This window comes from Salmo trutta, unplaced genomic scaffold (assembly GCF_901001165.1).
Source record: "Salmo trutta unplaced genomic scaffold, fSalTru1.1, whole genome shotgun sequence".
Taxonomy (NCBI): domain Eukaryota; kingdom Metazoa; phylum Chordata; class Actinopteri; order Salmoniformes; family Salmonidae; genus Salmo; species Salmo trutta.
Genome location: NW_021822780.1, coordinates 1 through 57,500, shown reverse-complemented (window position 1 = coordinate 57,500; position 57,500 = coordinate 1). Strand labels below are relative to the sequence as shown.

At 44.7% G+C, this 57,500-nt stretch overlaps 1 long non-coding RNA gene across 1 annotated transcript; it reads left to right on the top strand.

Moving 5' to 3' along the window:
* Positions 1 to 5,399: 5,399 nt before the first annotated feature.
* Positions 5,400 to 51,168, top strand: LOC115184390 (uncharacterized). Its single transcript, XR_003874331.1, has 4 exons — positions 5,400 to 5,542; positions 20,466 to 20,543; positions 28,536 to 28,627; positions 50,643 to 51,168. It is a non-coding gene; the product is annotated as an uncharacterized LOC115184390 (long non-coding RNA).
* The last annotated feature ends 6,332 nt before the right edge of the window (positions 51,169 to 57,500 follow it).

Sequence of the window (57,500 nt, the reverse complement as noted above, 5' to 3'; positions counted from 1 at the left end):
AGATGTTCAGTTGAGCTCTCCACCTCCTAACACTAGCTCCCCTCTAGTGTTTGATGTCTAGCAAGCGCTCTGGCACTCTGCCAGAGTTGGAACAGTCACTCACTTACCTCTGCCCTCCGATGGATGGTTGAAGACCTCCCTGAGCAGAGCCATGAACTTCTCATAGGAACCCAGCACTTCTCCTCAGGGCTTGGATCAGAAAAGGAGAGGAGAGCAGGTACGAGGTGATGTTCAGCACCAGACACTGGTCCCCCTCCGGGCCGCAATAGGGACACAATAGGAACCCAGATCTTCCTCTCCTCTCTCCCAGACAGTTGTAGCCCACTCCAATGCCCGCCCGGTCAGTAGGGAATTGACCGTGGCAACCTTGGACCTCTCAGTGGACGGAGCTCCCATCCGATGGGTGAAATAGAGGGAGCCCTGGAGAAGGAAGCAACGGCATTCGGATGGAGTCCCATCATGATTGTCGGGAAAGATAGCCGGGCATCGCCTCCCTAGGTGGACTGCTGGGTTGGCTGAGCAGCAGGGTTGCTGGGTAGGCTGAGGGGCAGGGTCGCTGGGTAAGCTGAGGGGCAGGGTCGCTGGGACGACTCATGGTAGGAGGCCCGCCTCTAGTTAGGATGGTGTCGAGGCACACCTGTTAATTTAAATGCATTCCAGGTAACTACCTCATGAAGCTGGTTGAGAGAATGCCAAGAGTGTGCAAAGCTGTCATCAAGGCAAAGGTCGGCTGCTTTGAAGAATCTAAAATATAATTTGATTTGTTTAACACTTTTTTGGTTACTACATGATTCCATATGTGTTATTTCATAGTTTTGATGTCTTCACTATTATTCTACAATGTAGAAAATAGTAAAAAATAAAGAAAAACCCTGGAATGAGTAGATGTGTCCAACATTTTGACTGGAAGTGTATGTGTGAATGCTATTCATTGACTACAGCTCAGCGATCAACACCATAGTACCCTCAAAGCTCATCACCAAGCTAAAGGACCCTGGGACTAAACACCTCCCTCTGCAACTGGATCCTGGACTTCCTGACGGGCCGCCCCCAGGTGGTGAGAGTAGGTAACAACACATCTGCCACCCTGATCCTCAACACTGGGGCCCCTCAGGGGTGCATGCTCAATCCCCTCCTGTACTCATTGTTTACCCACGACTGCATGGCCAAGCACGACTCCACCATCATTAAGTTTGCTGACGACACCAGTTACTGCCCTGGTACTATATGGATGACAGGGTGAGGCCTGACTGGAGCACATTTACTACCCTGGTACTGTATGGATGACAGGGTGAGGCCTGACTGGAGCACAGTTACTACCCTGGTACTATATGAATGACAGGGTGAGGTCTGACTGGAGCACAGTTACTGCCCTGGTACTGTATGGGTGACAAGGTGAGGCCTGACTGGAGCACAGTTACTACCCTGGTACTGTATGGGTGACAGGGTGAGGTCTGACTGTAAGACATTTACTACCCTGGTACTATATGGGTGACAGGGTGAGGTCTGACTGGAGCACAGTTACTGCCCTGGTACTATATGGGTGACAGGGTGAGGTCTGACTGGAGCACAGTTACTGCCCTGGTACTATATGGGTGACAGGGTGAGGCCTGACTGTTAGTTACTTTCTCTCTCTCCAACTCTTTCTCCCCCTCTCCCATCTCTCTCTCTGTCTGGGTCTCTTTCTTTATCTGTCTCCCACTCTCTTCTGTCCCTCTCTGAAGGGTCAGCCTACTGTCTTTTAGGACAGGAGCTCAGCCCCAAATCAAATTTATTTATAAAGCCCTTCTTACATCAGCTGATATCTCAAAGTGCTGTACATCCCCAGCCTGTGGCTGCCACTCCACACCACCATCCTTCCCAGAAAATCAGGGAAGTGGCCTAACTCTAACCCTGTGCATGGATAACTGTCATATGACTCACCACAATAGGGTCAGAAAGAGGGCGCTCGCTCACTCCTGAACTCAGGCTAACTGTTCAGTCTGACCCCAAACCACCTCCTTGTTTTAGGAATTAGCTAATCACTTTAGAGGATCATTGTGTTTTTCTTTCCAGTCTTTTCGTTCCAGTGTTTTCGTTCTAGTCTTTTCGTTTGACTGTTGGATAGACGGGATGGTGTTTTCTCTCTCTTCTGTTCTGACACCTTATTCCCTATGTAGTTCCCACGGCCCATAGGGCTCTGGTCAAATTTAGTGCTCTAAATAGGGAATTAGGGTGCCAATTGGGACACTTCCGTGGTCTCCTCTCTTCTCTCCTGAGATGGTTGTTTTTCCTCAGAACAGGTGTCATGGCTGCAGCACTGGGCCAAATCTCACTGGTGTTCTGGGGAAAGATTGTGGCTAGGACATGGTCCTAATGAAAGCACAGTACAACTCAATCTGCAATGTAACTCTATACACTCACTCACTCACTCACTCACTCACTCACTCACTCACTCACACACACAAATCCCTTCCAGGCTTGTAAGTGAAGGTATGAGGTCAGTATGTTATTTTGAACTGCTTGTTTTACAGTTTCTGTGGGTGTGTTAACAGAGGTCTGAACAGGCTAAACACGTGTTTTACTGGCTGCCTCTCGTCTATTATCATTAAACCCTGTTAGCTAGACAAAGGTTGAATCTCCATGGGTTCATCCCAAATGGCACCCTATTCCCTATATAGCGGACTAATTTTGACCAGGACCCATAGAAAGTAGTGCACTACGTTTGATCAGGGGCCAATAGAAAGTAGTGCACTACTTTTGACCAGGGGCCAGTAGAAAGTAGTGCAGCATATATAGAATGTGGTGCCATTTGGGACGCGACCTGTTTAATCTATGGAGATTTAAATCTCCCTCACTAACTTTAAACATCAGCTATCTGAGCAGCTAACCGATCGCTGCAGCTGTACATAGTCCATCGTAAATAGCCCACCCAATCTACCTACTTCATCCCCATATTGTTTTTATTCACTTTTCTGCTCTTTTGCACACCAGTATCTCTACTTACACATCATCATCTGCTCATTTATCACGCAGTTGTAAATGAGAACTTGTTCTCAACTAGCCTACCTGGTTAAATAAAGGTGAAATAAAAATAAATAAACAAAACAAGGATTGCTTCCCAAATGGCACCCTCTTCCCTACAGAGTGCACTACTTTTTACCAGAGCTGTATGGGATTCCCTATGTGCCTGGGTTAAAAGTAGTGCGCTACATAGGGAATAGGGTGCAGTTTGGGAAGCATTATGATTTACAGGTAGAGACATGGAGCTAACAGTATAGTTTGGATCCAACGAAGCCCTGATGGCACGCACACACAGTCACCTTGATGTTTCTATTTAAAGGGACAGCGTAGAGCATCTTAGCATAGCAGGGTATAACTCCGATACCCAGGGAATAGGGTGCCATAGTGCTCTGGTCTAAAGTAGTGCACTATATAGGGTGCCATAGGGCTCTGGTCTAAAGTAGTGCACTATATAGGGTGCCATAGGGCTCTGGTCTAAAGTAGTGCACTATATAGGCAATAGGGCTCTGGTCTATAGTAGTACACTATATATAGGGAATAGGGTGCCATAGTGCTCTGGTCTAAAGTAGTGCACTATATATAGGGAATAGGGTGCCATAGGGCTCTGGTCTAAAGTAGTGCACTATATAGGGAATAGGGCTCTGGTCTATAGTAGTGCACTACATAGGGAATAGGGTGCCATAGGGCTCTGGTCTAAAGTAGTGCACTATATAGGGAATAGGGTGCCATAGGGGCCTGGTCTAAAGTAGTGCACAACATAGGGAATAGGGTGCCATAGGGCTCGGATCTAAAGTAGTGCACTATATAGGGAATAGGGTGCCATAGGGCTCGGATCTAAAGTAGTGCACTATATAGGGAATAGGGTGCCATAGGGCTGTGGTCATCTCTAGACTACTATTACAGTAAGTTAAGTCAATCTAATGTATTTATAAAGTCATTCTTACATCGGCCGATGTCACAAAGTGCCGTACAGAAACCCAGCCTCCGTTGTCTTTACAGGGTTGTAAGATATACAGACATCTCTTAACGCTTCATGAAGACGTGTCTGTACTAGGGCCTATAAGACATCCAGTAAGATTATCGACTGTCATTTTCAGGTACTTCAGGTTCTACTGATATAGTCAGACTAACATAACTATTCTCTTGCCTACTGTTATCAGGAATACTGGGTTCAAGGTTTTTTCCCCACCCCCCCAAAAACACTGACAAAAGCGTTGGTCAGACTATACATTTAATGTGGTTGTGTTTCTGAAAACGTTTTTGTGTGACAAGGGTCAACCTTTTCTCGATCCGTCCAACACCCACTAGCACAACACGGTTCAACGCCCACTAGCACAGCACGGTTCAACGCCCACTAGCACAACACGGTTCAACGCCCACTAGCACAACACGGTTCAACGCCCACTAGCACAGCACGGTCCGATACCCACTAGCACACCACGGTCCGACGCCCACTAGCACACCACGGTCCGACGCCCACTAGCACACCACGGTCCGACGCCCACTAGCACACCACGGTCCGACGCCCACTAGCGCGACCATACAGTAGACATAGAATAACTAGAATGGATATGACTAGAATCATATTAACTAAGATCTAGGATCGTTGTATTTCTATAATTACAACCCAGTCACTCCAGTCTTTCACATGTTCCAGTGTGGGTCGGCCGGTACTACCATGCTGCATACACATAGAATAACTAGAATAGATATGGTACGTATCCATCTGTCTATTTCTATGTTTACACCCCACCACCCCAGCCAGTCAGTCACATGTCCCAGACAAGTGTTATCACACTGCGGCTGGCTGTGTTTCGTAACCATGACGAAGGGGTCACCACAATATTAAATTGAACACTCATGTGCAAATATTGTTTCAGGTGGACTGACTGATGTTGAGTAGCGGGGTGATAAGGCACAGTTCCCTGAGTCCTAAATGGCACCCTGTTCCCTACGTAGTGTACTACCTTCAATCAGAGCCCTATGGACCTTATTCCCTGTGGTCCCTGGTCAAAAGCACTGCGCTATATAGGTAGGTACTAGGGAGCCATTTGGGACTCAGACAAGAGTGTTGTGATGTGGTTCCAGGAAAAACCCCAGGAAAAACCCCGCTCACTCCTTTATATGAGGATAACTCGATGTCAGAGGTCCAGGGTTCTCAGTCAGTGGTGTCTGTCTGTCTCCCACTTGTTCAGCTCACGTTCAGAAACATTCTGGTGTCTCAATGTTCTCTACAGTATGTTTTTACCATAAGGCCTGTTTAGTGTCTCCATGATCTCTTCAGGATATGGACTGGAGTTCATGAAGTCAGTTCCATGGGCTTTAAAGGGATACTTCGGGATTTTTGCAATGAAACCCTTTATCGACTTCCCCAGAGTTAGATAAACTGGTATTAACTGAGTGATGAAACTAGAAAGATTATGGCAATCGTCCGTTCACTACCAGTAGGTGACTGGCTACCCGGTAAGAGACTGGCTACCCGGTAAGAGACTGGCTACCCGGTAAGAGACTGGCTACCCGGTAAGAGACTGGCTACCCGGTAAGAGACTGGCTACCAGTTGGGAACTACTAATTTGCTAGCAAGAGCTTTGAGTACTTTTTTTGCCTGTGAGGCAGTGCTGGTGCCAAAAGCACCCTAGAAATTGGCACAATGCCCCTTGTGGCAAAGTAGGAACTGCCAGTGAATCCATTCAAAATATATGGTTACTCGCCTTATAACTAGGTTTTCATCCAATTGACGACATATTTTCATGTAAATATTCAAACATCTGCATAAAGAAAATATGCTAATTTTCCCCGCCAGTGGTGTGTTTCCACCAAATGGACTTGTTGCCGATAAAAACCGCTGCGTGATTACCTAGTACAACAAAATGTACTTCTTCGCTTAAGTTTTCATGTACTGAATAAAAATCTAAAGTTCCATGTGTTTCCATCTCATTTTCAATTCTACCGATAGTTTAGTCACAAAAACTGTTGAGTTAAATAACAAATGTGCCTCCTCTGGTCTTGGCACGTGCGTTCTTGCCAACAGATACAGTGTGTTTAGGCTGTGCGTTTAGGCTGTGCGTTTAGGCTAGTCTACAAGTATTGATCATCATGTCATCAGAATAACACCCTTAATATTCATTGGAAAGCAGCATCAAGCTCGTCACCGTGCACATTCACCACCCTGTGAAGTTCATCGTAACTTATTTCATCTGTAGTTTAATAAACTGCATGGTTTTCCTGAGTCGTAGCGGGACGACGACACAACATATCATTACATGACTCCAAGTTTATTTTCAATATGGTGGTTATTATATGAATATTTGCTTATAAAGGCGTTTCTACCACCATTTTCCGTGAGAGTGGCCAATTGTTCACAGAGACAAAATGTTGCTGGTTTTTAAAGCTTGTTTTCTGCGACCATAAAACCACACATTTTGTGGTGTTGTCCTGGCCCCCCGGAGGTTGGTTCCCTGGTGCTCACTATAGGAACTGGTTGCCTGTAAAATCAATATAAAATCATTTTCATTTAAAATAATGTCCTTTTAAATAAAGTAGATTTGATTGAATGTCACTTATTCTATTGCACTCTATTCCAACCAAACCTGCATTACCAGTTCATATCAGTAGGTGTCACTATGCACTAACTAGTCGAAAAAGCCTGACGCCATGATGCCTGTCTCTGTATTTGTTATGGTGGTGCTAGAATCCATCAATTCTCTCTTTTTGCTTTGGCCTTCCATCTCTTACGGTTGGATAAACGTGTTCGTATTGTCTGTGTAGACTTCTCTGTGGAGGAATTTGTAGTTTTTTAACAAAATAATTTTCCAATCGTTTCTTTCTGAACAGAACCATTATTTTTTTGGTGTTCTGTTCCACTGTTCTGACCAGCAAAATAAAGTTCTGAACCGGTTTGAACCAAATAAAAGTAACAGTTTATATCGTTCCTTTTTTAACCTGTTAAATCAACAGTTCTTCACATTTAGCTCATTACATTTCTTCACCAATCAGTGAGGATAGAGCAGGCAAGCTGGTTTACATTCGTGATGGACAGACAAGTGTAGCCTATTGTGAAAGTTGCGACTGAAATTTTGCAGGTGGGGAGAGAGTGAAAGAGGGTTGAGGGGAGGCTTGAAGCACTGGGCATCTTGTTATGACATTCATTATATGAATTAGGTCCACAAAATTATACCTAGGAGGGGCTTCTATGGATGAACTTTGAATGTCCTTAGTTTGAGCTAGCTAGCTAACAAGCTTGTGTGTGCAGAGCAGCACCAGAAGTAAAAACGCCTACCTTTTTGTAGTTAATAAATCCAACGTGAAACTTGGTATATAGGCATATATTATCCATTACTAGCATTAAGTAAGTTAATACATTCTTATCTAATTAAAAATGTCTCCCTATCTACTGAATCAAGGTTGTAACATCCGCACCGTAACCTTCGGAGGGGCAGGGAGCCTGAACGCACAGGCAAAGATTTTCAGCTTGCAGGCCGACACTGGAATAAGTTACTGAGTGAAGGAGTGAGGCCTTTGCATAGACACTTTGTTGCATTTTGTTGTGGGACTGGAAGAAATTCCTGGAACCTAAAAGAACATTATTAACCGGTTCCCATGCTTTTAATATAACGGTTCTCTTCCGGAACAGTATGGATCACTTTCGTTCCAGGTTCCATTTCTGTTCCTTGAAAATGTTGGTTATTTTCCGATTTTCTGTTCTGTTCCCTGAACCGGTTCTGACCCCTGCTTTTAAGACAGTGATGTTTGTGCCACAAACATTTAAATAATCACCAGCAGTGGAAATAAAATAGAATGCCAACATTACTGGACTAACAAACTGTCTGACTAACTTTTTCAGGAAATGCAGTATCCCTTGGGTAGCAGCAGCAGATATTTTCTTAATCTTTATCCTGTGCCAAACTCATTTATTAAATGAGTCAAAATTATTGAAGTTAGATAGATAGCTGGCTGCATGATTGCATCAATCTAGCTAGGCTACTCTAAAGCTATCGTTCGTAGCTTTGTTAGCTAGCTATCTATCTAGCTAGGCTACTCTAAAGCTATCGTTAGTAGTTTTGTTAGCTTTAGACTAGCTAGATAGCTAGCTATCGTTAGTAGTTTTGTTAGCTAGCTCTAAATTGGATCATTACCGATTTAGTTTTATAGGACGACTAAACTGCTTTTATTAACTGCTTCTAGAGGGTTTCTAGATAGCACAGCCACAGAGTCAGATTCCACAGACCGGAGAGGTGCGTGAGCAAAGAAAAGAAAGCAAATGCAGAGTCCAGCAAAGAGGTGCTGGTGCAACCAAACATAGTTGTTGAGAGGCGTGGATGATGAGGCTCTGTAGGCTTTAGCTAGGAGACCACTGTGACTGACAAGTGAATCCACCTATCGCAGCAAGCGTGGGGGTAACCGTGTGAAATCCCAGGGACAGGGCTGTATTCACTAGACAAAACAGAAGCAAACAGACCAGTACGGAGAAAAAATATATGAAATGTATGCATTCACTACTGTAAGTCGCTCTGGATAAGAGCGTCTGCTAAATGACTAAAATGTAAATGTAAGATGTCCAAAAAAGAAACACCTGCATTATTTTCCGTTGCAAAACGTTTTTCCACGTTTTTCTGCGACGTGAACCAATTCATTTCTGGTAAGCGTGTTCTGTGCTGCTGCTTTGAGTGGTGTGCCACTCCAGATTGAAAAGTACTGGGGGGAAATGCTCTCTCACTATATGTTAAAGTACTGGAGGGGAAATGCTGTCTCACTACATGTTAAAGTATTGGGGGGAAATGCTGTCTCACTACATGTTAAAGTATTGGGGGGAAATGCTGTCTCACTACATGTTAAAGTACTGGGGGGAAATGCTGTCTCACTACATGTTTTCTGGCGGTCTCTGATACTATCAGTGTAACTGTCATCCCGTCTGTCCCTCATCTGTCATCCCGTCCATTGTGTGTTTATCAAGTTTTGATTTCCAGCGAGGGAGGTGGAAAAATAGTTTTTCTTTCTCTTATTAATCCACACAACATAAATTGTTGGGCGCTGCATCATTCGTGGGGGATGACATGTTTACTGTTGCCTTGCTGTCGGTGACGTCGTGTTCACTGTTGCCTTGCTGTCGGTGACGTCGTGTTCACTGTTGCCTTGCTGTCGGTCAACCACTTTTTGAGGGGATGCGCAGATGGAATGTGGCTGTTCTGTTCGTCTTCAGATCAGTGAATGAACCCCCTAGAGTCGATGAACACGCCTCCGAGGAAATCGAATTAGCATAATAATATAAAAATCCCCATCAAAATCCATCAGTTTTAAGGTAGATGTTTTTTTCATTGGATGCGTCTCAATCCAGCTCATCCGCCGATGTCGCACTTCCTCATCCGCGGTGAAAGGTGACAGAGCTAGAGAGGTGTTTGTCAGACCATGAGACCATTTTCACAAAGTCATCTGTAACTACGAACACGATGGTGTTTTTCGTTTTGCTCTACAACCGAGACGCATCTCGGGACTCGTCTGAAGTCGGTACAGTCAATTTACCAACTTCTTCTGTCTGTAGCGTCCCCAACGGTTTGGGCTGCACACTTGTTTTGCTCTAGGACGCCCACAAGCCTCAAGACTCGTCTGAAGGTCCCCCGGTACCAGTTTAAATAAAGTTTGTTCTGAAGTGTCTGTCCTATATCTTAAAGATATGAGAAACATTAGGATATATATTTTTTTAACCCCTAATTCTTTAGTCTCCATATATACTTCCATGTAGTGAATCTGTTGTTCCATGTAGTGAATCTGTTGTTCAATGTATGGGCTAATAGCAGTAACGCCAAACAAAAATCTACCTCAAATTATTTTGTGTAATTTTTTTTTCATACCAAGAGGTCTAAAAATACTAAATCAAGTAGCAAAATGATCCTTGGTATCACCTTCTTAAAACAATTCCATATAGCTTAGTAGAACCTCCCTACCACTGGCTTACACTCTGCTTGTTTAAAACACTACAGACTACCCTCCTGCCGCAGAAAGGGTTTAATTTACAGTTAATATAATCATTATAAAACCTTTAAACCCTTACTGTAAAGCTTATTGTAAAATGTATCTTTAAATATATTCAGTGAGCAGTGTAAAACACTACAGACTACCCTCCTGCCACAGAAAGAGTTTAGTTTTCTACTAATGAACTCTTCATAAAGGAAACATTTGATTGTAAAACATTGTGGACTACAGCTGTGTACATAACATCCTGTTCCCTATATAAATAAGGTACAGGGTACCATTATGGACTACATTCCTACCCTAGAAACCAAGGGGCCACTCTTCCCCCAAGGAGTCACACTGTTTGGAGGGAGACCAAAACATGACTGTAGGCTTAGCACGAGATCAAGTCCTCGTCCAAAATGACACCCTATTCCCTATATAATGCACTACTTTTACTACCAGAGCCCTGGTCTAAAGTAGTGCTCTTTATAGGGTGCCATAGGGCTCTGGTCAAACGTAGTGCTCTATATAGGGAATAGGGTGCCATTTGGGAAGCAACCCACTCTCTGGGACGCAAGCCAAAACCAACTCTGCTCGACGCAGGACACTGTGAAGATGGAGCAACAGCTGATGTCTCCAGTCATGCCATTCACACACACACACACACAAACACACACACATTTGTTCTTCTATCCTTGTGGGGGCCTAAAATTCATTTCCATTCACAATCTTATTTTCCCTAACCCTTACCATAACCCTGACCTTAAACCTAATTCTTAACCCTAAACTTAACCCATAACCCTGACCTTAACCCTAAACTTAACCCCTAACCCTTATTCTAACTGTAACCACTAACCCTTACCTTAACCCTAAACCTAATTCCTAACCCTAAACTTAACCCCTAACCCTTATTCTAACTGTAACCCTAAACCTAACCCTTACCATAACCCTGACCTTAACCCTAAACCTAATTCTTAACCTTAAACTTATCCCCTAACCCTTACCATAACCTTAACCCTGACCTTAACCCTAACCCTAAACTTAACCCTTAACCCTTATTCTAACTGTAACCCTGAATCTAACCCTAAGCTTAAAATAGCCTTTGTCCTCATGGGGATAAAATGTACAGTATTCCGGTGCCATTTTCATGGGGACGATATGTGAAGTAAAACAAATAATTTTCTTTGTTTTGCTATACTTTTGGGGACTTTAAAAAAAAAAAAATTGTATTATACTTATGGGGACTTTTGGAGATTTGTGGTCCACATGTAACCGATGTGAAATGGCTAGCTAGTTAGTGGTGGTGCGCGCTAATAGCGTCTCAATCGGTGACATCACTCGCTCTGAGACCTTGAAGTAGTTGTTCCCCTTGCTCTGCAAGGGCCGCAGCTTTTGTGGCACGATGGGTAACGATGCTTCGAGGGTGGCTGTTGTCGATGTGTGCAGAGGGTCCCTGGTTCGAGTTGGGGTGAGGAGAGGGACGGAAGCTATACGGTTACACCCACAAGGAAAGAAGAACCAATCCCGGGAGGGATGGGGGGGGGGACTTGTTGTCCATTAGGTGCTCAAGTTCAGAACGTCTGTCAGTCAAAACCCATACAGAGCTGTGAAGCACAGAGCCTGAACTCTGACCTCATGTATAGCATGTAGTGCTGAGAGATTAACCCAAATGTCTGTTCTTTTTCGGTTTTTAAACAACTGTTTGACCTACATTGGTAATTGTTTTTTGAATTTTTATTATTCTTCTGTGAGCTCAATGTGGACATGGCAGTTTCCCCTCTAAAACAAATCAGATCAATCCCAAACTGTATGATGTAGTAGGGAGTTATACTTTTCCAACAAGCCAGTGTTCTACATAGTTTTAGCGCCGAAAACGTGATAATTAACTACAGTGACCATAATCCATTGCACGGCTGCTCGTCCGGTCGGTGTTTCTTTTATGCTACATAAGGGACAAAAGAATGCACGATGTCGAGAGCAGTTTCCTCAAGTTATCTTTACCTGAAAATACATGATCTAAGTGATTTCATAGTTGGTATTCAGCAGTCATAAAAGTATGCCATATTTTCTTTGAAGAACAACTAAAATAGTGATTTTTTTTGTCAGACAGCAGCTCTATAGAGATGAGATGATGACTTGGAATGAAATAATAAAGACATCAAAAAGGCCTGAAACAAATGTAATAAACACAACAACTAGAATATTTTATTAAAGTAATGTGAATAAATGATGGTTAATAAGTGATAAGCAGTAATGGAGAGTCACTACCATCATGGGACTTTTATTCATTGTTTTAGTCTGTGTTGTTACAGAATTCAACCCACGTAATCCATAGTGCGTTATGCGTGATCATTTTTATTTTTAGAATCGAACCGAAACTGAACCAACCTCAAACTCTAATCGCTCAGCACTAATAGCATGTTACTTTTACAGCCCCTGTGTTCCAATTTAGGTGTTTATAATTTGCCGTTTTCAAGCTGTATATGTGTATGAGTGTAAAGAATGAATAATGTTGATGGAAAACGGGTTTTAATTTATATGCTGATGACAGTTATGTATTGTTGTGCAGCAACACTGAATAAGGCTGTTGAAGATCTGCAGTCTTCCTTTACTGTTGTCCAGACTCTCCAGCTGAAGTTGCAATACAGTTGTTGGTTTTCACTAAATGTAAAATTAAAACCTCAGACTTTTGCACATACAGTACATTTGGAAAGTTTACAGACCCCTTCCCTTTTCCATATTTTGTTACGTTACTGCCTTATTCTGAAATTGATTAAATAAATGTTTTCCTCATCAATCTACACACAATACCCTAGGGACGCACAATATATCGGTGAACATATCGAAATCGGTCGATACTAGCTAAAAATGCCAACATCGGTATCGGCCAATGTCTGTCTAGTTTAACGCCGATGTTAAAAACAGATGTCAAGGCTACCGTGCATACCTATATAACGTAGGTACATGACGTAATGATGCCAGGTACATTTTTGCGCTACACGTGCAACACAGCATTCCTAACCTAGCCCACAATGTCTGCTGTGTGGATCGAGCAGTAAAGAAGTCGAGCAGTCATTTCAAAGAGTAAGAACATTTCAAAGGCGAAATCCATTAAAACCAAGATAATTGAATTCATTCCCCTTGACACTCAACCGTCCTCTGTCGTGGGTGATGTTGGCTTTCGTCGACTGGTCGAGCACCGGTACACACTACCAAGTGCTCTATTTTTCAGATGTTGCCCTACCGGAGTTACACAGTAATAGCGTCACTGCTATTAGCTTCACGACATACATACTATGGAACGCCTTTTGGGTCTTTACGTGTCAAAAAAGATACAGTAGCACTGTCAAAGCTGTACAAAAAAGTCTGCAAACACAGGCCACGAACGATGTGTTTACAATACCGCGTTGGTAATAAAGCATCATCGACCGCAACTTCTGGGGTAGCTAGCTTTAGCTTGGTACCTAGCTAGCACCAATAAACCCGCCTGAAAACAATGACCAGTAGAACCTGCAGTCATTATTCTTAATAATGATTTAGGAATCCTTGTGAGTAAGTATTAGCTAGGTTGACACTTGTTGTTTGCCTATTGAAATTGAACTGCAGTTCATGAAAATAAATCGCTAGCCAGCTACTTATCCCTGTTGCCCAAAGCTAACGTTATAAGCAGCCAGCTAGCTTAATCTGGCTAGTGAGGCTCGACCGCACCGGGTTATGTGTTGTGAAGCTAGCCACAATAAGGATTAGGCACAATAGTGGAATTTGCGGTTTGCCTTCAAAATAAAAATATGTAATTGACAGTGATGCAAATTAATACAAATAGTAGAACTATGCCATACTTTTATTTTGAAGGCTAACCTGCAAAGTCCACTATTGTGGCTAATCCTTATTGTGGCTAGCTTCACATAGATGGGTCCAACCGCCATTAATCAAATAAGAACTGTCTTTTAAATTAGGGTTATTTTAGATGATGACACCTAGCTGTATAGATAGCTAGCTAACTAAAGCTACTGAAACAGATGTCAGGTTGTTTGACACATCAAATAGTGTTTATTTGACGTGTATCTTTTTGACACACAAAGACCCAAACGGCGTTCCATAGAAATCCTGGTTGAGAATGAAACGACTGAACAATGAAACAGCACAGCAAGTAAGTGAAGGAAATAGGTTTTGATTATGTTTTACCGGTAATGGGGACATACGTAAATGCCAACAAAATAACCTTTTGGTGTGTGTGTGTGTGTGTGACCTTTATTTAACTAGGCAAGTCAATTAAGAACACATTAAATTATTATTTACAATGACGGCACGGACGACGCTGGCCAATTGTGTGCCACCCTATGGGACTCCCAATCACGGCCAGATGTGATACAGCCTGGATTCGAACCAGGGACTGTAATGACGCCTCTTGCACTGAGATGCCGTGTGTGTGTGTGTGTGTGTGTGAACTAGAATGGGGAAGGGTACCAAAACATTTCTGCAACTTTGAAGGTCCCCAAGAATACAGTGGCCTCCATCATTCTTAAATAGATTATTATTACATGGAAGAAGTTTGGAACCACCAAGACTCTTCCTAGAGCTGGCCGCCCGGCCAAACTGAGCAATCGGGGGAGAAGGGCCACGTTCAGGGTCACTCTGACAGCGCTCCAGAGTTCCTCTGTGGAGATGGGAGAACCTTCCAGAAGTTCAACCATCGAAGCAGCACTCCACAAATCAGGCCTTTTATTGTGGAGTGGCCAGACGGAAGCCACTTCTCAGTAAAAGGCACATGACAGCCCGCTTGGAGTTCACCAAAAGGCTCCTCGCTTCAAAAGAAAAATATTACGAAAAGAATAACCAACTTGAGCCTAAGCTTTTTTTTCTTTTTTTAAACTTTTTGTTTAACTTCCATGTAGGTTTAAAGGTCTGACACTCATCTATCGGGAAACCCAGGTTCTTGTAAGTTGCTTGTCTTTCTATTTGCTTGTCCTGCATAGTGACCATACAGTGCATTCAGAAAGTATTCAGACTCCTTGACTTTTTACAGCCTTATTCTAAAATGGATTGAATCGTTTTTCCCCCTCATCAATCTACACACAATACCCCATAATGACAAAGCAAAAACACAGGTTTTTAGAAATGTTTGCTTAATTACATAAGTATTCAGACCCTTTACTCATTACTTTGTTGAAGCACCTTTTGCAGCGATTACAGCCTCGAGTCTTTATGGGTATGACACTACAAGCTTGGCACACCTGTATTTTGGGAGTTTCTCCCATTCTTCTCTGCAGATCCTCTCAAGCTCTGTCAGGAAGTGTTGCTGCAAAGCTATTTTCTGTTCTCTCCAGAGATGTTCAAGTCAGGGCTCTGGCTGGGCCACACAAGGATATTCAGAGACTCCTCTCGAAGCCAGTCCTGTGTTGTCTTGGCTGTGTGCTTAGGGTTGTTGTCCTGTTGGAAGGTGAACCTTTGCCCCAGTCTGAGGTCCTGAGCGCTCTGTTCATATTTCCCTCGATCCTGACTAGTCTCCTAGTCCCTGCCGCTGAAAAACATCCCCCACAGCATGATGCTGCCACCACCATGCTTCACCATAGGGATGGAATTGGCCAGGTGATGAGCAGTGCTGGTTACCTCCAGATGTGACGCTTGGCATTCAGGCCAAAGGGTTCAATCTTGGTTTCATTAGACCAGATAATATTTTACTCTCATGGTCTGATTTGTCTTTTAGGTGCCTTTTGGCAAACTCCAAGCAGGCTATCATGTACCTTTTTGTGAGGAGTGGCTTCCGTCTGGCCACTCTACCATAAAGGCCTGATTATGGTGCTGCAGAGATGGTTACCCTTCTGGAAGGATCTTCCATCTCTACAGAGGAACTCTGGAGCTCTGTCAGAATGACCATTGGGTTCTTGGTCACCTCCCTGACCAAGGCTTTTCTTCCCGATGGCTCAGTTTGGCCCGGGAGGCCAGCTCAACGAAGAGTCTTGGTGTTTCAAACTTCTTCCATTTAAGAATTATGGAGGCCACTGTGTCGTTGGGGACCTTCAATTCTGCAGACATTTTTTGTTACACTTCCCCAGATCTGTGCCTTGATTTACAATCCTGTCTCTGAGCTTTACAGACAACACATGAAATTCCTAAATGTATCCTCAACGTTATATATCCATTCCGGTCGTGTCGCGCTGTTTCCCCCACGGCGCCGAGCATGTCCCTCTAGTACCACAACACACGCTGGTAGAAGAAACATCTTGAGTTGCACAAAATTGATTTATAATACTGCGAATGAAGTACATTTGTATGTACTACATCTAAAGACCTACATCACTATACTGAGATCATGTATTTGGGTGTTTTTTGAGCTTTGTTCATGTATTTTGCTGTATAACGAACAATGAGGAAGTGAATCGCGACTGGGGGACCTTAGCAACCCAAAGGTCGAGAGTTCGAATTTCATCATGGACAACTTTAGCATTTTTAGATAATTACCAACTTTGCTACTTACTTAGTACTTGCTACTTTTCAACTACTTAGCATGTTAGCTAATCCTTCCCCTAACCTTAAGCATAACTCTTAACCTTAACCCTTTAACCGAATGCCCCTAGCCTAGCTAATGTTAGCCACCTAGCTAATGTTAGCCACAAGAAATTGAAATTCATAACATATCATACATATTGCAAATTCATAGCATATTGTACGAATTGTAATTCGTACCATATCATGCGAATTGGATGATAGACATACACAAATTAATACATACCATACGAAATGTAACATTTCAAGGTCCGGCTGGATATCGTGCTTTATCTGCCCTGTGGTACAGCGTAGTAACTAGCATAGTCATCTACGACTTAGGAAATGTGCTACGTGTACATTAAATACATTAAATGAGACTAAGATTTTGAATTAATTACAACTTCTTTCGAATGTAATCATGTGCAACATAGCTGAAGAACAAAAGTGGTTGCATAAGTCTCTATGCAAAAAGTGCGCTGTGAACCACTGTACATGAGCCTTGAATTAAAAACATGTTTTTTTTAATGAAATACAGTTTCTGGAGAACGAAGGAGAGTTGAACCAAAATAATAATCTGAAGGCACAGAACGTCACTCTGGGCCATGAAATATTCACAGAACGTCACTGTGGGCCGTGAAATATTCACAGAACGTCACTGTGGGCCGTGAAATATTCACAGATCGTCACTGTGGGCCGTGAAATATTCACAGAACGTCACTCTGGGCCGTGCAATATTGACAGAACGTCACTCTGGGCCGTGCAATATTGACAGAACGTCACTCTGGGCCGTGCAATATTGACACAACGTCACTCTGGGCCGTGCAATATTGACAGAACGTCACTCTGGGCCGTGCAATATTGACAGAACGTCACTCTGGGCCGTGCAATATTGACAGAACGTCACTCTGGGCCGTGCAATATTCATGAGTAAGTCACCCTGGGCCGTGCAATATTCATGAGTAAGTCACTCTGGGCATTGCCCTGCCGTAATGAGAGAAATGACATTTTCTGTCTCCTACAAATGCTTTGAACTTTGGCCCCTTATGGTTTGAGAGCCACTCTGAGAGACTGATGCAGGGTTCATTGGTGAGCCTGGTATGCTGTTTGTCTTTAATAAAGTTCATTGTGGAGAAGGCTGATTCACAGCTGTATGTGGAGCCAAAACATGGTCAGGATGTATAGTGCCCAGTTTCTTGAGAACAGGGACGTCAGCTGCAGGCACCATCTTTCCCCAGAACGGTGACATGGTCACAGTCACCATCCTGCTCCTTCAAAGACACATTTTATTGCAGCTCAATCGACTCCATCTGCTGTGATGTAGCATCTACCCATCTGAAGATCTGTTTTGCTTCTTCTGACAACATGAAGGGGTTGTAGCTGGGCAGCAGCAGTTGTCTTCCAACAGTGAAGTCATCAATGCCTTGACGTTATCCATCAGATTCTGGATGAAATCAACATGGTTGGGAACATCTTTGTCTCCCTGTGTTTGCTCCAAAAGTTTGGGGAAGTGGAGAAGTTCTCCCTGGAGATCATTCTTGAAAAGGCCCATTTTCTTCTGGAAAGCCCGGACTGCTGTTATATCACACACTGTGTTGTCTCGTCCCTGCAGCTTAACATTCAGTTGATTAAGGTGTGATGTAATGTCTGCCAAAAATGCAAATGTTTCCAACTTCTCATATTCCAACAACTCTGAAAACTGAGTTGCCTTGTCACTCTTTTGCTCTGATGAGAAAGCTTTGATTTCTTCCTGAATGGCCCAAAAGCATTCCAAAACCCTGCCTTTGCTGAGCCATCTGACACTGTTGTGCATTAGTAGGTCATCAACTGGCATCGGCATCTGTCAGAACTTCTCGTAGCGGGCGGTGTTGAAGGGATGATAGCAGGCGGTGTTGTAGGGATGATAGCTGGCGGTGTTCTCGTAGCAGGCGGTGTTGTAGGGATGATGTTGCTCTCAATAAGTTGATCCGTTTCATCATCGTTGTCATGACCTCGGGAAAACTCGTTTCACAGACTGGCACACAGGACAGATTGGTGGATGATGCAGTGGTAAGATGTCAGGTCCGGGTGGTCCTCTGATGGTCTCATGGATATCCTCTCCCTGTGTGTGCTTCTAGATTTGTTAAGGCCAACAGCTCCTCACAGAATTCCTTCTTTGTTTTTCATTATTAAAACCTGACAAACACCAGAAGCTGGGCATTACCATTGGTAGCTTTTGATTCATCCACAGCGAATGAAATGCGTGGTGCATTCGGAATGGCCTCGTCAAGTTGTGAAGTTAAATCTTCAGCTAGTATTTCAGTTCTCATTGCTGTGAATCTGACTGGAATCTGTTTGATATTTTCCTTCAGCTCATATTTTTTGTTTACCTTCAAGCAAGGTGTCAGCCACTTCACACATGCAGTAGTTTACCATCTCAGCTTCTAAAAATATATTTTTTTGTGTATACCCAAAACCCAAGCTTTCTTCAGTGAACACTTCATTGCACATTGTTGGGCTGTCAGGGAATTGACGAGGACTTTGGTGGACCACTCATATTGTTTGGACCTCGTTTGTTCTCACCTCCGTGTTCAGGGGATACATCTGGTCCAATTTACTATGCCTGGTGTCATAATGGCGCTTAACATTGGCACTTTTCCCGAGAGCTACGGGACTCACTGCATCAGGCACATTGGTTTTGTGCTTGTTGCGGGGAGAATGAATAAATACTGTTCCGTCCACTCGTCTTTGAATATACAGTTTTCAGAGTCAACTTTTTAAAAAACATTTTTTTAACAAGCCATATTAACAAAGATGCTGATAACTACACTCCTTCTATCTGTGATATTAACAGTTGAACAGCGGTCAAATCTTTCTGTTTCTTTCTGCCTGCTTGTCCCAAGGTTCAGCGGAAGATATTTGGATTAATGTGATTGGGTAAGACGCGGCCTTTTGTATTTGCATATAACCACACGATTGGATTAGACAGGGCAATAGTAGAGGTGGGCGTTGCTTTGAGAGAGAGCGAGAAAGATTGGTGAGTTAGAGGCCACTGCACCCGGTTGATCTTTTTTTTTTTTTTTTTTTTTTTTAAGCTGTGTAAAAAATAATGTAATGACTTTTATATATAAAAAAAAAAAAAAAAAATGCTATGTTGTCCTGTCCTGATTGACCCTTCTCTGGGTCCAGGCCTGGACCGCGGTCCACCAGTTGAGTTTGGCTGGTGTAATGGTTAAAGTTACCACTTGTGGATCAGAAATTTGCGGGTTCGCCTCCCGGAGGAGATATTTTTTCACCATTCTTTAGTTTATAGTTTTGACAAGTACAAACATAACTTTAAGCTAAAAATGATTGTGACATAGGTAATGTATTGTCCATTGATCAGCACAGCAATTGATTAAACAGGACCATGTTTGAAACACGTGTGGTTCTGACCATATGTCAATGTTAGACAGATAAGCTAACAATCAGAGAAATCAGGAATGCAGACAGGCTCTATCTGAGCTACTGTGTTCAACACGCCACCTGTTATGTTGGGAACCTACTGATCAATAAAGGATGTTATTATGTTGTTTTTTTTCCAATTACATGTTTTGCTAAAATAAAGGTTTAAGGAAATACAGGCATGCACAACATTACTACAAGACAAAACAGCTCAATCAAGCATACAAGCAAAGCTTGCTTTCATTTAAAAAAAAATGTAAAGCATGAAAAGGTAACGTAACGGGATATGTCTTACTGTGTTGTTTGAAGAATCCAGTACTTTACCTTGCAAGCGGTACAAACCACATTATTGTGGAAGCACCTCCTGTAAAAGTATGAATTAGGCTGTTTGAAAAGGTTTGAATCCTAAGCAACCTGCCTACACATAGCTTCTGTAGCAGGTCAAAGCTGTGTGCTGGAAAACCTTGCTATAGCATGGGTCGAATAGGCATTGTGGTGCTCATGTGAGTTTCCTTTCTTTTTCAGCTCTAGACCAATGACTGTTCTCACTTAAAACATGTTTTTTTGTTTATAATCTTATACCTGCTTGTTTTCTTTCACAGGGAGAAGAGTTAGCCTGGTGGCCAACTTTGTGAAGAGACATTTCAACCTGCGGTGTATTGTCAAGCAGCAGAATGGAGGTTGGTAATCACCTAGTTTATACCTGCAGTGTATTGTCAAGCAGCAGTATGGTAGGTATTCACGTATGTTATACCCAGGATGGTCCTCTTAGTAAGCAGTACGGGGACACTGGTAGGTATCAGGGTTGGGTGTCAAATTTCAATTCAGGAAGCACACTGAAATTCCTGTTCTCTTCAATGGTTTTTCAATGAGGACAATTTGGAATTGAAATGGGATTTGGTTTAATTTTTGAATTGACTGGAATTGAAAATGGTTTTGACCCTAACTCTGGAAGGTATATTAAGTCATGTTCGAGAGGGTCGCCTCTTCTGTTGTGTCCATCTCACTTCTGTTACCATCTCAACACTGCAGTTCATGTAAGTAAGCCTTGTCTGAACCAGAGCGGCCCATAGTACACCTCACTGGACAGGACTCTAGTTCAGTTCAAGCAGACCCGTCATTTGCATTGCTTCAGTGCTGACTTGAAAGTATACCGTGTGTATATTGAAAGACTTCAGGAGGGGATGCTTGTACGTGCCCTTAAAGACCCTTGAACTCATAAATCATCTTTATGTACAGTACCAGTAAAAAGTTTGAACACACCTACTCAGGGTTTTATTTTTGACTGTTTTCTACATTGTAGAATAATAGTGAAGACATCAAAACTATGAAATAACACATATGGAATCATGTAGTAACCAAAAAAGTGATAAACAAATCAAAATATATTTTAGACCCTTTGCCTTGATGACAGCTTTGCACACTCTTGGCATTCTCTCAACCAGCTTCATAAAAAATAATTTTCCAACGGTCTTGAAGGAGTTCCCACATATGTTGAACACTTGTTGGCTGCTTTTCCTTCACTCTGCAGTCCAATTCATCCCAAACCATCTCAATTGGGTTGAGGTCGGGTGATTGTGGAGGCCAGGTCATCTGACGCAGCACTCCATCACTCTCCTTCTTGGTCAAATAGCCCGTAAATAGCCTGGAGGTGTGTTTTGGGTCATTGTCCTGTTGAAAAACAAATGATAGTCCCACTAAGCGCAATCCAGATGGGATGGTGTATCACTACAGAATGCTGTGGTAACCATGCTGGTTAAGTGTGCCTTGGATTCTAAATAAATCACAGTGTCACCAGCAAAGCACCATAACACCTCCTCCTCCATGCTTCACGGTGGGAACCATACATGCGGAGATCATCTGTTCACCTACTCTGCGTCTCACAAAGACACAGCGGTTGGAACCAAGAATCTAAAATTTGGACTCCAGACCAAAGGACATATTTCCACCGGTCTAATGTCCATTGCTCGTGTTTCTTGGCCCAAGCAAGTCTCTTCTTCTTATTGGTGTGCTTTAGTAGTGGTTTCTTTGCACCTTTTCGACCATGAAGGCCTGATTCACGCAGTCTCTTCTGAACAGTTGATGTTGAGATGTGTCTGCTACTTGAACTCTGAAGTATTTATTTGGGCTGCAATTTCTGAGGCTGGAAATTCTAATGCTATGCAGCAGAGGTAACTCTGGGTCTTCCATTCCTGTGGCGATCCTCATTGAGAGCCAGTTTCATCATAGCTCTTGATGGTTTTTGCGAATGCACTTGAAGAAACTTTCAAAGTTCATAACATTTTCTGGATTGACTGACCTTCATGTCTTAAAGTAATGATGGACTGTCGTTTCTCTTTGCTTATTTGAGCTGTTCTTGCCATAATATGGACTTAGCCCTATTTGGTAAAAGACCATCTTCTGTATACCAACCCTATGTTGTTATTGGCTCAAACACATTAAGAAGGAAAGAAATTCCACATATGTACTTTTATCAAGACACACCGATTTAATTGGGGGGCTCCCGAGTGGCGCAGCAGTCTAAGCACTGCATCTCAGTGCTAGAACCGTCACTACATACCTGGTTTGATTCCAGGCTGTATCACAACTGGCTGTGATTGGGAGTCCCATAGGGCGGCGCACAATTGGCCCAGCGTCGTCCGGGTTATGGCTTGGCCGGAGTTGGCCTTCATTGTAAATAAGAATGTGTTCCTAACTGACTTGCCTAGTTAAATAAACATTTAAATTAATAAAATAGTATACAAATTGAAATGCATTCCAGGTGACTACCTCATGAAGCTGGTTGAGAGAATGCCAAGAGTGTGCAAAGCTGTCAAGGTAAAGGGTGGCTACTTTGAAGAATCTCAAATATAAAATATATTTTGTTTTGTTTATTACTTTCTTGGTTACTACATGTTTTGATATGTGTTATTTCATAGTTTTGATGTCTTCACTACAAAATCCCTTGAATGAGTAGGTGTGTCCAAACTTTTGACTGGTGCTGTATGTGTATATGCAAAGCAGTGAGTGCACACAATCTCCCTTTTGAAAGGTCTCTCCTTCACTTCTTTTAACTTGTTGGGGCTAGGGGGCAGTATTTACACGGCCGGATAAAAAACTTACCCGATTTAATCTGGTTACTAATCCTACCCAGTAACTAGAATATGCATATACTTATTATATATGGATAGAAAACACCCTAAAGTTTCTAAAACTGTTTGAATGGTGTCTGTGAGTATAACAGAACTCCTATGGCAGGCAAAAACATGAGAAGGTTTCATGCAGAAAGTACCCTGTCTGACAAGGTGTTGTTGTTCTTGCTTCTGTTTATTGAAGAGTCAGGATCTTAGCTGTAACGTGACAATTCCTACGGCTCCAATAGGCTCTCAGAGCCCGGGAAAAACATGAACGATGACGAGGCAGCCTCAGGCTGAAACACATTATCGCCTTTTCCAAGTGGCCCATCAGAGGACAATGGAATTAGGCACGTGCCCGATTCGACCCTGTGCAGTATTTTCCTTCGGCTGTTTAGGCTAATTGCAGATTCCCGGTCGGAATATTATCGCTTTTTTACGAAAATAATGGCATAAAAATTGATTTTAAACAGCGGTTGACATGCTTCGAAGTACGGTAATGGAATATTTAGAATTTTTTTGTCACGTTCTGCGCCATGCGCACGACCGTGATTTACCATTCTGATAGTGTCTAGAACGCACAAACAAAACGTCGCTGATGGAACATAACGATGGATTATTTGGGACCAAACCTACATTTGTTATTGAAGTAGAAGTCCTGGGAGTGCATTTCTGACGAAGAACAGGAAAGGTAAGACCATTTTTCTTATAGGAAATGTGATTTTGGTGAAGGCTAAACTGAGTGGGTGTCTAAATAGCTAGCCCGTGATGGCTGGGTTATGTACTTAGAATATTGCAAAATGTGCTTCATCCGAAAAGCTATTTTAAAATCGGACATATCGAGTGCATAGAGGAGTAATGTATCTATAATTCTTAAAATAATTGTTATGCTTTTTGTGAACGTTTATCGTGAGTAATTTAGTAAATTGTTAGTAAATTCCCCGGAAGTTTGCGGGGGGTATGCTTTTTCTGAACGTCACATGCTAATGTAAAAAGCTGTTTTTTGATATAAATATGAACTTGATTGAACAGACATGCATGTATTGTATAACATAATGTCCTAGGTGTGTCATCTGATGAAGATCATCAAAGGTTAGTGCTGCATTTAGCTGTGATTTGGGTTTTTGTGACATTATATGCTAGCTTGAAAAATGGGTGTCTGATTATTTCTGGCTGGGTACTCTGCTGACATAATCTAATGTTTTGCTTTCGTTGTAAAGCCTTTTTGAAATCGGACAGTGTGGTTAGATTAACGAGAGTCTTGTCTTTAAATAGCTGTAAAATAGTCATATGTTTGAGAAATTGAAGTAATAGCATTTCAAACGTTTTGAAAATCGCGCCACAGGATTCAACTGGCTGTTACGTAGGTGGGACGATTTGGTGCCACCTAGCCCATAGAGGTTAACATCCTGACCCTACCTGCTATTGCCATGGGCGTGCTTGAGAACATCCTGCTGTTAAGTGTGTCCCTGGAGGGCCGCCTCAACCTCTTTGGGCCAGTGGGACGTTTGCGTCCCACCCTAGTCAACAGCCAGTGGAATCGCGTGGCGTGAAATACAAATACCTAAAAAATGCTATAACTTCAATTTCTCAAACATATGACTATTTTACACCATTTGAAAGATAATACTCTCGTTAATCCAACCACGTTGTCCGATTTCAAAAAGGCTTTACAGCGAAAGCAAAACATTAGATTATGTCAGGAGAGTACCCTGCCAAAAATAATCACACAGCCATTTTCAAAGCAAGCATATATGTCACAAAAACCAAAACCACAGCTAAATGCAGCACTAACCTTTGATGATCTTCATCAGATGACACTCCTAAGACATTATGTTATACAATACATGCATGTTTTGTTCAATCAAGTTCATATTTATATCAAAAAACAGCTTTTTACATTAACATGTGATGTTCAGAACTAGCATACCCACCGAAAACGTCCGGTGAATTTACTAAATGACTCATGATAAACGTTGACAAAATACATAACAATTATTTTAAGAATTATAGATACAGAACTCCTTTCTGCAAACGCTATGTCAGATTTTAAAATAGCTTTTCGGCGAAAGCACATTTTGCAATATTCTGAGTACATAGCTCGGCCATCACAGGCTAGCTAATTTGACACCCACCAAGTTTGGGGCAACCTAAACTCAGAATTACTATTAGAAAAATTGGATTACCTTTGCTGTTCTTCGTCAGAATGCACTCCCAGGACTTCTACTTAAACAACAAATGTTGTTTTGGTTCGAAATAATCCATAGTTATATCCAAATACCTCCGTTTTGTTTGTGCGTTCAGGTCACTATCCGAAGGGTAACGCGTGAGCGCATTTCGTGAAAATTCAAAATATTCCATTACCGTACTTAGAAGCATGTCAAACGTTGTTTAAAATCAATTTTTATGCTATTTGTCTCATAAAATAGCGATAATATTCCAACCAGACAACGTTGTATTCATTCAAAGACTGAAAGAAAAAAATGGAGAAGTCTCGTGAACGCGCATCTCAGTCTCACTGTCCCCAGGCAGGCCACTTACAAACTCTGCTGCTGTACTTTGCCCAGAGACAGGAGACACGTCATTCCACTTTCTGAACGCTTTAGAGAGCCAATGGAAGCCTTAGAAAGTGTCACGTAACAGCACAGATGCTGTAATGTCGATAGAGATGCAACAGAAGGACAACATTGTCAGACAGGGCACTTCCTGCATGGAATCTTCAGGTTTTGGCCTGCCATATGAGTTCTGTTATACTCACAGACACCATGCAAACAGTTTTAGAAACTTTAGAGTGTGTTCTATCCAAATCTACTAATTATATGCATATTCTCGTTTCTGGGCAAGAGTAGTAACCAGTTTAAATCGGGTACGTTTTTTATCCTGCCGTGAAAATACTGCCCCCTAGCCCCAACAGGTTAATCTGCCGTTAAGTTTGTCCCTGGAGGGTCCCCTTCATCTGCCGGTAAGTTTGTCCCTGGAGGGTCTCCTTAGTCTGGCGTCGTTTGTCTCTGGAGGGCCTCCTTAGTCTGACATTAAATTTGTCCCTGGTGGGCTGTCTTAGTCTGGTGTTAAGGTTGTCCCTGAAGGGCCTCCTTACTGAGCCCGTAAAGAGCTGGGAGACCCTTTCCTTCTATAGGAGGGCTGTGAGACCGAGAATGTTACATCTCCATGGCCCATCTCCTGCCCCTGACCTTATTCATGGCACCTACATGTCCCCTTCCTGTTGGGACACTTTCATGGTCCTCTTCCTCCCAAATGGAAATCTTCCTCTTGGAACACTTTCATGGTCCTCTTCCTCTTGGAACACTTTTATGGTCCTCTTCCTCCCAAATGGAATTCTTCCTCTTGGAACACTTTCATGGTCCTATTCCTCCCAAATGGAATTCTTCCTCTTGTAACCCTTAATATTGTTTCCCTGAAGACGAACACTGTCCTAAGCTGACCCCAGACCTGTCAGTAAAGTTCATATATGCCCCCTGAGGACTGCCCCCAGACCTGTCAGTAAAGTTCATATCTTCCCCCTGAGGACTGAGCACTGACATGTGAAAGGCTGAGTTGACAGTTTCACTCAACAACTCACACTATTGAAGTCTCACTCCTTAATTTGAAAAACAACAGAATGGCAATCCAATGGGTACAGTGCATTCGAAAGTATTTATACCCCTTTTCCACATTTTGTTACTTGACAGCCTTATTCTAAAATGGACTAAAGTTTTTTGTTCCCTCATCAATCTACACACACTACCCAATAATGACAAAGCAAATACAGGTTTGTAGCAATTTTATAAAATAAATTAATAAAGAGAAATATCACATTTACAGAAGTATTCAGACCCTTTACTCAGTACTTTGTTGAAGCACCTTTGGCAGCGATTACAGCCTCAAGTTTTATATATTTAATACATTTGCAAAAATGTCTAAACCTGTTTTCGCTCTGTCATTATTGGGTATTGTGTGTAGATTGATTAGGGGAAGATATTATTTTTTTTAATCCATTTTAGAATACGGCTGTATCAAAATGTGGAAAACGGAAAGTGGTCTGAATACCTTCCGAATGCACTGTATATATCAGACATGGTCAACATGATGACTGTGTATTGTTCTGTTAAGCAATGTGGTTATTGTAATTAAAGTCCAGGTAGACTGGAGAATATTTATCTGACTCTACTGTTAATGTGTACAGTCTTGAGAGACAAGAAGCAGCCCAGCAGTTTGGCTTTTTTTGGGCCCTGGATGGATTGATGGGCCCTGGTGTACTACTTCCTGATGGATGGGCCCTGGTACACTACTTCCTGATGGATGGGCCCTGGTGCACTACTTCCTGATGGATGGGCCCTGGTGCACTACTTCCTGATGGATGGGCCCTGGTGCACTACTTCCTGATGGATGGGCCCTAGTGTTCTACTTCCTGATGGATGGGTCCTTGGTGCACTACTTCCTGATGGATGGGTCCTAGTGTACTACTTCCTGATGGATGGGCCCTGGTGCACTACTTCCTGATGGATGGGCCCTGGTGCACTACTTCCTGATGGATGGGCCCTGGTGCACTACTTCCTGATGGATGGGCCCTGGTGCACTACTTCCTGATGGATGGGCCCTGGTCAACAGTAGTGTACTATATAGGGAATAGGGCCCTGGTCTACAGTAGTGTACTATATAGGGAATAGGGCCCTGGTCTACAGTAGTGTACTATATAGGGAATAGGGTGCCGTTTTGGACACAGATGTGATTTGTAATTTTAAACTAAGTTGCTCCATATTATATGTTGTTGTTCACGTGGTTCTGAGCACACACACACACACACACACACACACACACACACACACACACACACACACACACACACACACACACACACACACACACACACAGGGAACATCTGTAAACTTTCTGTGGTTTGAGGGTTTTGTAAATATCTGTCTTTGCTAACCTAACCCTTAACTCACCCTGATTCAGATCTGTCCTTGCTAACCTCACCCTGATTCAGCTGGATATCTGGCCTTGCTAACCTAACCCTGATTCAGCTGGATATCTGGCCTTGCTAACCTAACCCTGATTCAGCTGGATATCTGGCCTTGCTAACCTCACCCTGATTCAGCTGGATATCTGGCCTTGCTAACCTCACCCTGATTCAGCTGGATATCTGGCCTTGCTAACCTCACCCTGATTCAGCTGGATATCTGGCCTTGCTAACCTCACCCTGATTCAGCTGGATATCTGGCCTTGCTAACCTCACCCTGATTCAGCTGGATATCTGGCCTTGCTAACCTAACCCTGATTCAGCTGGATATCTGGCCTTGCTAACCTAACCCTTAACTCACCCTGATTCAGATCTGGCCTTGCTAACCTAACCCTTAACTCACCCTGATTCAGCTGGATATCTGACCTTGCTAACCTCACCCTGAATCAGCTGGATATCTGGCTAAGACTTCCATTTATTATATTCACTACCATAATGTTTGTGTATATATCATGTGTGTTTTCTCCCCAGAGGGGTGGGTGGGTGTGTGTGTGTGTGGGTGTGTGTGTGTATAATGTATGTGTGTGTTTTCTCCCCAGAGCTGCGTGTGTTTCCTGAGCGTTATGTGGTGTGTGTGAGCCGACTGGAGGATGTCTCAGCTAACCCGACCCCGGCGGTAACCGTAACCGTGGTGAGTGGCTGTTTATACTCCACTACTTCCTCTTCCTTCCAGTCGCTTGGCAACATCACCAGCACGGGGCTCTGTCTGTCTGTTATTATAGGGCTTCGTTGCCAAATACTGCTCCCACTTCCCACTGTATGTGCTGGAAGTTGTTTACTTAGATTGGCCCCTGGATGCGCTGCCAAATTGTGCGCCTGGGTCCCACTGGATGTGTCCCAAATGGCACCCTGTTCCCTATGGACCCTGGTCAAAGTAGGGCACTTTATAGGGAATAGGGTGCCATTTTGGATGCAGTATGTATATGCTGGCTTTGTTTATGTAGTGTGGCCCTTGGACCTGCCAGGGTTATTTTCAGGCCCCCGACCCCTACTCCCAGGGATGGGGACAAGATTGGGACAGAGTGTCTGAGGTTGTGGGGTGAAGGGTTCCGGAGTTTACAGGGGTCACACACCACTGGATCTGGGGTCCAGGGAGAGAACGACATCTGTTTGTGCAATCTTGTCACGACAATGACCATAGGGGTTGGCAAGACAGCAGAAACTGACCTGGGACCAGACTAGGCCATTCACTGAGACCAGGCTGAAAAGAGCTTGGCTACATTAAACCCTGGGAGCATTCTGTTTCAGGCCGTATTCATAAAGTGTCTCAGAGTAAGAGTGCTGATGTATAGGCTAGCACAGTCAGTGCAGGGGGATCTGTAGGCTAGCACAGTCAGTGCAGGGTGATGTCTAGTGAGTGCAGGGGGATCAATAGGCTAGTACAGTCAGTGCAGGGTGATGTATAGGCTAGTACAGTGAGTGCAGGGTGATGCATAGGATTGTACAGTGAGTGCAGGGTGATGTATAGGCTAGTACAGTCAGTGCAGGGTGATGTATAGTGAGTGCAGGGTGATCTATAGGTTAGTACAGTGACTGCAGGGTGATGCATAGGCTAGTACAGTGAGTGCAGGGTGATGCATAGGCTAGTACAGTGAGTGCAGGGTGATCACTAGGCTAGTACAGTCAGTGCCAGGTGATCTATAGGCTAGTACATTGAGTGCAGGGTGATCACTAGGCTAGTATAGTGAGTGCAGGGTGATCTATAGGTTAGTACATTGAGTGCAGGGTGATCACTAGGCTAGTATAGTGAGTGCAGGGTGATCTATAGGTTAGTACATTGAGTGCATGGTGATCACTAGGCTAGTATAGTGAGTGCAGGGTGATCTTTAGGTTAGTACATTGAGTGCAGGGTGATCTATAGGCTAGTATAGTGAGTGCAGGGTGATCTATAGGCTAGTACAGTCAGTGCAGGGTGATCTATAGGCTAGCACAGTGGGTGCAGGGTGATCTATAGGCTAGCACAGTGAGTGCAGGGTGATCTATAGGCTAGTATAGTGAGTGCAGGGTGATGTTTAGTCTAGCACAGTGAGTGCAGGGTGATGTTTAGTCTAGCACAATGAGTGCAGGGTGATGTTTAGGCTAGCACAGTGAGTGCAGGGTGATGTTTAGGCTAGCACAGTGAGTGCAGGGTGATGTATAAGCTAGCACAGTGAGTGCAGGGTGATGTTTAGTCTAGCACAATGAGTGCAGGGTGATGTTTAGGCTAGCACAGTGAGTGCAGGGTGATGTTTAGGCTAGCACAGTGAGTGCAGGGTGATGTATAGGCTAGCACAGTGAGTGCATATGTAAGAATATGTGGGTCCATTGGGAAAGGAACCAATGACCCCGTAGTTGTTAGTGCCTGGCTCTTACCAACTGAGCCACACTGGACCACTGACATATATCCAACACTGAGGGAAATAGTGCCTTCTAAGAACGTGTAGTGCCTTCTAAGAACGTGTAGTGCCTTCTAAGAACGTGTAGTGCTTTCTAAGAACGTGTAGTGCTTTCTAAGAACGTGTAGTGCCTTCTAAGAACGTGTAGTGCCTTCTAAGAACGTGTAGTACCTTCTAAGAACATGTAGGCCTAGGCTCTGAATATTTATCTGACTATAGTTGGTAATGTGAGAGACCACCATTCCTTTCAACACATATTTTCTCTCACACAAACTCAACATTTTGTCTGGTCTGAGGGAGATTCCCATGAAGGTAGTTTCCTATTCAGAAGTCATGTGCCTTCATTGATTTGATTCACATTCAGAAGTTTGGGGGAAAGATGTAGCCGTGAAGGCTAGTCAGTGTAGGAACAGCTGTAGTCAGTGTAGGAACAGCTGTAGTCAGTGTAGGAACAGCTGTAGTCAGTGTAGGAACAGCTGTAGCCAGTGTAGGAACAGCTGTAGTCAGTGTAGGAACAGCTGTAGTCAGTGTAGGAACAGCTGTAGCTAGTGTAGGAACAGCTGTAGTCAGTGTAGGAACAGCTGTAGTCAGTGTAGGAACAGCTGTAGTCAGTGTAGGAACAGCTGTAGTCAGTGTAGGAACAGCTGTAGCTAGTGTAGGAACAGCTGTAGTCAGTGTAGGAACAGCTGTAGTCAGTGTAGGAACAGCTGTAGTCAGTGTAGGAACAGCTGTAGCTAGTGTAGGAACAGCTGTAGTCAGTGTAGGAACAGCTGTAGTCAGTGTAGGAACAGCTGTAGTCAGTGTAGGAACAGCTGTAGTCAGTGTAGGAACAGCTGTAGCCAGTGTAGGAACAGCTGTAGCTAGTGTAGGAACAGCTGTAGTCAGTGTAGGAACAGCTGTAGTCAGTGTAGGAACAGCTGTAGTCAGTGTAGGAACAGCTGTAGTCAGTGTAGGAACAGCTGTAGCTAGTGTAGGAACAGCTGTAGCTAGTGTAGGAACAGCTGTAGCTAGTGTAGGAACAGCTGTAGCTAGTGTAGGAACAGCTGTAGCTAGTGTAGAAACAGCTGTAGCTAGTGTAGAAACAGCTGTAGCTAATGTAGAAACAGCTGTAGCTAGTGTAGGAACAGCTGTAGCTAGTGTAGGAACAGCTGTAGCCAGTGTAGGAACAGCTGTAGCCAGTGTAGGTACAGCTGTAGCCAGTGTAGGAACAGCTGTAGCCAGTGTAGGAACAGCTGTAGCCAGTGTAGGAACAGCTGTAGCCAGTGTAGGAACAGCTGTAGCTAGTGTAGGAACAGCTGTAGCCAGTGTAGGAACAGCTGTAGCCAGTGTAGGAACAGCTGTAGCCAGTGTAGGAACAGCTGTAGCCAGTGTAGGAACAGCTGTAGCCAGTGTAGGAGCAGCTGTAGTCAGTGTAGGAACAGCTGTAGTCAGTGTAGGAACAGCTGTAGCTAGTGTAGGAACAGCTGTAGTCAGTGTAGGAACAGCTGTAGCTAGTGTAGGAACAGCTGTAGCTAGTGTAGGAACAGCTGTAGCTAGTGTAGGAACAGCTGTAGCTAGTGTAGGAACAGCTGTAGCTAGTGTAGGAACAGCTGTAGCTAGTGTAGGAACAGCTGTAGCCAGTGTAGGAACAGCTGTAGCCAGTGTAGGAACAGCTGTAGCCAGTGTAGGAACAGCTGTAGCCAGTGTAGGAACAGCTGTGGCCAACCGTAGCCCTACCGTTCAGAGCCCACGCTGTGTGACACTCACGCTCTCTCCCACGTCAAATTACCTTTCTCTTTAGTTATTTTGTGTCCAGTCATGACAGAGACTGGACACAGCGTCTTCCAGAAACGAGTTCTCATTTGAACCCGCTCTGCCCTCCCCAGAGAGGACTGTGGGAAATCAACGAGGAGCCTCATTCTCACCTTGGCGCTGACATCAGAGACCACGGAGGATGTCTCTCTCTCTGTCTACCATCCAAATGGCACTCTATTCCCTATATAGTGTACTACTTTTGACCGGTTCCCTATGGTGATACAGTGCACTATAAATGGAATAAAGTTCCCTTTAGACTCTGTGTTCCATCTATCTACCCCATGATCGGGGGGTCTCCCTCGCTGTTATTCTATCAGGGATTTTGCTATTGTTTCTCTTTACTCTGAGTCTCCCAGTCTCTCCCACTGCTCTGTGAATCTCCCAGTCTCTCCCACTGCTCTGTGAGTCTCCCAGTCTCTCCCACTGCTCTGTGAGTCTCCCAGTCTCTCCCACTGCTCTGTGAGTCTCCCAGTCTCTCCCACTGCTCTGTGAATCTCCCAGTCTCTCCCACTGCTCTGTGAGTCTCCCAGTCTCTCCCACTGCTCTGTGAGTCTCCCAGTCTCTCCCACTGCTCTGTGAGTCTCCGAGTCTCTCCCACTGCTCTGTGAGTCTCCCAGTCTCTCCCACTGCTCTGTGAGTCTCCCAGTCTCTCCCACTGCTCTGTGAGTCTCCCAGTCTCTCCCACTGCTCTGTGAGTCTCCCAGTCTCTCCCACTGCTCTGTGAGTCTCCCAGTCTCTCCCACTGCTCTTTGAGTCTCCCAGTCTCTCCCACTGCTCTGTGAGTCTCCCAGTCTCTCCCACTGCTCTGTGAGTCTCCCAGTCTCTCCCACTGCTCTGTGAGTCTCCCAGTCTCTCCCACTGCTCTGTGAGTCTCCCAGTCTCTCCCACTGCTCTGCGAGTCTCCCAGTCTCTCCCACTGCTCTGTGAGTCTCCCAGTCTCTCCCACTGCTCTGTGAGTCTCCCAGTCTCTCCCACTGCTCTGTGAGTCTCCCAGTCTCTCCCACTGCTCTGTGAGTCTCCCAGTCTCTCCCACTGCTCTGTGAGTCTCCCAGTCTCCCCCACTGCTCTGTGAGTCTCCCAGTCTCTCCCACTGCTCTGTGAGTCTCCCAGTCTCTCCCACTGCTCTGTGAGTCTCCCAGTCTCTCCCACTGCTCTGTGAGTCTCCCAGTCTCTCCCACTGCTCTGTGAGTCTCCCAGTCTCTCCCACTGCTCTGTGAGTCTCCCAGTCTCTCCCACTGCTCTGTGAGTCTCCCAGTCTCTCCCACTGCTCTGTGAGTCTCCCAGTCTCTCCCACTGCTCTGTGAGTCTCCCAGTCTCTCCCACTGCTCTGTGAGTCTCCCAGTTTCTCCCACTGCTCTGTGAGTCTCCCAGTTTCTCCCACTGCTCTGTGAGTCTCCCAGTCTCTTCCACTGCTCTGTGAGTCTCCCAGTCTCTTCCACTGCTCTGTGAGTCTCCCAGTCTCTCCCACTGCTCTGTGAGTCTCCCAGTCTCTCCCACTGCTCTGTGAGTCTCCCAGTCTCTTCCACTGCTCTGTGAGTCTCCCAGTCTCTCCCACTGCTCTGTGAGTCTCCCCGTCTCTCCCACTGCTCTGTGAATCTCCCAGTCTCTTCCACTGCTCTGCGAGTCTCCCAGTCTCTTCCACTGCTCTGCGAGTCTCCCAGTCTCTCCCACTGCTCTGCGAGTCTCCCAGTCTCTTCCACTGCTCTGCGAGTCTCCCAGTCTCTCCCACTGCTCTGTCAGTTTCCCAGTCTCTCCCACTACTCTGTGAGTTTCCCAGTCTCTTCCACTGCTCTGTGAGTCTCCCAGTCTCTCCCACTGCTCTGTCAGTCTCCCAGTCTCTCCCACTACTCTGGCGTTGAATGAAAGCAACACTTGTAATATTTTCAGTGGAGCGAGAAAGTTGTCAGTGAAGGGTTCAGATTGTGTAAGGCCCCAACCTTTTCCAGCTGAAAGAGAGGGAGACGGGGAGGGAGACGGGGAGGGAGACGGGGAGGGAGACGGGGAGGGAGGGAGAGAGGGAGAGGATGCACTTCTCTAGTTCCCCTCAGGATCTGGTTCAGACAGGCAGACTGGAGAGGAGTGGAGGGGACTCTTGTGGTGGAGCTCTCGGTTCCAATTAAATTCTGTTTAACGGGCTTTAGTAGCATGGGAAAAATATGTCTACATTGCCAAAGTAAGTGAAATAGATAATAAACAAAACTGAAATATACAATTAGAAATTAACAATAAACATACTTTCACTAATGTTTCAAAATGGAACATTGACATTGAAAAATTATACAATGTGCAAGTAGTTGAAGTATGAAAGTAAAACAAATAAACATAAGTATAGGTTGTATTTACAATGTTTGTTCACTGGTTTCCATTTTCATGTGGCAACAGGTCACAAATATTGCTGCTGTGATGGCACAATGTGGTATTTATTTATCAAGATTGGATTTGTTTTCAAATTCTTTGTGGGTCTGTGTAATCTGAGGGAAATATGTGTCTCTATGGTCATACATTTGACAGGAGGTTAGAAAGTGCAGCTCAGTTTCCACCTCATTTTGTGGGCAGTGTGCACATAGAGTACATTCGGAAAGTATTCAGACCCCTTCACTTTTTCCACATTTTGTTACCTTACAGCCTTATTCTAAAATGGATAAAAAAGAACAAAAATCCTCATCAAACTACACACTACACCCCGTAATGACATATCAAAAACAGGTTTTTAGAAATGTTTGCAAATGTATTAAAAAATCGATACCTTAAGTATTCAGACCCTTTGCAATGAGGCTCCAAATTGAGCTCAGGTGCATCCTGTTTCCATTGATCATCCTTGATGTTTTTACAACTTGATTGGAGTCCACCTGTGGTAAATTCAATTGATTGGACATGATTTGGAAAGGAACACATCTGTCTATATAAGGTCCCACGGTTGATAGTGCATGTCAGAGCAAAAACCAAGCCATGAGGTCGTAGAGCTCCAAAACAGGATTGTGTCGAGGCACAGATCTGGGGAAGGGTACCAAAACATTTCTGCAGCATTGAAGGTCCCCAAGAACACAGTGGCCTCCATCATTCTTAAATGGAAGAAGTTTGGAACCACCGAGAGTCTTCCTAGAGCTGGCCGCCCAGCCAAACTGAGCAATCGGGGAAGAAGGGACTTGGTCAGGCAGGTGACCAAGATCCCGATGGTCACTCTGACAGAGCTCCAGAGTTCCTCTGTGGAGATGGGAGAACCTTCCAGCAGGAAAACCATCTCTGCAGCACTCTACCAATCAGGCCTTTATGGTAGAGTGGCCAGACGGAAGCTACTCCTCAGTAAAAGGCACATGACAGCCCGCTTGGAGTTTGACAAAAGGCACCTAAAGGAGTCTATGGGAAACAAGGTTCTCTGGTCTGATGGCTTATACAAATGTAACGGGCTTCCTCACAATTACCTCATTACAAATATTCTGTCTTAAACAGGCATGACCACTTCCATGTACACTTGAAATTAGAACACGTGAAATAACATTAATAATGAATTGTTATGTGAATGGAACCGGCGAATGGCGGCAACCTGGTAACATATAGCGTTGTGCGAAAAGGCAAACACGCTCCTGCTGCTCAACCCAAATGACGCAGGCAAGACGGCAACACGGAGCTCCGACACAAAGTGAGGAACAAAGCAAAGCATTAACAGAATGAAACCGTTTCTAGCTTGTTAGTGTTTATAATGACAACGTTTCACTAGCTTACTGCTAACAAAGAAATCTTAACTGTCGCTAACTGCTAAGAAATGACTATACTGTAGCTAACTTCTAACAAGGGAGCAAATTAATAATGTTTATTTTTATCCCGGCCAAACCTGGATGACGCTGGGCCAATTGTGTGCCGCCCTATGGAACTCCCAATCGCTGCCGGATGTGATACAGCCTGGAAGTGATCCATGGACTGTAGTGACGCCTCTTGCAGTGCCTTAAACCACTGCGTCACTCAAGAGCCCTATTTAGTCATTTGCAGTACAATGCTTCTAAAGGAAATATATTTTAATATTGGGCCTTATGGCAGATTTAGACAGGGTGCACGTTCAAGACGAGTGGGCACAAATCCACTTCTTCACAACAAAACAACGACGTGTTTACATCGTTCCCTCTGTTATAATTTGTACGTGGGAGTGTTGTCTTTCCTGTTCTCTGAATAATGCAGCCAGGAAAGTTTTATACATATACCGTTTTTTTTGAGAAAATGGTTTTGAACCCGAAATTACTGGTCACGTTGTTGCTGTGGTAAAATGATAAGGGATTCTCTGGCATATTCCATAGATCAAATGTCGTCATCTGTTGTCAGAGGTCTTTGTGTGCGCGTGTGTGCGCGTGTGTGCGCGTGTGTGCGCGTGTGTGCGTGTGTGTGCGTGTGTGTGTGTGTGTGCCACTCCAGTCAGTCAGGTTCCCAGGTCTTTTTAAGGGGAATTCAGCCTGAGGTCTTTGTTTTTATATTTGACATGTGATCTGATTTCTCTGTGGAAACAAATGCCTCTCTTTCACTGAGCACTGTGTGTGTGATATACTACATGAGTCATATCCTGAATTGGTCTGAAAAAGAGGTTCAGTCAGTTCCACCAGGGTTCCAGTCAGTTCCGCCAGGGTTCCAGTCAGTTCCGCCAGGGTTCCAGTCAGTTCCGCCAGGGTTCCAGTCAGTTCCGCCAGGGTTCCAGTCAGTTCCGCCAGGGTTCCACTTGGTTCCGCCAGGGTTCCACTTGGTTCCAGTCAGTTCCACTAGGTTCCAGTCAGTTCCACTAGGTTCCAGTCAGTTCCACTAGGGTTCCAGTCAGTTCCACCAGGGTTCCACTAGGTTCCAGTCGGTTCCAGTCAGTTCCACTAGGTTCCAGTCAGTTCCACTAGGTTCCAGTCAGTTCCACTAGGGTTCCAGTCAGTTCCACTAGGGTTCCAGTCAGTTCCACCAGGGTTCTACTAGGTTCCATTCCGTTCCACTAGGTTCCAGTCAGTTCCACTAGGGTTCCAGTTAGTTCCACCAGGGTTCCAGTCGGTTCCAGTCAGTTCCACTAGGTTCCAGTCAGTTCCACCAGGGTTCCAGTCGGTTCCAGTCAGTTCCACTAGGTTCCAGTCAGTTCCACTAGGTTCCAGTCATTTCCACTAGGTTCGTCAGTTCCACTAGGGTTCCAGTCAGTTCCACTAGGGTTCCAGTCAGTTCCACCAGGGTTCTACTAGGGTTCCAGTCAGTTCCACCAGGGTTCTACTAGGTTCCAGTCAGTTCCACTAGGGTTCCAGTCAGTTCCACTAGGGTTCCAGTCAGTTCCACTAGGTTCCAGTCAGGTCCGCCAGGGTTCCACTAGGGTTCCAGTCAGTTCCGCCAGGGTTCCACTAGGGTTCCAGTCAGTTCCGCCAGGGTTCCACTAGGGTTCCAGTCAGTTCCACCAGGGTTCCACTAGGTTCCAGTCAGTTCCACTAGGGTTCCGGTCAGTTCCACTAGGGTTCCGGTCAGTTCCACTAGGTTCCAGTCAGTTCCGCCAGGGTTCCACTTGGTTCCGCCAGGGTTCCACTTGATTCCAGTCAGTTCCACTAGGGTTCCAGTCAGTTCCGCCAGGGTTCCACTAGGTTCCAGTCAGTTCCACTAGGTTCCAGTCAGTTCCACTAGGTTCCAGTCAGTTCAACTAGGGTTCCAGTCAGTTCCACCAGGGTTCCAGTCGGTTCCAGTCAGTTCGACTAGGTTCCAGTCAGTTCCACTAGGGTTCCAGTCAGTTCCACTAGGGTTCCAGTCGGTTCCAGTCAGTTCCACTAGGTTCCAGTCAGTTCCACCAGGGTTCCACTTGGTTCCGCCAGGGTTCCACTTGGTTCCAGTCAGTTCCACTAGGGTTCCACTAGGTTCCAGTCAGTTCCACTAGGTTCCAGTCAGTTCCACTAGGTTCCAGTCAGTTCCACTAGGTTCCAGTCAGTTCCACTAGGGTTCCAGTCAGTTCCACCAGGGTTCCAGTCGGTTCCAGTCAGTTCCACTAGGTTCCAGTCAGTTCCACCAGGGTTCCAGTCGGTTCCAGTCAGTTCCACTAGGTTCCAGTCAGTTCCACTAGGTTCCAGTCAGTTCCACTAGGGTTCCAGTCAGTTCCACCAGGGTTCCAGTCGGTTCCAGTCAGTTCGACTAGGTTCCAGTCAGTTCCACTAGGGTTCCAGTCAGTTCCACTAGGGTTCCAGTCAGTTCCACTAGGGTTCCAGTCGGTTCCAGTCAGTTCCACTAGGTTCCAGTCAGTTCCACCAGGGTTCCACTTGGTTCCGCCAGGGTTCCACTTGGTTCCAGTCAGTTCCACTAGGGATCCACTAGGTTCCAGTCAGTTCCACTAGGTTCCAGTCAGTTCCACTAGGTTCCAGTCAGTTCCACTAGGGTTCCAGTCAGTTCCACCAGGGTTCCAGTCGGTTCCAGTCAGTTCCACTAGGTTCCAGTCAGTTCCACCAGGGTTCCAGTCGGTTCCAGTCAGTTCCACTAGGTTCCAGTCAGTTCCACTAGGGTTCCAGTCAGTTCCACTAGGGTTCCAGTCAGTTCCACCAGGGTTCTACTAGGTTCCAGTCAGTTCCACTAGGGTTCCGGTCAGTTCCACTAGGGTTCCGGTCAGTTCCACTAGGTTCCGGTCAGTTCCACTAGGTTCCGGTCAGTTCCACTAGGTTCCAGTCAGTTCCGCCAGGGTTCCACTTGGTTCCGCCAGGGTTCCACTTGGTTCCAGTCAGTTCCACTAGGGTTCCAGTCAGTTCCGCCAGGGTTCCACTAGGTTCCAGTCAGTTCCACTAGGGTTCCGGTCAGTTCCACTAGGGTTCCGGTCAGTTCCACTAGGTTCCGGTCAGTTCCACTAGATTCCGGTCAGTTCCACTAGGTTCCGGTCAGTTCCACTAGGTTCCGGTCAGTTCCACTAGGTTCCAGTCAGTTCCACTAGGTTCCAGTCAGTTCCGCCAGGGTTCCACTTGGTTCCGCCAGGGTTCCACTTGGTTCCAGTCAGTTCCACTAGGGTTCCAGTCAGTTCCGCCAGGGTTCCACTAGGTTCCAGTCAGTTCCACTAGGTTCCAGTCAGTTCCACTAGGTTCCAGTCAGTTCCACTAGGGTTCCAGTCAGTTCCACCAGGGTTCCACTAGGTTCCAGTCGGTTCCAGTCAGTTCGACTAGGTTCCAGTCAGTTCCACTAGGGTTCCAGTCAGTTCCACCAGGGTTCCACTAGGTTCCAGTCGGTTCCAGTCAGTTCGACTAGGTTCCAGTCAGTTCCACTAGGGTTCCAGTCAGTTCCACTAGGGTTCCAGTCAGTTCCACTAGGGTTCCAGTCGGTTCCAGTCAGTTCCACTAGGTTCCAGTAAGTTCCACCAGGGTTCCAGTCGGTTCCAGTCAGTTCCACTAGGTTCCAGTCAGTTCCACCAGGGTTCCAGTCGGTTCCAGTCAGTTCCACTAGGTTCCAGTCAGTTCCACTAGGGTTCCAGTCAGTTCCACTAGGGTTCCAGTCAGTTCCACTAGGGTTCCAGTCAGTTCCAGTCAGGGTTCCAGTCAGTTCCACCAGGGTTCCAGTCGGTTCCAGTCAGTTCCACCAGGGTTCCAGTCGGTTCCAGTCAGTTCGACTAGGTTCCAGTCAGTTCCACTATGGTTCCAGTCAGTTCCACTAGGGTTCCAGTCAGTTCCACTAGGGTTCCAGTCGGTTCCAGTCAGTTCCACTAGGTTCCAGTCAGTTCCACCAGGGTTCCACTTGGTTCCGCCAGGGTTCCACTTGGTTCCAGTCAGTTCCACTAGGTTCCAGTCAGTTCCACTAGGTTCCAGTCAGTTCCACTAGGGTTCTAGTCAGTTCCACCAGGGTTCCAGTCGGTTCCAGTCAGTTCCACTAGGTTCCAGTCAGTTCCACCAGGGTTCCAGTCGGTTCCAGTCAGTTCCACTAGGTTCCAGTCAGTTCCACTAGGGTTCCAGTCAGTTCCACTAGGGTTCCAGTCAGTTCCACCAGGGTTCTACTAGGTTCCAGTCAGTTCCACTAGGGTTCCGGTCAGTTCCACTAGGGTTCCGGTCAGTTCCACTAGGTTCCGGTCAGTTCCACTAGGTTCCGGTCAGTTCCACTAGGTTCCGGTCAGTTCCACTAGGTTCCGGTCAGTTCCACTAGGTTCCAGTCAGTTCCACTAGGTTCCAGTCAGTTCCGCCAGGTTTCCACTTGGTTCCGCCAGGGTTCCACTTGGTTCCAGTCAGTTCCACTAGGGTTCCAGTCAGTTCCGCCAGGGTTCCACTAGGTTCCAGTCAGTTCCACTAGGTTCCAGTCAGTTCCACTAGGTTCCAGTCAGTTCCACTAGGGTTCCAGTCAGTTCCACCAGGGTTCCACTAGGTTCCAGTCGGTTCCAGTCAGTTCGACTAGGTTCCAGTCAGTTCCACTAGGGTTCCAGTCAGTTCCACCAGGGTTCCACTAGGTTCCAGTCGGTTCCAGTCAGTTCGACTAGGTTCCAGTCAGTTCCACTAGGGTTCCAGTCAGTTCCACTAGGGTTCCAGTCAGTTCCACTAGGGTTCCAGTCGGTTCCAGTCAGTTCCACTAGGTTCCAGTCAGTTCCACCAGGGTTCCAGTCGGTTCCAGTCAGTTCCACTAGGTTCCAGTCAGTTCCACTAGGTTCCAGTCAGTTCCACCAGGGTTCCAGTCGGTTCCACTAGGGTTCCAGTCAGTTCCACTAGGGTTCCAGTCAGTTCCACTAGGGTTCCAGTCAGTTCCAGTCAGGGTTCCAGTCAGTTCCACCAGGGTTCCAGTCGGTTCCAATCAGTTCCACCAGGGTTCCAGTCGGTTCCAGTCAGTTCGACTAGGTTCCAGTCAGTTCCACTAGGGTTCCAGTCAGTTCCACTAGGGTTCCAGTCAGTTCCACTAGGGTTCCAGTCGGTTCCAGTCAGTTCCACTAGGTTCCAGTCAGTTCCACCAGGGTTCCGCCAGGGTTCCACTTGGTTCCAGTCAGTTCCACTAGGTTCCAGTCAGTTCCACTAGGTTCCAGTCAGTTCCACTAGGGTTCCAGTCAGTTCCACCAGGGTTCCAGTCGGTTCCAGTCAGTTCCACCAGGGTTCCAGTCGGTTCCAGTCAGTTCCACTAGGTTCCAGTCAGTTCCACTAGGGTTCCAGTCAGTTCCACTAGGGTTCCAGTCAGTTCCACCAGGGTTCTACTAGGTTCCAGTCAGTTCCACTAGGGTTCCGGTCAGTTCCACTAGGGTTCCGGTCAGTTCCACTAGGGTTCCGGTCAGTTCCACTAGGTTCCGGTCAGTTCCACTAGGTTCCGGTCAGTTCCACTAGGTTCCAGTCAGTTCCACTAGGTTCCAGTCAGTTCCGCCAGGGTTCCACTTGGTTCCACCAGGGTTCCACTTGGTTCCAGTCAGTTCCACTAGGGTTCCAGTCAGTTCCGCCAGGGTTCCACTAGGTTCCAGTCAGTTCCACTAGGTTCCAGTCAGTTCCACTAGGTTCCAGTCAGTTCCACTAGGGTTCCAGTCAGTTCCACCAGGGTTCCACTAGGTTCCAGTCGGTTCCAGTCAGTTCGACTAGGTTCCAGTCAGTTCCACTAGGGTTCCAGTCAGTTCCACTAGGGTTCCAGTCAGTTCCACTAGGGTTCCAGTCGGTTCCAGTCAGTTCCACTAGGTTCCAGTCAGTTCCACCAGGGTTCCAGTCGGTTCCAGTCAGTTCCACTAGGTTCCAGTCAGTTCCACCAGGGTTCCAGTCGGTTCCAGTCAGTTCCACTAGGTTCCAGTCAGTTCCACTAGGGTTCCAGTCAGTTCCACTAGGGTTCCATTCAGTTCCACCAGGGTTCTACTAGGTTTCAGTCAGTTCCACTAGGGTTCCAGTCAGTTCCACTAGGGTTCCAGTCAGTTCCACTAGGGTTCCAGTCAGTTCCGCCAGGGTTCCACTAGGGTTCCAGTCAGTTCCGCCAGGGTTCCACTAGGGTTCCAGTCAGTTCCACCAGGGTTCCACTAGGTTCCAGTCAGTTCCACTAGGGTTCCAGTCAGTTCCACTAGGGTTCCATTCAGTTCCACCAGGGTTCTACTAGGTTTCAGTCAGTTCCACTAGGGTTCCAGTCAGTTCCACTAGGGTTCCAGTCAGTTCCACTAGGGTTCCAGTCAGTTCCGCCAGGGTTCCACTAGGGTTCCAGTCAGTTCCGCCAGGGTTCCACTAGGGTTCCAGTCAGTTCCACCAGGGTTCCACTAGGTTCCAGTCAGTTCCACTATTGTTCCGGTCAGTTCCACTATTGTTCCAGTCAGTTCCACTAGAATCCGGTCAGTTCCACTAGGTTCCAGTCAGTTCCACTAGGTTCCGGTCAGTTCCGCCAGGGTTCCGGTCAGTTCCGCCAGGGTTCCGGTCAGTTCCGCCAGGGTTCCGGTCAGTTCCGCCAGGGTTCCGGTCAGTTCCGCCAGGGTTCTGGTCAGTTCCGCCAGGGTTCTGGTCAGTTCCGCCAGGGTTCCGGTCAGTTCCGCTCGGGTCCCGGCCAGTTCCGCCAGCGTTCCGGTCAGTTCCGCCAGCGTTCCGGTCAGTCCCGCCAGCGTTCCGGTCAGTAGGGTTCTGTCAGTTCCACTATGGAGTGAAGAGGAGAGGGGACTGGACTCGGGCTCTGTGGGTAGATGGAATGGGGTAATGGCAAAGAAACACACAAATGGAAGCAAATGCTACGTGATTGAATGAACCAACTTCATGGGATAATTGGTTTTGTCATCATCATAAGACACATTAAGGTATACACATGGACCTGACCACTGATGGCTGGTGGAACATAGACCTGACCACTGATGGCTGGTGGAACGTAGACCTGACCACTGATGGCTGGTGGAACGTAGACCTGACCAATGATGGCTGGTGGAACGTAGACCTGACCTCTGATGGCTGGTGGAACATAGACATAGACCTGACCTCTGATGGCTGGTGGAACATAGACATAGACCTGACCTCTGATGGCTGGTGGAACGTAGACCTGACCAATAACGGCTGGTGGAACGTAGACCTGACCTCTGATGGCTGGTGGAACATAGACTTGACCACTGATGGCTGGTGGAACATAGACCTGATGGCTGGTGGAACAAAGACCTGCCCACTCATGGTTGGTGGAACATAGACCTGATGGAACATAGACCTGCCCACTGATGGTTGATGGAACATAGACCTGCCCACTGATGGCTGGTGGAACATAGACCTGATGGCTGGTGGAACAAAGACCTGCCCACTCATGGTTTGAGGAACATAGACCTGACCACTGATGGCTGGTGGAATGTAGACCTGACCGCTGATGGCTGGTGGAACATAGACCTGACCACTGATGGCTGGTGGAACGTAGACCTGACCTCTGATGGCTGGTGGAACGTAGACCTGACCAATGATGACTGGTGGAACATAGACCTGATGGCTGGTGGAACAAAGACCTGCCCACTTGGTTGGTGGAAAGTAGACCTGATCACTGATGGCTGATGGAACGTAGACCTGATGGCTGATGGAATGTAGACCTGATGGCTGATGGAACATAGACCTGCCCACTGATGGCTGGTGGAACATAGACCTGATGGCTGGTGGAACATAGACCTGACCACTGATGGCTGGTGGAACATAGACCTGATGGCTGGTGGAACATAGACCTGACCACTGATGGGTGGTGGAACATAGACCTGACCTCCTGGGGGCGGCCTGTCAGGAAGTCCAGGATCCAATTGCAGAGGGAGGGGTTCAGACCCAGGGCCATGAGCTAAGTGATGTAAGGGAAGACCCCCATGAAATGGACAAAAATGAATGGGAACATATTGGCACCGTACGAAACATATACACAATGTACAATACCACTCATTTGGACGCTGTTTCATTCAAAACATATTGCAAATGTCATATGGTAAATGCCAAGTGTCACACAGCAAAAATCCAATAGATGGCGAGCCGCTCCACCGTAACTTTTTCTTATTGCAAATGTAACACAAGTCAAGACCCAAGAGGAAAATTTTGAAAATATGAAAAGAATTTGAAAACTTATCACCCCCTTATTAACCTGTTTGGGATAGGGGGCAGTATTGAGAATTTTGGAAAAAATATGTGCCCATTTTTAACTGCCTCCTACACCAACTCAGAAGCTAGAATATGCATATTATTGTTCAGGTTTGGATAGAAAACACCCTAAAGTTTCTAAAACTGTTTGAATGGTGTCTGTGAGTGTAACAGAACTCCTATGGCAGGCAAAAACCTGACAAGGTTTCATGCAGGAAGTGGCCTGTCTGACAAGGAGTCGTGCGTCTTGCATCTGTTTATTGAAAAGTAAGGATCTTAGCTGTAACGTGACAATTCCTAGGGCTCCAATAGGCTCTCAGAACCCGGGAAAAACCTGAACGATGACGAGGCTGCCTCTGGCTGAAACAGATTATCGCCTTTGGTAAGTGGCCGATCAGAGGACCATTGAATGAGGCGCGTGCACGATTTGACCCCGTGGAGAAATTTCATTCAGCTGTTTAGGCTCATTGCAGATTCCCGGTCGGAATATTATCGCTTTTCTACGAGATAAATGGCATAAAAATTGGTTTTAAACAGCGGTTGACATGCTTCGAAGTACGGTAATGGAATATTTAGACATTTTTTGTCACGCCATGCGCCATGCTCGTGACCGTGATGTAGCATTCTGATAGTGTCTAGAACTCATGAACAAAACGTCGCTGTTTGGATATAACGATGGATTATTTGGGACCAAACCTACATTTGTTATTGAAGTAGAAGTCCTGGGAGTGTATTCTGACGAAGAAGAGGAAAGGTAAGAACATTTTTCTTATAGGAAATGTGATTTTGGTGAAGGCTGAACTGGGTGGGTGTCTAAATAGCTAGCCCGTGATGGCTGGGCTATGTACTTAGAATATTGCAAAATGTGCTTCATCCGAAAAGCTATTTTAAAATCGGACATATCGAGTGCATAGAGGAGTAATGTATCTATAATTCTTAAAATAATTGTTATGCTTTTTGTGAACATTTATCGTGAGTAATTTAGCAAACTGTTAGTAAATTCCCCGGAAGTTTGCGGGGGGGTATGCTTTTTCTGAACGTCACATGCTAATGTAAAAAGCTGTTTTTTGATATAAATATGAACTTGATTGAACAGACATGCATGTATTGTATAACATAATGTCCTAGGTGTGTCATCTGATGAAGATCATAAAAGGTTAGTGCTGCATTTAGCTGTGGTTTGGATTTATGTGACATTATATGCTAGGTTGAAAAATGGGTGTCTGATTATTTCTGGCTGGGCACTCTCCTGACATAATCTAATGTTTTGCTTTCGTTGTAAAGCCTTTTTGAAATCGGACAGTGTGGTTAGATTAAGGAGAGTCTTGTCTTTAAATAGCTGTAAAATAGTCATATGTTTGAGAAATTGAAGTAATAGTATTTCAAACGATTCAAAAATCGCGCCACTGAATTCAGGTGGCTGTTACGTAGGTGGGACGAATTCGTCCCACATGCGCCAGAGAGGTTAATTAAGAACTGACTTATTTACAGAGGGTTGAATGAGTGAGTGTTATTTCAGAAAATCACAGAAATCTCACAGAGCTTCGAAACCCGCCTTAACGGATTCATCTGAACACGCTGCAACTGGCTTTGTAACTTTTTTGGAAAAGAAACAAATTTTTTGAACATCACCAATTGTACATTGTACGATTTCCCTTAAATTACGATAGATAAATGTCTGGTTCTTTTTTTCCTGACACCGTAGGTTCATGTACTTTGACGTGAAGCGGTCAAACTAGCGCTCTATTTTCGTCTTTGACCTTTAATCCCAGAAAAATGGCCTTAACTCAAAAAGCGTTGAGGCCTCAACTCCATCTTGTTCGGGGCCAACTGCCCATTATGCCAAACCTATGCTCACCAAGTTTCGTCTTCGAAGTCTTTTCCGTTTAGGAGAAAAGGCCACGTCGGGATTGGTGATGTTTTGTACATTTGCAATATGATTACATTCACCCTCTTGTGGTATTTTCCGGGACAGCGGAGAAATGACCCACATTTAAAATTTTTATAAAACGGAAACCGAATGTCCGAGAGACTTCGTTCGATGACTTCCCGCCGCAAATTCGCGGACGTGTAGTGAGAGACCGTACATTTGCAATATGGAGTTTTTCATCAATCATACAGCAAATGCCAACATGTTCCCTTCATGTATTAACCTCTCTAGTACATGTGGGACGAACTCGTCCCACCTACGTAACAGCCACTGAAATCCAGTGGCGCGATTTTTGAATCGTTAGAAATGCTATAACTTCAATTTCTCAAACATATGACTATTTCACAGCTATTTAAAGACAAGAATCTCGTTAATCTAACCCCACTGTCCGATTTCAAAAAGGCTTTACAACAAAAGCAAAACATTAGATTATGTTAGCAGAGTACCCAGCCAGAAATAATCACACAGCCATTTTTCAAGCTAGCATATCATGTCACATAAACCCAAACCACAGCTAAATGCAGCACTAACCTTTTATAATCTTCATCAGATGACACACCTAGGACATTGTGTTATACAATACATGCATGTCTGTTCAATCAAGTTCATATTTATATCAAAAACCAGCTTTTTACATTAGCATGTGACGTTCAGAAAAAGCATAACCACCGCAAACTTCCGGTGAATTTACTAACAGTTTGCTAAATTACTCACGATAAACGTTCACAAAAAGCATAACAATTATTTTAAGAATTATAGATACATTACCCCTCTATGCACTCGATATGTCCGATTTTAAAATAGCTTTTCGGATGAAGCACATTTTGCAATAATGTAAGTACATAGCCCGGCGTTACAGGGCTAGCTATTTAGATACCCACCCAGTTCAGCCTCCACCAAAATCACATTTCCTATAAGAAAAATGTTCTTACCTTGCTTGTTCTTCATCAGAATACACTGCCAGGACTTCTACTTCAATAACAAATGTTGGTTTGGTCCCAAATAATCCATCGTTATGTTCCAACAGCGACGTTTTGTTCGTGAGTTCTAGAATGCTTTTTCGCGGTGTCGCGCATGGCGCATTGGCGTGTCAAAAATGTCTAAATATTCCATTACCGTACTTCGAAGCATGTCAACCGCTGTTTAAAACCAATTTTTATGCCATTTATGTCATAGAGAAGTGTTAATATTCCGACCGGGAGTATGCATTGAGCCTAAACAGCCGAATAAAATTTCTCCTCAGAAGCGACTCATGCACGCGCATCATTGAAAGGTCCTCCGAGCATCCACTTACAAAAGGCGATAATATATTTCAACCTGAGGTTCCCTCGTAAACCTTCAGTTATTTCGCGGGCTCTGAGAGCCTATTGGAGCCCTGGGAATTGTCACGTTACAGCTAAGATCCTTACTTTTCAATAAAAAGAGGTAAGACGCACGACTCCTTGTCAGACAGGGTACTTCCTGCTTGAAGCCTTGTCAGGTTTTTGCCTGCCATAGGAGTTCTGTTATACTCACAGACACCATTCAAACAGTTTTAGAAAATTCAGAGTGTTTTCTATCCAAACCTGAACAATAATATGCATATTCTAGCTTCTGAGTTGGTGTAGGAGGCCGTTAAAAATGGGAACATATTTTTTCCAAAATTCTCAATACTGCCCCCTATACCAAACAGGTTAAAGGGCAGTGTTGAGTGCAATAGAGATTGCGAAATCTGTGGATCTGTTGGGGCGGTATGCAAATTCGAGTGGGTCCAGGGTGTCTGGGATGATGGAGTTGATGTGAGCCATGACTAGCCTTTCAAAGCAATTCATGGCTACATATGTGAGTGCTACGGGGCGATAGTGATTTAGACAGGTTACCTTGGCTTTCTTGGGCACATGGACGATGGTGATCTGCTTGAAACGTGTAGGTATTAGACTGGGTCAGGGAGAGGTTGAAAATGCCAGTTTAGACACTTGCCTGCTAGTCAGCGCACGCTCCAAGTACGCGTCCTGGTTATCTGTCTGGTCTTGTGGCCTTGTGAATGTAAACTTGTTTAAAGGTCTTAATCACATGGACAGCTCGCGGCTGGGATTACCTTTTTAATCCTTGATCGTTTGCAAGTCCTGCCACATCCGACGAGCGTCAGAGCCGGTGTAGTAGGATTCGATCTTGGTCCTGTATTGATGCTTTGCCTGTTTGATGGTTTGTCGGAGGGCGTAGCAGGATTTCTTGTAAGCGCTTGAATTAGTGTCCCGCTCCTTGAAAGCGTTGATTTATGTGGCAAACTCCTCAATGCCATCGTATGAATCCGGAAACATTCCCGTCTGTGCTAACGAAACAGTCCTGTAGCTTAGCATCCTCTTCATCGGAACACTTCTGTATTGAGCGGGTCACTGGTACTTCCTGTTTTGAGTTTTTGCTTGTAAACAGGAATCAGAAGGAAAGAGTTATGGTCAAATTTGCCAAATGGAAGGCGAGAGAGAGCTTTGTATGCTTCTCTTTGTGTGGAGTAAAGGTGTTCTAGAGTTGTTTAGCCTCTAGGTGTACATGTGACACGCTGGTGTAAATAAGGTTTACCAGCATTACTGGTAGAAACCTAGAAGTTTCTACCAGTAAAGTATGTGGGAGGGTTTCGTAGTCCCTACCTACCTGCCTGCCTGCCAATCCCCACCCAAACTGTTTCATAGTCCCTACCTACCTACCTGAATGCCAACCCCCACCCAAACTGTTTCATTGTCCCTACCTGCCTGCCTGCCAACCCCCACACAAACTGTTTTATAGTCCCTACCTGCCTGCCTACCAACCCCCACCCAAACTGTTTCATAGTCCCCATCTGCCTGCCTGCCTACCAATCCCCACCCAAACTGTTTCATAGTCCCTATCTGCCTGCCTGCCTACCAACCCCCACCCAAACTGTTTTATAGTCCCTATCTGCCTGCCTGCCAAGCCTAAACGGTGTTGGTTGGTTTACTGTGAGTTACTCCTTGTGACCTAGCTACAGTATGTGGGAGGGAAGAAACAGGTATTGGTCTATGCATGTTTGTTGTCTTTGTAACTTGGAAGATGGGGTGAGGTAAAACAAACAAACAGGCCCTGTCTGTTTCTTAGTGAATCCAGAGGTGTGTTGGAGTCTGAGGCGAGTGGAGACAGTGGAGGAGGTTGTGGACGAGTGGAGACAGTGGAGGAGGTTGTGGAGGAGGTTGTGGACGAGTGGAGGAGGTTGTGGACGAGTGGAGGAGGTTGTGGACGAGTGGAGGAGTTGTGGACGAGTGGAGGAGGTTGTGGACGAGTGGAGGAGGTTGTGGACGAGTGGAGGAGGTTGTGGACGAGTGGAGACAGTGGAGGAGGTTGTGGACGAGTGGAGACAGTGGAGGAGGTTGTGGAGGATGTAGATTGCATCCCAAATGGCACCCTATTCCCTATGTTGTGCAGTACTTCTGACCAGGGCCCACAAGGCACTATATAGGGCAAATGGTGGCATTTAGTACTCAGCCATAGTCTCAGTAGCATCTCACAGGGCGGTAGGCGATATCCTATGCTACACTGACACTGGTCAACAGAGTTGTTGTCTTTGCATCGCCTCTTGTTGGTGCTGATTATTAGTATAACATCATATAATCCAGCTCTAAAGGTGTTCCAATGGAAATAAGACATTTCCTTTTATTGAGATTTTAATACTTTTAATGATGATCAGAAGCGTATAAAAAACAAAATGGCCTGGACAACATAATGTGATTTAGTCTGGTGTGTCTATCATCATAGAGGAAAATACCATGACACCAAGGAAATGCCAAACCAAACAAACTGTCTCACAAGGGGACATGATCAGATGAATGAAGGATGAAATACTTGATGGCTGATTGCAGTTTAGTGTGGTAGAGATAGAGAAGACTTGTATAGCAGATGGCTGTTAACATTCATACAGAGAATGTGCTCTGGGCTTCAATGACTCATAGAAAAAAAAATAACCTAGTACCGAGCCCTGGGGGACACCAGTAGAAAAACTGCAGAGAGAAAAATAGATGAACTAGTACCGATTGGTAGTACCAACTACCAAATCCAGTACCGTAAAACACTTCGGTGCCCCTCTACTTGATGTGATGTGTTTGAGCAGTTGAAAGAAGAGCTGGTCTGAATCCGGATATGTGACAAGGTTAATGTAGTGTCTGTTCTCTATAGCAGGAAAACATTCCCCACACCATTACACCACAGCCACCAGGCTGTACCGTTGACACCAGGCAGGATGGGGCCATGGCCTCATGCTGTTTACGCCAAATCCTGACTCTACCATCAGCATGACGCAAAAGGAACCAGGATTCGTCAGACCAGGCAATGTTTTTCCACTCCTCATTGTTCAGTGTTGGTGATCGGGCACCCACTGGAGCTGCTGCTTCTTGTTTTTAGCGGGAGTGGAAACCAGTGTGGTCGTTGACTGTAATAGTCCGTCCGTGATAAAGACCGATGAGTTGTGCGCTCAGAGATGCCGTTCTGCATGCCACTGTTGTAATGTGTCGTTATTTGTCTGTTTGTGTTCCGCCTATAAGCATGATTCTTCCCATTCTCTTTCGACCGCTCTCATCAACGAGCTGTTTTCCCCCACAGAACTGCCGCTGACTGGATGTTTTTTGTTTGTTGCACTATTCCGGTAATCCCAAGACACTGCGGTACGGGAAAAGCCCAGGAGGCTGGCCGTTTCTGAGATACTGGAACCAGCGCACCTGGCACCGACGATCATACCACGCTCAGAGTCGCGTAAGTCACTTGTTTTGTCCATTCTAACTGTCAAACGAACAGTAACTGAATGCCTCCGTCTGCTGCTTTATATCGCAAGCCACGGCCACACGACTCACTGTCTGTAGGAGCGATCCATTTTCGTGAACGGGGTGCTGTACCTAATAAACTGGCCACTGTGTTTAGTTTTATTGTCCATTGACATGGAAATTCATTTTGTGAAATCAGCGTAGGAATACAGAAACGCATTACAGTACATTATCAGTATATTTTCAGTATCTGAACACTGTATACTGGAAGCACTTGGTTTGTTATTTTAACTAAAACATAACCAATCTTTGTTAACCTCTTGACGATCGCCTAGGATAGGGGGCGCCACAGCGCATTTTGAAAAAAATTAGTGCCCATTTTAAACGGCCTACTACTCAAACTCAGAAGCTAGGATATGCATATAATTAATACTTGTGGATAGAAAACACCCTAAAGTTTCTAAAACTGTTTGAATGGTGTCTGTGAGTATAACAGAACTCATATGGCAGTCAAAACCCCGAGACAGATCGAAACAGGAAGTGGAATTCTGAATTGCGGACTCAACTTCATCACGTTGCCTATTAATCACACCGTGAGCTATGGTCCATTGAGCACTTCCTATTGCTTCCACTAGATGTCCCCAGTCTTTACAAAGTGGTTTGAGTCTCCTACTGTGAAAACTGAATGAATGAGACGCTGTTGAAATTGGTCGCATGAGGAGGGCCATCACCATTATGACGCCAGCGCCCCTGTCTACCCTCCCCTTTCGAAACGTTTATAAAGACAATGCAATCGTTCCCCTAGAATTTTATTGGAGCTCTGGTTGAAAAAGGCCCTAAAGATTTATGTTATACAACGTTTGACATGTTTGAACGAACCTAAATAAGAAAAAAAAGCATTTTGTTGAAAGAGTAGCCCCACGCACGTCGGAACTTTTGGTGCAGCCTTCAGAACGCGCTAACAACAACAAGCTAATGGAACATAAAGGATGAACTTTTTCGAACGAAAATACATTTGTTGTCGACCTGGGATTCCTGGAAGTGCCTGAGGATGAAGATAATCAAAGGTAAGGGATTATTGACAATAGTATACAAGACTAGATTTGATATGCGATTGTTCCAAGATGGAGCTGACCTGTATTGCTAGCCTATTGTTCTGAGTATCACATCCCCTTTTATCGCAAAGTGTGATTACCCAGTAAAGTTATTTTTAAATCTGGCATTACAGGTGCTTTCAAGAGATATTCATCTATAAATCTTAGAATGACAATATTACATTTTAAAAATGTTTTCGAATAGTAATTTAGTAAATTGTAGCGCTGTTTCATCGGATGCATTTGAGGGAAAAGTTAGTCAACGTTACGCACCGATGTAAAATGCTGTTTTTATATATAAATATGAACTTTATCGAACAAAAGAATGCATGTATTGTGTAACATGATGTCCTAGGTGTGTCATCTGATGAAGATTGTCAAAGGTTAGTGCTGCATTTAGCTGTTTTTTGGTTATTTGTGATGCATGTGGTTGGTCGGAAAATGGCTATGTGGCTACTTTTACGATATACTCCTCTAACATAATCTAATGTTTTGCTTTTGCTGTAAAGCCTTTTTGAAATCGGACAACGTGGTTCGATTCAGGAGAGGTGTATCTATAAAACGATATCATTTGAAAAAAAAAAATTGAAAAAAAAAAAATTATTACATTTTGTTATGTTAATGGCGATAGGATTTTTCGCTGGATGTCCGTCCCGAGGCCGCACAGGGGTTAAACATAAATACCTAACTTGGTTTTACATGGATTCCCGAGATGCGGTTAGCTTTTTAACAGCTAGGATCGATATTTCTTGTCCCGGAATCCTGCTTAACTGACAGGTTTAAAGTCTGCTTGAAAGAGCCGCTAAGCTGCTAAACATTAGCCATCAAGCTAACGAAGTCTGGAGAGTTAAATGAACGGTTCCAGCTCTGTAGGAGCTGTATCTACTACGCTTTGTTTCGGGACAAACAGGATCACTCAGAGGTCTAATTTGACAATTATTTTCTTGCTGAGGATTATAGGCTTGAGGTGGCTTCCTTGATCACGCAGGTAGGCAGCCTACATAAGAAACTGGGGAAAACGTCAAGTGGAATGTTTACCTTTTCTACGACGTTGGCTGGACGGCGTTCACGTGGTAGATGCATCTCCATCTTGCCGTTTATCGTTATCCGACTTACTGTTGTTGCCCGGAGTTTGTTCGCCAAGGGGAGCCATCTCCTGTCTCTCCTCTCCAATCTGATAGCGGAGTCGAAGGAGCATGGCAATAAACGATGGTCGCATTTCACGAGCCGTGGAAGCCAAAGACAGCGGCCTGACGCAAAACAGCCAACACTCCCAACGAGAGGCCCAGAGCGGATACAAACAACAAACTGTTTCTCCGCCCTGGAGCCTGATCTTCCTACATGTTCGTCGCTGCGGCTAACTGTGTCTGCGGCCGCTGAAGAGCAAACAGATGTTGCACTTGACACATTTATGAAATTGCTTATAAAGCAATAATATATATATATATATATATATATATATATATATATATATATAATAAGCATGCACTATTAAGACAATGACTGTAAAAACGGTTATTATGGATTGATGAGGAATTGAAAAATGATATGGTTGGGATGAGGCAAAAGGAATGGCAAGTAAGTCTGGCTGCGCAACCGATTGGCAAACGTACTGCAAATTGAGAAATCGTGAGACTAAACTGAATAAAAAGAAGAAGAAACTACACTATGAAACAAAGATAAATGACATTAAGAATGATACTAAAGGCTTTGAAACATCTTCAATTACATTTTTGGGGGGGAAAAAGTCAAACTCAGCTCCTTCATTCATTGAATCAGATGGCTCATTTCTTCACACAACCCACTGATATTGCCAACTACTTTAATGATTTTTTTTCATTGGCAAGATTAGCAAACACTGACACTACACATTCAAGTATGTCTGACCAAATTATGAAAGGCAAGGCATTTTGAAAGGCAAGGCAAGGCATTTTGAAATCCGTAAAGTGAGTGTAGAGAGAGAAACAATTATTGATGTCTATCAGCATTGACAAGCCACCATGGTCTGACAACTTGGAGGGAAAATTACTGAGGATAATAGCGGATGATATTTCCACTTCTATTTGCCATATCTTCAATTTAAGCCTACTAGAAAGTGTGTATCTTCAGGCCTGGAGGAAAGCAAAGGTCATTCCGCTACCCAAGAATAGCAAAGCCCCCTTTACTGGCTCAAATAGCCAACCAATCAGCCTTTTGCCAACCCTTAGTAAACTTCTGGAAAAAATTGTGTTTGACCAGATACAATGCTATTTTTCAGTAAACAAATTGACAACAAACTTTCAGCACGCTTATAGGTAAGGACATTAAAAAATCACAGCACTTAGACAAATGACTGATGATTGGCTGAGATAAATTGATGATAAAAGATTGTGGGGGCTGTCTTGTTAGACTTCAATGCAGATTTTGACATTATCGATCATAGTCTTATTGCTGGAACAACGTATGTGTTATGGCTTTACACCCCCTGCTATATTATGGATAAATAGTTGCCTGTACAACAGAACACAGAGGTTATTCTTTAATGGAAGCCTCTCCAATATAATCCAGGTATAATCAGGAATTCCCCAGGGCAGCTGTCTCGGCCCCTTACTTTTTAAAATCTTTACTAACGACATGCCACTGGCTTTGATTAAAGCCTATGTATTCGGATGACTCAACACTGTACATGTCAGCTACTACAGTGACTAAAATGACTGCAACACTTAATAAAGAGCTGCAGTTAGTTTCAGAATGGGTGGCAAGGAATAAGTTAGTCCTAAATATTTAAACTAAAAGCATTGTGTTTAGGAAAAATCATTCACTAAACCCTAAACCTCAACTACATTTTGTAATAAATAATGTGGAAATTGAGCAAGTTGAGGTGACTAAACTGCTTGGAGTAACCCTGGATTGTAAACTGTCATGGTCAAAACATATTGATGCAACAGTAGCTAAGATGGGGAGAAGTCTGTCCATAATAAAGCCCCACTCTGCCTTCTTAACACTATCAACAAGGCAGGTCCTACAGGCCCTAGTTTTATCCCACCTGGACTACTGTTCAGTAGTGGGATCAGGTACCATAAAGAAGGACCTCGGAAAATTACAATTGGCTCAGAACAGGGCAGCACGGCTGGCCTTTAAATGTACACAGAGAGCTAATATTAATAATATGCATGACAATCTCTCCTGGCTGAAAGTAGAGAAGAGATTGACTTCATCACTACTGGTATTTGTGAGAGGTAATGACATGTTGAATGAACCGAGCTGTCTGTTTAAAGTACTAGCACACAGCTCAGACACCCATGCATACTCCACAAGACATGCCACCAGAGATCTCTTCACAGTCCCCAGAGCCATGGCTACATAGAATATGACTACATATTCCACATCAGCAGTAGAATCAGATTTAAAAAACAGATAAAAATACACCTTATAGAACAGCAGGGACTGTGAAGAGACACAAACATAGAGCCACATGAATACACACACACACGTACACATGGATTTTGTGTTGTAGATTTGTGGTAGTGGAGTAGGGGCCTGAGGGCACATACTTAATGTGTTGTGAATGTATTGTAATGTTGTTTTTTAAAATGATTTAACTGCCTTAATTTCTTCTATTTTTTTTGCCGGAACCCAGGGGAAGAATGGGGATCCATAATAAATACATTGTTTGTACATTATCAGTATATTGCAGTACATTATCAGTACATTGCCTAACAGCCTGACGTGTTTGAGCTTTTCCGTTGGGAATATGTTGTTGACTTTCAAGGGTAGATGGGGTAATGCTAGTGTACATGTTGTCTCATGGGGAACTCTGTGTTGCTGGGTTGTGTGTATGGTCTGGGGGGGCGAGCAGACCGACTGGTTCTGGGGTTTAAAATCTGCAGGGTGGATGTTATTTACTATCCTAACCTCTCTTTGTTTCTCTCTACTTTTCTCTTTCTCCTTCTGTCTCGCCGCCTTTTTCTCCCTATCTCTCTCTATGGCCCCTCCCTAACTTAGTAGCAGTGGCGTAAAGTACTTCAGTAAAAAATACTTTAAAGTACTACTTAAGGTTTTTGGGGGGTATCTGTACTTTACTATTTATATTTTCTACAACTTTTTTTACTTTTAATCCTCTTCATTCTTAATGAAAATACATTTTCCCCTGACACACAAAAGTACTCAAAAGTTACATTTTGAATACTTAGCAGGACAGGAAAATGGTCCAATTCACACACTTGTCAAGAGAACATCCCTGGTCATCCCTACTGCCTCTGATCTGGAGGACTCACTAAACAGAGAACATCCCTGGTCATCTCTACTGATCTGAAGGACTCACTAAACAGAGAATATCCCTGGTCATCTCTACTGATCTGGAGGACTCACTAAACAGAGAACATCCCTGGTCATCTCTACTGATCTGGAGGACTCACTAAACAGACAACATCCCTGGTCATCTCTACTGATCTGGAGGACTCACTAAACAGACAACATCCCTGGTCATCTCTACTGATCTGGAGGACTCACTAAACAGACAACATCCCTGATCATCTCTACTGATCTGGAGGACTCACTAAACAGACAACATCCCTGGTCATCTCTACTGATCTGGAGGACTCACTAAACAGAGAACATCCCTGGTCATCTCTACTGATCTGTAGGACTCACTAAACACACATGCTTCCTTTGTAAATGATGTCTGAGTGTTGGAGTGTTCCCCTGGCTATCTGTAAATGATGTTGGAGTGTTCCCCTGGCTGTCTGTAAATTATGTCTGAGTGTTGGAGTGTTCCGCTGGCTATCTGTAAATGATGTTGGAGTGTGCCCCTGGCTATCTGTAAATGATGTTGGAGTGTTCCCCTGGCTATCTGTAAATGATGTTGGAGTGTGCCCCTGGCTATCTGTAAATGATGTTGGAGTGCTCCCCTGGCTGTCTGTAAATTATGTCTGAGTGTTGGAGTGTTCCCCTGGCTATCTGTTAATGATGTCTGAGTGTTCCCCTGGCTATCTGTAAAAATACATATAAAAATAAGATTTGGTTTGCTTAATATAAGGAATGTGAAATTATTGATTCTAAAGTTTATTTAAAACCAAATACTTTTAGACATTTACTCAGGTAGTATTTTACTGGGTGACTTTCACATTTACATGAGCAATTTTCTATTGATTTATCTTTATAATATCCACACTACTTTTCCCTTTACTTAATACTTTTACTAGTATTGGGTACTTTATCCACCACTGCTTAGTGGCTATAGGGAGTTTGCATCATTCGTCACTAGATTAGAGATCTGCAGTTCCCACTCGCTACTTACTGCCCCAGCCACAAAGAGTGCGATAATTATTACATTTACCAACATTCTCTCTCTCTCTCTGGTTCACCCTGTTTCTCTCTCTCTCTCTCTCTCTCTCTCTCTCTCTCTCTCTCTCTTTCTTTCTCTCTTTCTCTCTCTGCCTTTCTCCTCTGTTCTCTCCTCTCTCCTCTACTCTCTCTCTCTCTCCATCTCTCTCTCTCCTCTCTCCTCTCCATCTCTCCATCTCTCTCTCTCTCTCTCTCCTCTCTCCTCTCTCTCTCTCTCTCTCTCCTCTCTCCTCTCTATCTCGTCCCTCTGGTTCATTCCCCTGTTTTCTCTCTTTCTCCCT